At 42.8% G+C, this 61,453-nt stretch overlaps 1 protein-coding gene and 3 long non-coding RNA genes across 4 annotated transcripts; 3 read left to right on the plus strand and 1 right to left on the minus strand.

The window, feature by feature from the left end:
* Nucleotides 1-11,657: 11,657 nt before the first annotated feature.
* On the plus strand, nt 11,658-16,730 carry LOC308589502. Its single transcript, XR_014009328.1, has 3 exons — nt 11,658-12,112; nt 12,494-16,133; nt 16,626-16,730. It is a non-coding gene; the product is annotated as an uncharacterized lncRNA (long non-coding RNA).
* Nucleotides 16,731-25,218: 8,488 nt separating this feature from the next.
* RAP2A (RAP2A, member of RAS oncogene family) lies at nt 25,219-43,902 on the minus strand. Its single transcript, XM_081198680.1, has 2 exons — nt 43,495-43,902; nt 25,219-29,408 (listed from the first exon to the last, which is right to left on the minus strand). Exons 1-2 carry the CDS (start codon nt 43,806-43,808, stop codon nt 29,171-29,173), a joined length of 552 nt encoding a protein of 183 aa, XP_081054806.1. The 5' UTR covers nt 43,809-43,902; the 3' UTR covers nt 25,219-29,170.
* Nucleotides 43,903-44,521: 619 nt separating this feature from the next.
* On the plus strand, nt 44,522-58,471 carry LOC308589456. The gene is made up of 3 exons (XR_014009274.1): nt 44,522-44,909; nt 45,677-46,364; nt 53,666-58,471. It is a non-coding gene; the product is annotated as an uncharacterized lncRNA (long non-coding RNA).
* LOC308589509 lies at nt 47,867-49,271 on the plus strand. The gene is made up of 2 exons (XR_014009336.1): nt 47,867-48,671; nt 48,932-49,271. It is a non-coding gene; the product is annotated as an uncharacterized lncRNA (long non-coding RNA).
* Nucleotides 58,472-61,453: the final 2,982 nt, after the last annotated feature.

Genomic DNA, 61,453 nt, shown 5'->3' on the forward strand with positions numbered 1-61,453 from the left:
TGGTTAGCTCCTTGGGAGGGGCCACACCTTAGTGGCAGACACGCTGCGTAGCATGTCAGGTTTAATCCTGAGCATCTCCAGGCATTATGGCTCCTGAGGTAAACCACAAAATGGCGCCCTCCTCCACCAGGGAAGAAGGAGTGAGTGAAGATCTACACTGGGAATGGAGGTGGGTACAAGCCACCTTACTCAACAGGTGAAGTGGGAATCGAAGTCCCTCACAGGGTGCGGAGGGAATGACCCTCACACTGGGTGGGTGCAGAGCCTAGAAGACCCCAGAGGCCAGCCATTTCCTGGGGTGGGAGAAGACCAGCCGCACCTCCTATTTCCCGAAAGGCCAGTGTAGAGGTGATGGAGATGGAAATCTAGACTCCAACCACAGCTATCACTACCACTACATTCCTTGGTGGCTGGACTTGCTGGCCCTGTGGATCCTGCTGCCTGAGGCGGTTGACTCACCTTGCCTCATGAGTGGGCCAGCCCTGTTTCCAGGGAGGGCTGGGAAAGACCTTCATGAGGGGTTCGGAAACCCTGAAGTCGATGTGTAAGCATTATTGAGACTGACTGAATCCTATATTCCTACCCTTGGGTCCAACAAACTAGGCAAGGATATTTGTACTGGAATAACTGGTGAGGGATCAGGTGTGTTCCTGTCTGTGGCATTTTGCCTTTTTATTTCTATTTTTTCTTGAAGGACTGTTTGAGTAGGCAGAAAAGCGGAATGGCTGCACTGTTACGGACCTCCTCCTTACCGCAGGAACCAGCTTGCACGGGACAGTACTGTTGCAATGTAAAGCCATTGGCAGCAGGTGGCAGCCATCCTATAAGCTAAGTAACCAACCAGATGACTTTAATTTCCGTCTAACAAAGGGAGGGGTGTGTTAGCTGACTTAAAAGAAGAGAGAGGTGTGAATTTCTATTTTGGAGAACAAACCGTTTCGCATGTAAGTGACCCATACTGCTTTCTTGGAATGAAACCACAATGATCTCAAGTAGACTTACATCTATGGACACATACAGTATAGGATCACACTTAGGCTATGAATGGCGTATACTGAGGAAGGCAGAGCAAAAAGCGTATCTGTAAATAGAGTAGCAGACTTTTGACCAGGCAGCTTATGGATAGTAACAATACAACCAGTCACAATCAGTGTTCAAAACTCCCATTGTTTTAGGCACATTTTGCGACAGGGAATTTCATTAGCCCGATCAGTTTCTGAGCTCTGGGGGCAGTACTACGCCTAAGATTTCAGATTAAAATTGCAGAGTGGAAGGAAAGAAGGACCTTTTTCTGCCTCCCCACTTCCAGCTACTCTCTGAAGACTGGAGAAGAGACCCTCTTAAGAATATTAGTGGGGTGGGCAGGGGAAGGACTAGACCATGTGGAAAATGAACATAATATTTTAGCTGCAGTTCATTCATTTTCAGCTTTGTATTCTTCGTTATTTAAAAAAGTGTGCCTAGACATTCCCTTGTTGCGCCCATAACCTTGGTTTAAGGTGCCATTTAGCTCCTAGCTTTCATATCTCAGTTTCTAACACTGGTCACAATGGAGTTATTGCTGTTACTAATAAAGGGGACTGCTGCAACAGAACGTTGCATTGTGGGTATCCTCCTGTTCAGGGTTCTAGCTGCCTGCCTCCATTCCCCATATCTCCTGGGTGTCCCCCCTCCCCATTACCCTTGCTCAGTTTTCAATTTGCTGGGTTGGTATTGAGGTCCCCCCTTAGCGTCCTGCCCCCCAAAGTTTGTTGTTGTTGGCAGATGCTGCTGCTGCTGCAAACCTCAGGGTTTTCCCAAGCTGCCCTCTTGGGTGTGGAAGATGCCTTTTTGCTGACACCCAGAAAAAAATGTATTTGGGGTTGCTTCCTTTATTCGGCACAATCCCACAGATGGCAGAAGTAAATGTCACTGTTTTGGGGGCATCTTGCTAGCAGTGGTTATGGGACTGCAGCCTACGGCCACCTCAGCATATTTTAAGCCCTATGATACTACTTTAAACAGTCATGACTTCCCCCAAAGAATTTTGGGATCTGTAGTTTGTTAAGGGTGCTGAGAGTTGCTCAAAAACCCATATTTCCCTCCCAGAGCTCTAATTCCCAGAGGTCCCTGGGAAGAAAGATTGTTAAACCACCCTGGGAATCATAGCTCTGGGAGGGGAATAGGGGTCTGCTAGCAACTCTTAGCATGCTTAACAAACTACAGCTCCTAGGGTTCTTTCAGGGAAGCCATACAGTGAATGTTTAAAGTAGTACATTAGTGCTTGACATGCATGGTGTGAATGTAGCCTAAGTTTCATGAAAGCTCTGGAGGGTGGTTCTTAGGTTTAAATGCTCTGCTTACTCCGCAATACAGAGAAATCGGAGAATTGCATAATATTACGGTGAAGAATGTGAATAAGTTTGATTAAAATTGCAGTTCACCAAGATCTGGAGTGCCAAAGGTTTCCCACAGCAGCCATATACTAATTTATTTTTTTACATTTGTAGCATTAAAAAGAATGACATCTGCATTTTAAAATCATACAGAAATGTCAGCATATTATGCTAACACCTTTATTTTTAGGGTATTTAACTGACCTGGATGGTGCCAAAATATATTTTTATCAGGCCATCTTGTGTTATGTTACTTCCCAAGGCTGGTTGCCATGAAACGACAATGATTTCTCTTAAACAAAAATAAACCTACAGTAACAGTGTGTTATTAAGGAGAGAAATATCACCAGATCAGTCACAGGCACCTTCCTGTTGCATCCTGCTCTGCTGTGTCAAACATCTTCAGCCTAGTTGCAGTGCCCACATATTGCACAATCCCTTCCGTTTATTTCACAATAGTAGCCCTGGGAATCTCTCATCCGTGTTGGTGGGTTTCAGAGGAATGTCAGGGAGAAGGATGGAGCTGTGTAGATCTCCTACAGTAAAAGTTGCTGGCACCAATATTCCTGGCATATTTTCTACGTTTGTGTTAGTAAGGAGTTATGGAAACCAGCTATGCCCCTTCACACCTATGTTTCAAGAATTAATCATGGTTCTGTTACAAAACCAGCACTTAACAGACACGGGCAAAGGCTGAGTCATATGATCCTTCAACATTCTTCTGGTAAAACATTGTTGTGAAAGCAACATCCATGTGGTAAAGTTGCAAATGCTGTTGTTCATTTCCAGGATGTGTCTTGCCCAGGGGGAACTCACAGGAACTCAGTTCCAGCACCTTTTACGTAGGCTCCATTGCCATTCTAAGAGAACGAGGGAGGTGTTCATGGTGAGTTCTGGCACCTCTTTTTCTAGAAAAATAGCACTTCTTATAGGTAAAGTAGGGGTTCTAGCTTATTTATCCAGTTTATTTAATTGCTGTGAGCCTAGAATGTTATGTACTGAAGTTCTCACCCTGGGCCAGCAGGGGGATACTGTAGATACTTATGCAAATAAGGGATCGAAAGTGACGTTCAGTGATTGGATAGTTTTAGAAAGTTGTTACAGTTACGCTGTACTGGAGTTCTATATAAGCAGGCTGGCTGAACCCTTCAGTTCAGTTCTGTCCTGGCCGGTGAGTAAACAAGAGCTGTTTGAAGAATCGCTGTGTCGTCTGATATGTTCACCCACAGCTTAACATAGAACCCTTGGTTGGTAGTTATTCTAGACTCATTGTGCAAAGTACAACATGATGGTGCTTTATGCTGTGTGGCCACAGTAAGAACAGGGTGGTCTTCTAATCCATTTCTCAATATTTGTCAGGATGAGAGCACAGGCCTCAGATCAGCACTGCTAAGTTCCAGCAGTTTCACAGGACTTGAATTTAGCTTACACACAAGCTACTTTGTGCACCTTAATTTCAGGGACACAGAAAATAGGCTCAAATGTACAACCAGAAAAACCATCTAGGATGCTCGTTATTTATATTGCATTGCATCAATCTAAATTTCTGCGCCAGCTCCTTCCAGAAAATTTAGCAATTAATAAATAGTTCCTGGTTTACCGCAGGAGCGTCTCGGGTTCAGCTGCTTTTCCAACAGCAACACTCACCTAATTAACTCACACACCCATTTAAAAATGTTGAGAACATCAAAAGCAGTTCTTGTAGACATATTCAGTTGTGTTTATGCTTTAATAACAACTTCCTATCTTTGGAGCTCAAATCAGAGTGTCAGCAGTGGCAAATCTTTAAGGAAAGTGTTTGTGAACATTGTTTATGTTCAGCATGTTCCAGACCCTCCAAGTGTTCCTATTTTCCTAAATCAGTCTTCCTAAATCAGGGACAACCCTGATTTAGAGAAGCCGTCCCGGTTTCTGATTTGATCCCAGAATGTCCCAGTTTTCCTTAGGGTGGCCCTATTTTCATTGGAAAAATTCTGGAGGGCATGGAATTATCCAAGCCCCCCAAGTGGTCTGAAGGCAATCCTGTATAGGGAAGATTTTTTAAAATGTTTAATGTTTTATTATGTTTTTATATATGTTGGAAGCCACTCAGAGTGGCTGGGGCAACCCAGTAAGATGTGTGGGGTATAAATAGTAAAATTATCATCATGGAATGGGACGTCCCTATTTTCATAGGAGAAATGTTGGAGGGGATGATGTTCAAACTCCTTTGACTTTCAGAATATCTGAATTATGGTTGTAAAACAAATTTTGATGACCAAACTTAACATCCCTCACTGTAATTAATTCTCAGCCCCTCAAATTTGAATGGCCGGATTATGTGTTCATTAATGCTAATAAATTTCAGAGTTTCACTTTCCAAATTTGAGTCTTGTATTTGAAATTCATTTTAAAACCATTGCAGATCTGTCGAACAATTCATTTTTACTAACTGCAGTTGTTGAAATTGTAGTTCTAGATATCTGGATCTCATTCACATGGAAGTCTAATGTGGATTTGAAGCTGCATGTCCCTTGATTTGGGGGGGGCATCATCCACATGATATGCACCCCAACCAACTGGCAGCCCACAGTTTTTCCAATGGTAACCTTGAATGAATCTGAAAAGGGGAAATAAATCCAATATACTTGTTACCCGACTGTGAATGCACTGGAGTCCCTTGTTTGAGCAAGTTCTGGTGACGTTTTTGTGATGCAAGCTCTGCCAGCCATTAGGAAAGCATGCAGGCTCCTGGTATTTTTAGAAAACTATGCTCTTTTACACAGGTACATGAGGCAAGGAAGGGGAAGGGGAGGAAAAGAAAGAGCCTTTCATGCCAGGGACTCCAAATCATTGCCTGATTTGGAGTGACACACTTTTCTTTCTTGTTCTTACTGTAGTTTTTGTGCAAATCTGGAATATTAGAAACCTTTAATTTTTTTCTTTATTTTTGAAGTTATGTGTGCCAGAACAGGTAAAGAAATAGTTGTGCACATGTCCACAACAGACTTCAGGTTTCCTGGCTTGGAGCAATGCACTCGTAATATATTATACACATACTATGATGTACTGTTTTACTGCAGTTTTGTGCAAATCTGCAAACGTTGTATTTCAAAAATTAAAAGATGCTTGCCACAGAAACAACTCGCAAGCATGCCTATAATGGTACCCACGATTCCTTGCTTAAGTCTGACTCCATAGGTATTAAGACCAACACATGTCATTCTTTCAGAGTTGCTGTGCCAAAATGCCAAAAGGCAACTTCGTTTATATACACAGTATGTAATTTACATGCCATCCATATCATCTCTATTCAAAATGCTCCTCTGTCTGGATATGTTCTAAATTTTTAATCACAGAATTGTAATGTGTAAGAATATCCACTCAGAGAAATAATACCCATTGATGTACTCTGAGTTAACGTTCAATGGCATGCCACACAATCTAAGTTTTTGTTTGCTTTTATGAACAGAGTTCAGAAATATGATGCCTCCCCCGTCCCCCTCTGCCCAATTAATCTCATCTTGACGCTACTTGATCTAGTGACATGCCAGTGAATTAATTTATTTGATATTACAAAGTAAATACGGGAGAAAGCCTAGAGCATCAGGGAGAATAAGTGTCTGTGATTTTGTCTTTGTGCAAAATATGCACAGGGAAGAGAAAAACAAAATACGCAGGGAGATTCCAGATGGCCTGTTTATTGAGCATTCTTCTTGATTTGTTTCTGGGGAGATCAAATAATAATGGCTGTTTAATGAACATTTGTCCTGATTTGTTTGTGGGGAGGTTACATGACATTCCGCCAAAGCAAGTGTTATTCCACATTTTCAAATGCCTGTCCCCATCACCTTCCTTACTGCAAGTAGCCCGATCTTCTGGGAAAGTGAAGTAGTTATGGAAGATCTCCCGATCAACCTGAATTTGCTGATATGTGATTGAATCACACCTGAAAATAGCAACAGTATGGAAGCTGCCAGAGACTGTGCTCTTCTTGCATTTCAGAAAACAGGTTCACCTCGGAGCAGATGAGTTAAGCAGCTACTTTATTTTTTGAAAAAGACCCCCTTACAATATGGTTACCAAGCACCTTTCCACTGTGTGCAAGAGGTACTGGAGTAAGGAACTCAAACTCTAACTTATGGCAATGCTTGTCCATTTGGTGGGAGAGGACTATAGCATATTATGTATTGAAGTTCTCACCCTGGCCACCAGGAGTATTGTGTATGTAGTTTTCACTCAGGTCCACGTCAGTTATTTTAGGCGGGAAACCCTGGGTGGTTGTTGCTACAATGTTGACAGCCGGCTGCCTATAAAAGCAGGCCGGCTGAGCTGTTTGCTGTTCAGTTCTGGCCTCAGAATAAAGAAGAGCTGTTTGAAGAATCGCTGTGTCGTCTGCTATGTCTACCGACTATTCAACACATATGATGGTGTACACAGTCCTTACACATGGTTTGTCCTCCTCCCCTTATTTGTCCACTACCCAAAACCATCCTAATGGTGATTATGTGAATGAGGCACACAAGTGCAGGTATATACACATCCAATCAAGTGGCTAGGAGAGGAGCCACAGCATACCTTTAAAACACTCTTATGCCACTTCAACAGTCATGGTTGCTCCCCCCAAAAGAATTCTGGGAGCTGTGGTTTGCAAAGGATGCTGGGAATAAGCAGCTCTGTGTGAGGTCTCCTAACAACACTCTGCACCCTTAGACTTCTGTGTCCAGGGCAGCTGTCTACCAGCTCCATCTAGTATTCCGGCTGAGACCCTACCTGCCTGCAGACTGTCTCTCCAGAGTGGGGCATGCTCTGGTTATCTATCACTTGGACTACTGCAATGCGCTCTGTGTGGGGCTACCTTTGAAGGTGACTTGGAAGCTACAACTAATCCAGAATGCAGCAGCTAGACTAGTGATTGGGAGTGGCCGCTGGGACCATATAACACCAGTCCTAAAGGATCTTCATTGGTTCCCAGTGCACTTCCGAGCACAATTCAAAGTGTTGGTGAGGACCTTTAAAGCCCAGTATAGCTGAAGGAGCGTCTCCACTCCTATCATTCGGCCTGGACACTAAGGTCCTATGAAGGTCTTCTGCTGGTTCCCTCACTGTGAGAAGCAAGGTTAGAGGGAACCAGGCAGAGGGCCTTCTCGGTAGTGGGGCCTTCCCTGTGGAACACCCTCCTGTCAGATGTCAAGGAGAGAAAGAACTGCGCAACTTTTAGAAGATCTCTGAAGGCAGCCCTGTATCAGGAAGCTTTTGATGTTTGATGCTTCATTACGTTTTGATATATGCTGTAAGCCACCCAGAGTGGCTATAGAAACCCAGCCAGATGGGCAGGGTATAAATAATAAAATTAGTAGTAGTAGCAGCAGCAGCAGCAGCAGTAGTAGTACTAGAAGTAGACTACAGTTACTAGGCTCCTTTGGGGGCAGCCATAACTGGTATAAGAGGGCTTTAAACAAATGGTATGGCTGTGACCCTCTTCTACTTGTGGGGAGGATAGCATAATGGCTTTTTCAACAATGGCACTCCACCACATGAGATGTCAACAGTATGTGAACCATCCCTCAGATACAGTAATACTTTTTCATTTCTCATCTATTTGCTCTTTATGAATTTCTCTCTCTTCTCAACATGGGACTCTTGTGCTCCTATAACTAAAAGCAGATGGGGAGTACATACTTTCTCAATTGTCTGCCTCACAAGGAGATATCCTGCAAAATATGGCACAGCTGCCAAGCTTAGGGCTTTCCTGGTGGATAATATTTTTTTTTTACAGACTCAAGAACTGGAAAGATAGAAAAAGGCAACATCGGGGTCACTTTCTGTCAGAAGCACGGCTCCCTTGACAAATGATTATGTTCCAAAGAGATTCATAAATGGTGACTCCCCCTCCCCTCGGATGAAATGCCGAAGCCAAAATCTACTTTCATTGCCTAGGGATATGCAGGCAGAGTGACAGAGCACACATCGTTCCCCAAATAGAAGCGAACACTGAAGAACTCGTCTCTAGTGGAGAATCCCCCTTTTCCCAAGGAAAGGATTGTAAAGGTTTCAGCATTAATGGTTTATAGCCCTTAAGAAAATATCACCGTTTTCCGTCTCTTTGTGTTTAATGGGACTTACTCCCATGTAAGTGGGTACAGGATTGCAGCCTTGGCAGTAGAGGGTTCTTGTGCCTTTTAACAGCTGTCCGGCAGGACAAAACTTAACAGGTTAAGCCTTTTCTAGTATGCAGATACAATTATGGGAAAACCTTTAGCTTTTTCACATTCTGTCTGTATTACATCTGTGACCACTGATCTATCTTTGGGTCCCCTACACCGCCTGCAATAGTGGGCAGAAATCTGCACACGTCACAAACAGATGCAAATCTCTTTCCTCTTTTGTGAGCAGGTTGGAAGTCACAGTGTCCTGGACCCAGAAAGTCCTGTTGGCACCCCTGGGAGCAGCAGAGGGTGGAAAAGTTGGCAAGTCCTTCTCTTGTACAACCAGTTGAACAAGCTGTGGTGCCCTCAGAGAGAAGGGAAAGGGCCTCGCCTCAAGTTTTATCAATGATCTGCAGTAGTGAAGACGGGGGTTTGATTTAGGAACATCGTAGAGGTAGCATTTGAGGGCTGTCAGTTTCAAATGCCCTTTCTAGAGCTGGAGTTTTAACTCTGGCAGACACTATACCAAGTGCAGCCTCAGCCAATAGCTAATGTAATTGCTGTGTATTTAAAGATGCCATTTAATTCACTGTTCTCCAGTACAAACACACTTTGGCTCGGTTCTGTCATCTTCATCAGAACTGTCTGTGTATCACTCAGGCAAGGCAAATACTAATAATAATAATGCTATTTAGAAGCGGGGGAAAGCAGAGCAGAAACATCTGCCTTGGTTATGAAAAGAGTTGCCAAGCCCATGTATTCAGCTTTTAATAGCTGGGTGTTTCGGGCCCTTGAGAACAATATCAAGTATATCATTAGAGCTACAAAGGCTGGTTTTGTTATGAGGGCTTCATCTGAGTTGCCTAAACGGTTAATGAAAGAACAAGAAAATTCCACGCACGTTAAGAAATCTTGGCAGATTAGCAGAGAAGGAAACTGGGCCAAAGGAGCTGGCTTGCAGTGGACCCAAAATGCAGAGTTGTATCTAACGTGGTGCTACGTGAATGTTCTGTTAGCACTAATGTTTCTGCTTGCACATTGAAATGTTCTCCCCCTTGCCTTTCCAGGCACGTCCCCTAAATCTGTACAGGGGTTCCCCCAATCCTCTGGTGCAGATTTGGGTGTGTGTGCGGTGCACACAGGAAGAAGATGCGGTGAAAGTGCCATTGTGCAAGCAGAAATCCTCATGCGGATCAGAGTTGTAGAGTTGGGAGGGACCCCAGGGTCATCTAGTCCAACCTCTCTTCGCCCAATGTGGGGCTCGAACCCTTGACCCTAAGATTAAGAGTCTCATGCTCTACTGACTGAGCAATCAGTCAAGATGGGATGTGTATGCTGAACACTGCCCCATTTCCATGAATCATGAGGTTCTACAGGTACAGGCAATAGCAGCTGTGTTCAGTATATGTTTGAACCATCACAAAGCTCCTTGGAGTTGAAACCCATTTATGGATAAGGTTTGGAGCCCTCACGGCTGTCTCTAAAACCAGAGGCTCCTTGTACCTCTTTGCTGCATTCTTCTGGGCTGGCTGTTTAACCCCACTTGCACTCAGCGCTCATTTCTCCTGGAGCTCAGCACTGGGAAATGCTGACCTTGGATGCTGAGATGGCGCTTGGTGTTTGCCAGATACTGATGAGCTGGTATGTTTTAAATTGCGCAGTCTAACTATTTAAACTGTCACCTCCAGTAGTAAAGAACAGCCGGTCGAGCAGGCAGCAATACTAAAGTACACACATAACACACACATACAGCTCTGACTGGAACAAGACAGAGACTTGCTTCTTATCATATCAGGACCAATGTTACCCCTTTTCATTCCTTATTCTTTGGCAATGACTTGGACTCTGGCTTTGCAGGAGGGAGTGACTCTCGGGGGCAGAGGGAAGAGACATGGGTTTTGCTACAGCTTGTGATATTTTTTCACTTGCGGTATTGGCATCAGGGGTGGGGAACTTTTTTCCAGCCTGTGGGTCATATTCCCCTCTGGGGAGGGCAAGCAAAAACAAGCCAGGGCAATGTAGGTTTGCAATGTTTACCTTTGTGAAGTAAGCTACTAGGCTCTGTGGTTCCCTATCCCTGATCTACATGAACATCACTATTTAGAGCTTATCGTTGTCATATATATATTCTATTACATCAGAAAATTTCAGACAAAGTTTCAAGGGTAATTCATCTGAATGGCGTTTATGGCTGCCAAATGCAATGTTGTAACTTTATGTTCATAACTGAGCTAATAAAGATTGGTAGCCTGCCTGTGTTATTACAACTAACCTAATTTTCGGCAATATGTGCATAGATGTGATATTTGTTCTAAAGGTTGTTTGCTGCAACTTAAGGGTCTCGGATTGTATTACCCAATAAACTGATTATATTTTTGAAATCCTCCATCTTTTATGACCCTCATCCGAATACATTCAATTGCCAGTAGCTTTTCCACCTCTCCTTTTCTAGCTAAACAAGAAACGTTGGTCCTAGCTGGCAGCTGTGTCTTCTAATGCTATGCATCTTTTGCCACACACAAAAGCTGATCAACTAATCCTATTGCCTCCCCCCCCCCCGTGTTTTAATTTGACAATCGCAAACATCATTTGGCAGCTGCCTCCTGTTCAGGACAGGCAGGGTGTCTTTTCTTACGCAGACAGTTTTGACACCACGTTGTGTTTGACAGCGCTAAGTAGATCATCCGTTCGGAAGGTGTTTTGTTTTCTGCTGCCATCACAGAATCAGAAAAGAAAACAAGACAAGTATCTGATCCAATTTATTGGCTTGTCAGGAAGACCACTGATCTCTCACCCAAAAACCTTAAGATGAAAAAAATGAATCTGACTTGCTTGCATTCATGTCACACCAACATGTTCTGCCTAAAATTACTTGTTGGGCAGACTGTAGGGGAAACCACTACAAATATTTGGCAATGGCTACTAAACAATTTTTTTAAAAAAAAATCCTGTTTGAGCAGACCAAGATCCACCAAACCTGTCATCCTCTTACCAGCAGCGACCCGTAAGATGCCTTTGCAAAGTGAGCATGTTAGAAAGCATGGCAGTGGCTGATCTAGATGCCTTCCTCTCACTGATGTGATGTAACAGCTGCCACATGTAAAAGAGAAGAAAAGGAGATAAAACCATATTCTGGCTTTGTCTGTTTCTCTGACATAGGCGCCAACTCCTAGGGGCCAAGTTCTCTTTGACCCCCACATAAAATATTTGAGCCCCCCCCCCCCAGTTGCTGGGCATTGCCATTCAAATGGTGTGCATGTGCTACATCATGTAATTGATTATGCGGGGTTGGGGATTACCTGCCCCCCCCCAATATTTTATTCAAGTTGGCACCCCTGTTCTCTGATATGGCAGCTGTTGTGCCACACCCCCACTGCAGCCATTTTGTGTTATGCCACGCCCCATGACTGCCATTTTGTGTTACGCCACATCCTCATGGCAGCTCACGGATTGACTACTTGAATTCTTCAGTGGCTCTTGAAAACAGCAACACAAGTTTTTCTTTGAATGAAATCTGCACCATGGCAGTTGCATTTTTTGCTTCTTCCAAAGGTATGCAAGTTCCTTGTGTTGCATAAGAGCAGCCTTTCCTAGACTGGTACCCTACAGGCATTAGGTAAAGGTAAAGGTACCCCTGCCCGTACGGGCCAGTCGTGGCCGACTCTAGGGTTGCACGCTCATCTCGCTCAAGAGGCCGGGAGCCAGTGCTGTCCGGAGACACTTCGGGGTCACATGGCCAGCATGACTAAGCGGCATCTGGCGAGCCAGCACCAGCGCCGCACACGGAAACGCCGTTTACCTTCCCGCTATAAAGCGGTACCTATTTATCTACTTGCACTTAGGGGTGCTTTTGAACTGCTAGGTGGGCAGGAGCTGGGACTGAACGATGGGAGCTCACCCCGCCACGCGGATTCAAACCGCCAACCTTGCGATCAGCAAGTCCTAGGCACTGAGGTTTTACCCACAGCGCCACCCACGTCCCTCCTACAGGCATTACTGGATCCCAATTCCCATAAGCCTCAAGGTTTTGGGGGACTTACCTAGTTTCAGTTCAGCCAGCTTCAGCAGAGCCAAGATGGAGGTTGGACACTGGCATTATCTCAAGTTGAGCTGAGATGGTGGACTTTCAGTCGGCTGAGACCAAGGTCATCTGGAGATCCACCTTTTCCAAAGTCCACTTGTTTCAGGAGATCTTTGGTTTGGATTGCTCCGTCTCCAGATTCACCACCAATATGCAGAAGAGAAGAGCCAACATTTGCCTAATTTCAGTAGCCTAGGTCTGATGTCTGAGAGTATTGGGCAGCAACTAACAGGGGACCCAAGCAATCCCCAGCTCAGTTCTCACCTATCTCAGTCCAATTATTTCCCCTGAAGGCAGGTATCAGAATGAAATTTGGTATGTATGTTGTTTGTTTGTTTTTAAATTTTTTATTAAATTTTCCAACATACATTTATAGTATCCAATCTAAATTTATCACATATTTTCTCTTTTAGACTTCCTTCAACCTCTCTGACAATCATCCATTATTCAAATTTTTAAGTACGCATTTCCTAATTTTATATTGCATTTTATAAACCTTCACACACTTAGTTTTCATCAATACAATAGTCCTCTATCATTTACAGAACTTCTTGAAATCCCACTAGCGTTATTTGCTCATCACATACACATTTCAGATAGTCTCAAAATTTCCCCCAGTCTTCAATGAACTTTTGATCTCGTATATATCTGATCTTTCCTGTTAGTTTGTCCAGTTCAGCATACTCCATCAGTTTCATTCTCCATTCTTCGAGCGTCGGCAGTTGTTCCTGTTTCCATTTTTGGGACCATAATAATATTCTCGCTGCTGTTACTGCATATTGGAAAAGTTTACAGTCCATTCTATTTATTTCATTTCCTACTATTCCTAGAAGAAAAGCCTCTGGTTTCTTAACAAACGTATATTTCAACATCTTTTTCATCTCATTATATATCATTTCCCAGAAGCCCTTCACCTTCTTACAGTCCCACCACATATGATAAAATGTTCCTTCTTTTTCTTTACATTTCCAACACTTATTACATGTTTTATACATTTTTGCCAGTTTCACGGGTGTGATGTACCAACTATAAATCATTTTCATAACATTTTCCTTTAACGCAGTACATGCCATAAATTTTATATTTTCATTCCACAGTTTTATCCAATTGTTAAACTGTATATTATAACCCAAATCTCTGGCCCAGTGTATCATAACCGATTTAACTTCCTCATCTTTTGTATACCATTCTAGCAAGATTTTATACATCTTGGACAAAATTTTATTTTCATGAAATTTGGTATGTATGTTTTGGCATGATTTTCCAGCTGAAATTTGAACACCTGTTCTAGCCCTTTTCTGATTTCCAGGAGGATGCAAAATAACTTGCATTGTGGTATCCAGTAGGAGGGATTTCTGCCTCAGTGTGTTGCTGCTTATTTATTGCATTTGAATTTGGCTCTCTGTTCAAGTGTTCAAGGACGCGTCCAAGGAGCTGCTCCTTTTCCGCTTCTCCCTTCCTGGTCCTATCATTAGGCAGAGAGACAGGTGACTACCTCAAGCAGCTGCTTAATTTATTCTTCCATTTTTTACTGCCAGGGAAGGGAGAGGTGTTGGATTTTCTGACCCAGGTGCCAAAATAACTCAGTGCGCCTTGGGTACTACTGCGCACCTTGACTTGGGTGGGTGGAGGACATCATTTGAGGATATCCCTTAGGCAGCAAAGTCCTCCATGTTGGTTCTGCCCCCTCCCCATCTTGCAAGGTTTTAGTGGCCAGGGCTGGGCAATATCTGATTTTCAACATCATCATATATTACCAGCTAAACATCACGCAATACTGATATATCACGATGTCTGAAAGGGATGGAACAATGTAGAGGCATTGGCTAGCTTCATGGTTTTCCCCACATTGTGGTTTTTGCATAGCACACACACACATACACATGATTCACAATATATGGCCAGGTCAAAAATTATGAAAATTATCATGATATGGGCTTAAAACCAGTTTTGGACAATAGATCAGCCACACATCATGATTTGTGATACATTGCCAGGTCAAGAACTATAAAACTGATAATGGACTTCAAGCTCATTTTGGACAATATATTGATATATCGCCCAGCCCTATTAGTGACTAATTAAAGGTTCCCCAGCAAGTTTGATGACTGAGTGGGGATGTGAACCTAGGTCCTTCCAGTCCAATTCTTAATACATGAGGAAGCTCATATTGTTGCTGCCATCAGACTGGAGGCAGTGTAATAAATGAAACTGTTAGACCCAGAAACTGAGATATGAAAGCTAGGAGCTAACTGGCACCTTAAATCATCGTTATGGACGCAACAACAGAATGTCTGGATGCACATTATTATAACAAGGATATAAAGCTGGAAATGAATGAACTGCAGCTAAAACATTATGTTCATTTTCCACATGGTCTTGTCCTTCTCCTGCCCACTCCCCTAATATTCTTAAGAGGGTCTCTTCTCCAGTCTTCAGAGAGTAGCTGGAAGTGGGGAGGCAGAAAAAGGTCCTCCTTTTCTTGCACCTTGCAGTTTTAAACTGAAATCTTAGGTGCAGTACTGAGCTCAGAAACTACTCGAGCTAATGAAATTCCCTGTCGCAAAATGCGCCTGGAACAATGGGCATTTAGAATGCTGGTTAGAGCAGAAGGTAGGGAAACCAGCAGAAGGTGGAGCCAGAACCCATGACAGGCAGTGTCTCACTTCTAATTCTAGTTTTGTCCCCCTCCTCCTTCCTGCTGAGTTCTACCACTATGGTGTAGTGGTTAAGAGCGGTAGACTCGTAATCTGGTGAACTGGGTTCGATTCTCCGCTCCTCCACATGCAGCTGCTGGGTGACCTTGGGCCAGTCACACTTCTCTGAAGTATCTCAGCCTCACAGAGTGTTTGTTGTGGGGGAGAAGGGGAAAGGAGATTGTTCGCCACTTTGAGACTCCTTTGGGTAGTGATAAAAGTGGGATATCAAATCCAAAGTCTTCTATGAGAGCAATACTGAGACAGAGGATGCTGCTGTTGAAAAGCAGTGCCACCTCCCTAGACAAGTTAAGAGGTAGGCAGACAAGTTGGGGGCAGACTTAGTGGTGCAGTGCCCCATTAGTCTCCACTGAGTGCTCCCCATGAATAGTGGAACTGAATCTACTTGGCATAAGCTGGTCTTCACAGGCCATAGCCTGAAAAGATAACCACTACTATTTAATAGTAATAATAGGTTTCAGTGAATGAAATGATTATCGGGGTGTGACTATTGAAAATCATTTCCTCCCTCAGTTGATATATTTATCTTGCTCTGAATGACAAGGCACACAGGATGCGCAATGTAGAAATCCAATTATGATTATCTAACGTGATTGCTACAGTTCACACCACGGAGCTGGAGAGGGGGTAGCGCCACTGGTGGAAAAGATTTAACTACCTGAGGCTGCAGCCGTGCAAAGGCTAACGCCACAAGCTTTGCTCACCCCAGAATGATTTGCAGCGGCTTATGCACGTCATGTAGGTCGATAAAAAGAGGAGCATGCTGTTTCTTTTAGAAAGACCATGCAACTAAACTTTCTATTCCCTTTGTCACCAATTGCCAGAAAAGAAGGCTAAAAGCACCTTGGAAGAATGGCAGATGCAACTAATAGACTATATGGAGATGGCGGAAATGACTGGCAGAATCCGAGACCAGGGAGAAGAGTTGGTGGAAGAAGATTGGAGGAAATTTAAAACTTATTTGCAGAAATATTGTAAAATTTTTGAATGCTGATGACATTGAAATGAATTGCAGGGGTTCTAGCAACAAGGTAAAATGTAAGATTGGATTAATAATAGATAAACTAATAGGACATGAATTTGCTGAACCAATTTTTAAAAGGGATACAAAAATGGGAGACGTGAGGAAGTCAGGAAAATAAGTTAACTAAAGATGAGAAATTAAGAAAGAGGGAATTTTTGTTTTCTTTTATATGTGTTTTTTCTTTTTCTTTCTTTGTGTTCAATGTCTGTATTTTTGTATTTTGTAATTTTGTATCTTTTTCATTTTTGTATTTTTCTAAACTTTTCTATTGATAAAACCTAATAAAATATTATAAAAAAGGCTAAAAGCCATGTGAATGCAGACCGAGATGGAGAAAGAAGCATTTCAATGTTTGAATGAGTTTGTGTCTGTATTTCTAGCTATCAGTTGCTTCATAATATAGATTCAATAAGTCATTGTAGTTCCAGGGCACAGTCCAGCCAGGCAAAACCACTCAAGGCAGGAACAAGGGAGGGCCTCCATCCCTGGGCTTGAGAGTCTCTGTCTCCGCTACACAGAGTTATCAACTGGTACGGTATCTCCTCCTGTCATTGGCCCTTTCCAATTTTGTTGGCGTCTGTCTGTCTCAAAAGACACTGGAGTGTGCCTCCAGAGGTGAAGTCAAACTGCTGCGTTGGCAGCACCAAAGTGGAGGTCCTGGGCTGCCCCGATGAGAAGACACCCCCCCCCCTCGGCCTCACTGATGTGGTCCAAAGGAAAACAGAGCAATACGTTTGGTACCACCATGGCTACAGGAGTTGCTGGAAGGAGGCATACAACATGCCAGCCAACCATCTTAAGGACTCCACTATGGATTTGTGTAGGGTCTACGCCTTAGCCTTTTTGTCTCCCAAAAATATCCTGGAAGGTATCCGAGGTTTAGGATCAGTTTTCCTTCTCCTAGGTGGGCTACCTTCCCAAGGCTGATGAGCCCCTTCTGCCTCTCACTTCCTGCTACAACATATGTGGGAAATTGCCTTCTTGAACACTGGAACAACTATTGGTCTTAGCCGCTTAATCTGCTGGAGCCTGTCATGCAGAGAAAAAGGACTTCCGGTTTTCTGCAATATTTCCCCAGTCTTCAGAACCAAATAGATGAATTCGTTTCCCTTCTTTTTGGTATGCTTTCTGAGTTGGAAACTGTGTCGCAAAATTTGAACAAGTGTGGAAGACAAATGAAAACTGCGTTCCAACCCAGGAACTGCAAATCAGGTTCATTTCACGGAAAAAATTTTGGACCATCCGAAATCCACAAGCATTCTTCTAAGGTTGTATAGTTTGTTCCAATTACACACTGTGAAGTTTTTTTGGGGGGTGGCATTCAGGAGAAGAGTGGTTAACTAAATTATTCATTAACTGATAATTAATGAGAACTATTAAATATTGGTAAAAATTAGCCATTACAGTGGTACCTCGGGCTACAGACACTTCAGCTTACAGATGCTTTAGGTTACAGACTCCGCTAACCCAGAAATAGTACCTCGGGTTAAGAACTTTGCTTCAGGATGAGAACAGAAATCGTGTGTCGGCAGCAGGAGGCCCCATTAGCTAAAGTTGTGCTTCAGGTTAAGAACAGTTTCAGGTTAAGAACAGACCTCCAAAACGAATTAGGTTCTTAACCCGAGGTACCACTGTACTTAATTAATTGTTAGCGAACATGCTCAGAACATCCAGGATCCTAGTAGTTAGCAAAAAAGACAGATTGCTAATTATTCTTAATTATCAGAATTTAGGCAAAGCTGAAGAAACAAAAAAAGAAGTTTGGGACATTTTTACAAGAGGTCAAGGGGTACAGTGTCATGTAATTAATTAATCCATCTGAAAACATTCTTGCAATTAGATAATATAAGACAAAACAAGATGACGCTCAAAAAGATGCATCAAATATTACTTCTTCAAGGAAAACAATTTGTCTTTTAGTAGCTTTAAGAGTTAGGTTTTTACAGAAGTGCTCTCATTCAAAGGACTTGTCATACAAGTTCAACACTTCCAAGATGTACAAAGAATAGTCTTCAGTTTGTGCATTAATTTTTTTAACGAAAATTATTGACAACATACTAATTGCCCTCTGTTTGCAAGGTCCTAAAATATTTTTAAAATAATTCCCTTTGGTAGCCTCATCAACACTGTGTTTTTCTGCAGAAGCTACTAAGCGCAGGATCCAAAACGATCTCCTGCCAGCTGAGTCGCAGCTTCATAAAAGGACAGAGAGGAAGGGGAGGATGACGGGCCATGAGGTCAGCACAGTGCAAATGTGCTGCTGGAGCCAATCTGGCTCCACCAATCCTGCTGGCATGTTTGCGCTGCACCAACCTTGTGGCCTCTTCGTCCTTCTTCCTCTGTCCCAGTATTCATTAGGGGCTTAGCTGGTGGGAAGATGGGTGAGTGGTTGAACCCCACCATGTATGCTACCACTCAGTGGATTTGTAACTGGCTGACTGACCGAACCCAAAGGGTGCTCATCAATGGTTCCTCTTCATCCTGAAGAAGAGTGACTAGTGGGGTGCCACAGGGTTCTGTCTTGGGCCAGGTCTTATTCAACATCTTTATCAACGACTTGGATGATGGACTCAAGGGCATCCTGATCAAATTTGCAGATGACACCAAACTGGGAGGGGTGGCTAACACCCCAGAGGACAGGCTCACACTTCAAAACGACCTTGACAGATTAGAGAACTGGGCCAAAACAAACAAGATGAATTTTAACAGGGAGAAATGTAAAGTATTGCACTTGGGCAAAAAAAATGAGAGGCACAAATACAAGATGGGTGACACCTGGCTTGAGAGCAGTACATGTGAAAAGGATCTAGGAGTCTTGGTTGACCACAAACTTGACATGAGCCAACAGTGTGACGCGGCAGCTAAAAAAGCCAATGCAATTCTGGGCTGCATCAATAGGAGTATAGCATCTAGATCAAGGGAAGTAATAGTGCCACTGTATTCTGCTCTGGTCAGACCTCACCTGGAGTACTGTGTCTAGTTCTGGGCACCACAATTCAAGAAGGACACTGACAAACTGGAACGTGTCCAGAGGAGGAGAACCAAAATGGTCAAAGGCCTGGAAACGATGCCTTATGAGGAACGGCTAAGGGAGCTGGGCATGTTTAGCCTGGAGAAGAGGAGGTTAAGGGGTGATATGATAGCCATGTTCAAATATATAAAAGGATGTCATATAGAGGAGGGAGAAAGGTTGTTTTCTGCTGCTCCAGAGAAGCGGACATGGAGCAATGGATCCAAACTACAAGAAAGAAGATTCCACCTAAACATTAGGAAGAACTTCCTGACAGTAAGAGCTGTTCGACAGTGGAATTTGCTGCCAAGGAGTGTGGTGGAATCTCCTTCTTTGGAGGTCTTTAAGCAGAGGCTTGACAACCATATGTCAGGAGTGCTCTGATGGTGTTTCCTGCTTGGCAGGGGGTTGGACTCGATGGCCCTTGTGGTCTCTTCCAACTCTATGATTCTATGTCACCTGCTGTTGGATGGACCACTCTCTTAAAGGAGATACTAAGAAGTGGATGAGAAACCTGGGCTCTCTAGCTCTTGCTGGAGCCCCCTACCATCTCTGACCATGTGAGCTGGAACTGATGGGAACTGGGGTTCAACAGCATCTAAGGTACCACATGTTCCCCAATCATTAATCAGACCAAGAACTGAGAGTAGCTGATAAATGAACCAGAGGACCTCAGTTAATCAGTGTTGTTGTAAGGCTCTTTAAGGTGAGTTGAAAGAAGAATGTCTGGCTAATTTGCCTGGGTTAAAGTGAAGCTTTTATTGTTACAACGCACCCTGTTTTGGGTGCAGCGGTTAAAAACTCATCAAGCAATAGGACTGGGTTGTCAAACAGTTTTCTTTGCCTCTTCATGATTTGTGTATGATTTGTTATGGTCAATCTGAACAGAGAACGAGTTTCTTTGATCCAGGTTACATGCCGCCATGGTATCAGATACTGTATTTAAGAAATCTTAATCACATGAATTGGAATTAATCAGTGGATAAATTTGCATAAAATTAAAAGGCATATTATAATTTTTTAAAATGTCTTAAAAATCATTAAATGTTTTAATTTAAAAAAAATGTTTTAATGCGATATTTGTTTCCCAGATCCTGTCTTAGAAGAAACATCTTCCCTGTGTGAGAGAAGGGAGGGTACTCTTCTAAATCATGTTGCCTGATTATTTGGGGTCACAATTTCAGTTTTACCAAACTAATTTAAGCACAGATATCCTTTCCATGTAAACGGACTGTGTTTTGGCTTTGGAACAGAGTTTGCAAGTTAAGACTTTGATTTCCCAGCTGACACCTTACAAGTGCTCCACCTTGAAGAAACAGGTTTCAGGAACATCATTGCTACACAATGTCTTTCTACTTGCGTAACTGGCTAAACAGCACCGGCATAGTCCCATGTGCCTGTAAAATAACATTAAATATTACTTTTGAGGACGCATATGTTAAAGCTTCCACGAACAAATCTAGACTTGTGGCTGTTGGTAGCTTCTACGGTTGACCTCAATAACCCAAAGCGTGAAAATCAAAGCAGAGCCCAACCCAATGCACCTCAATTACATTTCCAGGAGCCTTGTTTATTCTTCTCCACCTTCCACTCTCCCCCATCTGATTACTATTGGGCAAGGGGAAAGAGTGGGGATGAATCTGCCAGCACATCCCTGTTACTGTTGCTTCTGCACCCGCCCATGTGTTGGGTGCTGAATGCCTGCAGCAGGGAACCTGCTGGATGCCAGTAGACAGTCTACACCATTTAGAGGCCTGATTTTCCAGAGTTGTAGATCATGCATGGAAAACGTATGCAAGAGAAAAGGCTTCGTGCTGCAGAAGTTCAACCGCCAACAGGCAGAAGTCTTACAAAATGGTGGGGGATAAGGGGCCAACTCTCCCACTCGCCCAATGGACATTTCGGGGACGGGAGAATGAGTTAATAGCACTTAGGTGGTTCCAGGTACTGTGATCCACAAGGTTGTGGCATGTCAACTAAGTCCTCACCCTCTCCCTGCAGCCTCAGTCATCAAAATACATAATGTCAAGGGATAACCTTGGCAAGGTCAGCCCAGCATTAGGCAACTGGTTCAGGCAGCTGATTTTGGTCATCATGAAAGAGCAGCAAAATCATTCAATTGATTATTATTCTTATTTCCAGAGGGGAGGAGTGCTTGAGGGGATTTTCTGGCCCAGGTGCCGAAATAACTTGAGCGTCTTTGGGTACTTGGATTCAGAAAAGGCCAACTAAAATTATCTACTTGCATAAGAGGTTACTATCCTGTCACTAGTTTTCGTGTGACTTCTATATGCAAAATGGAGAGAGGGCACCATTTTGCCCTTGGGCCAGCCCTGTGCTTGAAAGACCAACGCAGCTCAGAAACTCCAACACCGATACATCAAACCTATGCAGCCAGATTTCTTGAAGATTTGATTTCCATGCACAACAATGAAACAGTAAAAACCAGTTTCCTACTGAGTGGCTGGGAAACTAAAATGCTACCCGTGGATCCCTTTGCAAGACATTAGACTTTTTAATGTTACAATTTTATTGTTAGACGATGCTGTCTCTGCATTAAAGCTGATTTATGCTCTCTTCGAATATTCTAATTTTATGAAGTATTGATAATATATCCATTTATCATGTTCTGTTTTATTTCTTGTACAGTGGTGCCTTGCAAGACGAAATTAATTCGTTCCGCGAGTTTTTTCGTCTAGCGAATTTTTCGTCTTGCGAAGCACGGTGTCGGAAAAGTTTTGGAAAAGCTTCAAAAATCACCAAAAACCTCAAAAAAGGCTACCACACTGTGTTCTATGAGTTGCTCCTCGAAGTCAAGTCGCAACTGTATTAACGGTGTTAAGAAAAAGGAAACAAACTTGCAAGACGTTTTCCTCTTGCGAAGCAAGCCCATAGGGAAATTCGTCTTGCGAAGCAGCTCAAAAACCGCAAACCCCTTTCGTCTAGCGAGTTTTTCGTCTTGCGAGGCATTCGTCTTGCGGGGCACCACTGTATTAGATTTCCTTGAGGCTCTCAAGGAAAGTACAACACAGATACGCAGGGATCCTGTTCTAGTATCTTAGAGATTGACCATTCATCAGTTATATCAGCCTAGTATTGCTGAAAAGCTTGGGTTCAATATTTTCTTTTTACTTGCAATCTAATTATTTACTTTTGTTTTAGGACTACTTAGGTAGATGGCTTAAAGGAATGGAAAATCTAATAAAAATGCTAGCATAGAAGCAGAATCCTGCACACAATTGTTTGGATCCAAATCAACACATTATTACTGGGTGACCTCCACAAGGCAGATGATGTAGGCTAGCAAGCACAGTATTCAAGGGATCTGTTCAGAACCAAGATAGGGATGAAACGCCATACTGAATAAACAAACTAAATGTTAAAGATGTTATTGTTGTGAAAGCATCAATGCAAAAAAACCAAACCAACCACCAGCCCTTCCAAGACACATCCTCCCTAAAACACAGAACTGTCACATCTTGTTTTAGTTTACCTTCTCCTAACTGGAAACAGTCGCCATCCAGGGTTTTGCATTTCCATCTCCAAGATAAAGTCCTTCTCTGACAGTCTCAATGGTAATTTACCTTCAGAGTGAGGCTGTCACCCAATTAAAGAGAGAATGAATTAGCTGGTTGTGACTTTTAATCGAATTAAACATTTGCATATGAATAAAACAAGACCTTGAATTGAAGAAAGCATATTTTAGATAACAAACATTTGGCAGCAGGCTTAGAAGAAGTATCCACTCCTGAGTGCAAGAAGGTAGAAGCAGTGACGACTGTGTCTGACATTTGAGGTTTTTATTAGAACTGTCCCCAAAATTTCTTTTTTCACTATTTGTTAAGGTGGATGGATGAACTCCCCCTGCAAAATCATGAGGGGAGGGAAATAAATGTCTTTAAATTTTTCAGGAGGGGTTTTGGCATTCCTGGCTCATTGCTTTTTTCACAGGGTCACCATGCCACATTGCAGAATGCCGCTCCCAAGCCATTCCACGTTTGGCAGCAGGAAGTGGCACGCAACTTTCTCTATAGCTTCCTGTTACCCACACTTCACGGTGACAACCAGTAAGGTCAGTGGCAACACCCTAAAAAATACAGAAATTTATCCTGTTCCTCAAACAGCAGAAACTTGGCTGCTTTCATAAGAATATATTCAACACCTGGGAAGGGGAGATTTCAACCCAGCCTTCGGTTTCATAAGCGTTTAGAAATTTTGATAAATAGCAGAATATAAATTTAGGGGTATCTGTAAACACACCCCAGCCAACTAAATGCATAAACCATTGTTTAATTTTTATAACTGTAAAGTTTGCAACACTATAAAAACAGATACAAAATAATTAGAAAACAGATCAAAATTCAGTCCTGACAAGAGAAATGGGTTTTCAGTAACAATGATCACTAAAGAATCTTAAAATCATGGAGTTATAAAGGACCTTAGAAGTCACCCAGCCAACTCCCTGCTCAGTGGAGAATGCAACATAATTATTTGAATAGGACCACTGTGATGCCCCAAAGCAGCAATCACCATGTGAGTATCATGATGTAAAATACCAAACCAGTAATTCAGCTTAACACATTGCAACTTACTGATTGTGATTGGCACAACTCTATCAGATCAGAAAGGAAGTCCTATAAGCAAGCAATCCATTGAGTTCTCTGTAGATGCCTGTGCAATATTTACAGGTGCATCAATTAGAAGGCAACAAATAGGTCATTCGCTGGATTGGTTGATGCACTATGAAGCTTGAAAGGGGGGTTTAAAATTTTATTTTCTGGAATACATGGGAAAATATTAAAATCAAATGTCAATAATCCCTTGATTTACAAATCAGTAGAAGATCAAACAGCTATAGAGATTTTATTTTGACATTTTTCATTGAAGAAAACACTTTAACAGTAATATGCGGTTTCATTATGCATTTTTTTAATTGCTGTAAACTAACGTGTACCATTTAATTTTTTTGTTGAAAAAGCATTCTTGGAGACTTTATAAAAATGTTAAACCTCATGGGCAGGGGGAGGATGAGAGGAGACAAGAACTCGTAGTCTAAAGGACCCTATATAGTGACTCTCATTTGCAAAACACACACATATATTGCTAAATGGGTGGAATGCTACCAGAGGCCTCCGAAAGGACTTGGGCCAAAACTGCAGTGGAAATGGGCCTATACTGTAGAATGAATGGGCCAGTTATCAGTAGCAAGACCAGCTGACGGCTGTGTACAATTAGCAGCATTTGTCAATCTCCACAGCCCTAGCCATGGAATACATCGTTCTCACAATGTGTGCCAGCCTCTAGTGTTTGGCACCTGAGTGCCCGCATGGCTTCGAAACAAAAACCACCCAATACTCATTGCTATCTTACACAATGAGGTATTTCATCCATACTGGCATGACTACAATGCAACTGCTAATCAATGTCAGTTGGCTGGAACAATCGTGTTAACATTAGCACTACCACTGTTGAAACTGTACTGTCAGGTCCAAGGTAACTGTACCATTGCGCACTGCAACAGAAGCTCCCCAAAAGGTAACCATCTAGAAATAGTGGATTTGATGCGCATCATTTCTTTTTAAATCAAGGCTTGGCTGATATCAGTATGTGGACTGTTTTATTACCCTTTGTGCACTGCTGATATTTTAGTTCAACCTTTTGTGCTTGGAAATATGATGCCTTACAAAAGCATTACCAAAATGATCTACTTTGAATTCCACTCACCAAAAATATAGGGCAAATGTGCTCCTTTCTAGGACAGACGAGAGCTAGCTGCATTCTGAACAAGCAGAGTATAGTAAAGAATGTCACTCTTTGATTTGTATTTTTTTTATTTCCGCTAGAAAAGAAGGAAGTGAATGGTGCAAAGAACCCCAACAGACGTTTCATTAAATAAATTTATTTGTTAAAATAATTTAACTCCAAATACAACTGCTGAGTTTGCATTGAGTTCTATGTACAATTTGATTTATTTTGAAACATCATGATTTAAACAACTGACACCTTATAAAACTTGCTGCATTTTTTTTTTCAGTTATCAGTTGTAACAGAGCTCAACAATCAACTGTTAAATATCTTTATTCAACTCTAGGAAATCCCAAATTGTCAATGGTTAAGCCTAGTTTTCAAAAACACACTGCAATCATTTCTGGAAACCTCGATCAAGAACTGACAGAGGAATAATGCACATTAGAATTCCTGCAGCTGCCAAATTTGCTTTGTCATGGAGTTTTGTAATTACAGTCCAAGTGGTGCTTCAACTGCACACTGGTGAAAAATCATGCATCCCTCCACCCTAAGATGACAGTAGGCAGCATGTGTTACATAGAAAAGTAAATACCAGTACATTTTCCCACAGACATTAATGGCAATTTTAGAATTAGGGGTGTAGGTAAAAGGACTGTTCTATTGTTGGTCCTATCAGAAGAAAAAGGCCTGAAAAGCTGCTATGAATATTTGCTGGGGGTGGTGGGCAGGGGGGGTACCTTACCTAAAGAAAGAAACAAACCACAAAACCTTTAGAACTTATGCTGGTTTGATTAACGTTTGCAAAGGGCAAAGGAGGAATTATTTTCCCTTTCTATTTTCAAAAGAAGTTACAACCATTTATATGACAATATAAACTTAAAAATGCCAGCTGCAGAAAAATACAAAGCTCTATAAGAAAAGCTAAAGAATAGTAGGTCTTTGGATTAAATTATAATATTTTAAGGCATGTTATACCCCCCAAAAAAATTACTACCATTGGAATCTGATCGGGATACAAAAATAAGCAGTCATCCTTAACGAGCTACTCCCCATAAGTATAATGGCACTGATGCATGCCAGTGTGCCCCTAGTGCGCATTTATACATGAGGGAGTGCTACCACTGAGATATGTTTCAGGAAGTTACAGGGTCTATACTTGAAGAGTGTGACTAACCCAGTGGCATGGGTCTAGGAATGCCAAGTGGTCTGGGTCAGAGGGGGGTGGCAAATCACCTGACTTAATTCTAAGCACAACTTCAGTGTCAGCCAGCGGTGGGGCAGGGATAAAATCTTGATGCAACGGAGACATGTCCAGGAGAAGCCCCTCACTGGAATAGGCTAGAAAGAGGGAAGGGAGAAATCAACACAGGAGCAATGGCACCTCTTGAATTGGCACTAGATAACTGGTGACACAAGACACCCATTTGACCTGTGACTCACTCTGCTGGCCTAAACACATGACATGGGGGCGAAACCCCATGTCAATGTAAGTAACTGCAGCTCTCCTGCCAATTTAAAATATTTTAGCCAAGTCCATCCTTTAATGTCCCACTATAGTAGATTTCCCCAGCATGGTGTCCTCCAGAAGGTCTGAACAACAACTCCCATTTTCTCTTACCGCTGGCCATATTGGCTGGGAATCATGGGATTTGTAGTCCAAAACATCTGGCGGGCACCAGGGTTGGGCACTATAACCATGTAAGCAGAACCCAAGCAGCACACAGTATGCCTCTTTAGAATTACACATCACATAAAACTGTTACAATTTGTGGGAATACACAATGCTTTGTCTCTAAAATACAGCAACAAGCATTATCAAGGAAGTACTTTTCTGCTCAAATCCACCACATTATGCAATGACTTCCACATTAAAAGCATGCCCATTATTATTTTTTTTACCAAAAATGCTATTTATGTCTTTCAGTCATCTTACCTGTGTCACTGTTATGACTGCATAAACTACTTGGCATGCAAGACAGGAACCATGTTTGGAATAAGCAAAAAATGTAATCAATGTTTAGGTTATATCTGTCCATCTCATTTATTTCAATGGTAAAGCTGGTTATTTTCCTAAGAGACAAAGCAATTCCTTCTGAAACCTTTTAGGGACCATGAACTCATGACGGTTCCCCTCTCCGCATGCAAGCTATCAATGCGCTTATGCATTATGTGCCACAACCCCGTAGGCTGTGCAAGCTGCTTGGGAAGGAGCTACATTTTTCGAGTGGGACCTCATGTTTAGCATTACACTCTTTGCGTTTTTGATTTAAAGAAAAAACCATGCAAGGACTAAGGCAATAGTGGCCTATAATCATCCATCATTTTTCTTAAACTGTTAGAAAGTGAACTAAACTAAACGTGTTCCGCAGTGTCAGAAATAAAGTGGCCCAGTGTTGCCAATATTTCTTTTTAAAAAATGCTTCTGAATTCAGTTTCTTTAGACACACTTTAGATTGCAGGTTGTTTTTCTGCTGATGGAGGCAAACATCTCAGAACTCAAGTTCATTACAGCATTTGTAAAAAGTCACACACTCACCCACCGACACGCACACAAGACACATACAGGCCTCTCCACTCGTCTACACAAGAAACTACACAGCTACTCCACAAGACTGCAAAACCAAACTGTGGGGTGGTATTTGGACCACAGGCTCAGTGATATTGCATTTTAAAGGCCAAAATCATCCATAAAGGTCCAGCTCAACATGATCACTCCAGCATTTCAAACTTAGACATTCTGATTGGAAACTTCCTTGATTGTAAAACATCAGAATAGATATAACTGGTGCTGTTAAGTCATGCAAATTATAAGTATTCCACTGCTATGAAAATTAAGACCAGAGGCTGAGCACCATTTCAAAACAATGTTTCACTCACTATTTGTCACGGCAATAACCAGGGCAACAGGATCACTGTATGGCAGCACCTGACTAGCATGTTAGGCAACTGAAGACAAGAACCTTCTCCTTGCTCATCTATGGAATTACAACATTGTGTATTCAACTTCTGAGTCTAAGTAACTTGCACAGTTAATTCAATCAACCAGTTGCCAATAGTAAAGCTATAATATAGCAAATTTGAATTCCATAGGTATCACATCAAAGACGTAGCCCTTAAAGGCAAGAAATAAACTGGTATCCTTAAACTTAAAAATGCAGGATGCTCAGACAGTCCCATGAGGTTTCTGCAAAAGGAACATCTGGATACAACATGGCTTCATTTTCCTTACAAGGTGGTACTTGTTAATGTGCTAAAATTTCCTTGTTAGTAAGGCTAAGCAAATTTTTACCCCCATCACAGTTGCTTCTTCCTGTTTCAGTAAAGAGATGAAGACATTTCCCACTTTGTAAACAGAGGGTTGTTTGGTTTCTTGAATGAACAGCATCCAAAGCAATCCACCATTTCTGAATACCAATGCAGAATATTTAACACATTCCAGTGTCCCACTATTCTCTTCACAAGCCGTTGATTTTTCAGAGCTCCTCTCTTTACTTTCAAGTACAGGTGGAATATTTTCCTTTTCGCATGATGGGATAATAGAAAAGAATCAAATTTAAAGGGGGTTGGGGGACCAACTACATCAACTTGCCAATAATCCTACTAACGCTTGTGTCAAAGATGGAATTAGCATATTTGACTGAGTAAACTTGGCCACAAGTGACAAGTCCTGAAATTCAATATGCAGACACATACACTTTGTTAACCTGTATTTATCAGTGGAGAATATGTAGAGTGCAAAGTGTCTTTGCTGGTGCTCTCCCATTCACCATCAACAACAACTTAAAGCAGCAGCTGTTGTCTGACAAAGCCAACATACACTGTTGCCAACATACACTGTTTGTGCTCACCCTGTAAATCTGTTGGCTGTGTCACAGATCTGGTGTGCTGCAGGCAAGTGAACTGTAGAAGCTTATCCCAAATTATTTCACTAAACTGATCAACTTCAATGTTCCGCTTGCAGTTAATGCTGCTACTCCACTTTGGATTTATCCCCAGAGACCCAATTTTAAACCACGAAGCGAAGTAGTCAGTTGTATCATCTTACCAAAAATACAGCAAATCAGGTCCAATTCCATCATTTGGAATGCTATTGTATATTACATGCAGAACAGCATGGATCATCTTTATCTGGCTGAGAGGCATAGTTCATCTGTCTGACAATCTCTGCAAAGAGTTCATCCACCATTGTTTTACTTTTGGCAGAAGTCTCCATAAAAGGACAGCCCCATTCTTCAGCCAGGGCTCTGCCTTCATTTGACGAAACTTCCCTCTCACTCTCCAGGTCCACTTTATTTCCAACCAGGATTACAGGCACCTTCTCATACCTGCAATTGGATACAAAAACAAGGTTGAAGCCCTTTGCAATCTTAAGGAAAACAATGATGCCTAATATACTGATGCAGAATCTTGGATTGGTAAAATGGTACAATGAAGATTTTTAGGGACGTGGGTGGCGCTGTGGGTAAAACCTCAGCACCTAGGACTTGCCGATCGCATGGTCGGCGGTTCGAATCCCCGCGGCAGGGTGAGCTCCCGTCGTTCGGTCCCTGCTCCTGCCCACGTAGCAGTTCGAAAGCACCCTTAAGTGCAAGTAGATAAATAGGTACAGTGGGAAGGCAAACGGCGTTTCCGTGTGCTGCTCTGGTGCCGGTTCGCCGGAGCAGCATCGTCACGCTGGCCACGTGACCCGGAAGTGTCTGCAGACAGCGCTGGCTCCTGGCCTCTAGAGTGAGATGAGCGCACAACCCTAGAGTCTGTCAAGACTGGCCCGTACGGGCAGGGGTACCTTTACCTTTACAATGAAGATTTGGCAATGTGGCTCATTCTGGGAATCTTTAGCCCAGTTTTCTAGTTACTTTCAGTGTTGCTTCACATGATGTTTCAAAATGAAGAACAGAATGTTCATCAGTATATAACCATCTACTGAAATGTTAGTACTTTCCCACAACATGTTTGTCTCTAAAAAGCTTCAATAAGGCAGGGGAAGGGAGAGAGAGAGAGAGAGAGAGAGAGAGAGAGAGAGAGAGAGGATAGTTTGGTTCACATGAGCCAAGTGGTTTGGCCATTTATGCCCCCACTTTTCTCTATTCCTCCTTGCACCCACTCTCTTGTCTGTTTTCACACACTACCAACACATCCTGTGGAATTCTATCTGTTATATTTTAGCTGCCCAATCAGAATGAATTTCAGGAACCCCAAAGTTGTATTGAAAAAATATGACTTTCAAGCAGTCTGGCCTCCAAATGGCAACTAGGCATTCCATGGTTTAAGGAGCCATTTGGCGCCTAGCTTATGTAATGTTGTCACTGCACCAATGTTGTCACTGCACCAACAAATCACCTGTCAGAAACCAGCAAGATCCAGGGCTGGTTCCCACCCCCAATATGTGCACATATTATTTTAAACTGGAAATCTTTGAAGTGGGTAGAGAAAAGAGGCCATTCATGTGTCTTCCAGAATAAAGATACAGTGTGCTGAAATGTACCAAAGTGCATGGTGTTCTTGCAGCATTTCAGAAAGCAGAAGTGTTGGGAGACATTTTACATCTGTAGTCATCTATGATTCATGCTTCACCAAATATCCTTATTTTAAAGTAATGCTGCAATGCAGAAATCAATAGAGCCATGGCAAAAGAAGCTGTAACACGAACTTCCTTCTAGCAACACAGTTGTATACAAAGGTTACATGTTTCCACCACAAATGTTGGCATTTTTTTTCTTAATGCACACAAAACACATGCAATTTGGGGAAATAATAAAACCAGACTTTTTTATGGGTGCCTAAGCCTTGCATGCTCACACTTGTTTGGGATTTGCAGATGTTCAACATGCAGTGGCAAGTGAGTTGCTCATGGAGGGGAGAGGTTGTGCTGTATTTTAAAGAAAGGCCAGTTAACCCTGAAGTACAACCACTTAAGTGGAACAATGGGTCAGTGTGCCTTGCTGTTAACCAGAAGGTTGGTAGTTAATGCCCACCCAGGGACAGCCGCGGGTGGGATTCTTGCATTGTAGGCAGTTGGACTAGGGTCCCTTTTGTGCAGTTAAAATATCACAGATAGCATTCTAAAGGAAGTGTTGTTAGTGCGTGAAAACAGGCAAGATCCAAGGATTCCCAGGCATGCACCTCCAGATGGTGGAGACATCAGGCGCCATCCTGACACCTGGCAATCTTCACTTGGTTGCAAGTGGCCAATATCCAGGTGCAAAATGGCAAATTTTGAACACTGGTTTGTAACACCACCTAAAAACCACCATGCACTGCAATGTGCATAAGGAGGAACAAGCTGCCGTGAACCTTGAGCTTGAGTGCTTCCCATGCAGTCAAATTCAGAAGCTTCCACTTATCACAACTTGCTGTGTCATCTAGACTCAGAAATGCAATTCACATTGACAATGGTTACTTTAAATAAGCCAGTTTCAGTAGCCATGGTTTAAAAGTTGGCTTGTTTGAAACTATTCATAATTAACATTAACCACAATGGCTTGGTCTGCACACAACACTAAACCATGTTGTGTTAAACTATGGCTTATTAAACTACAGTTTAGTGTTATGTGTGAACCCAGCACAACAGTTTAATGATAATTTACCTATGGTTAAAGGTTGCTCATTCATCAAGGTTTATAGTTGGTATATACCTTAGTTAACATTAACCATAGCTTAAGAATTATATGTGAATCTGGGCCGCCTTCTTAACTATGGTTAAAGAGCAGTGCTTTTAACAATTCTGTAATGCAATAAACAAAGGTTTAAGTGAGAACTTGCCAGACACCTCATTGTTAACCATGATTTGCTACTAAATCTGGTTTAGCACTGTGTGAACCAAGCCGATGCCACTCTGGATGGTAAGATATAAAATATGCTTGACTGTACACTACACAACTCTTTTTAGAACATCCCCCAAATACGAAGCATTTCTTTAGGATCACCAGCTTTCTTTGAATCTCTATGTTACATTGGATAGTTACAAATAGTAAAGAATGTTCTAACCCTTTTATGCACAGAAGCTTTCAGCAGAGAGGAGAGCTAACAGATACTGAATTAAAGTCTACCGATTCTAACGCAATCTCTCATCTTCAGTGAAAAGCAGAGTATTATGATCGCCATCCCTCGCCCCAATGAGGCCTGAGGACTGAGCAGAGCATGTTTAAACCACAATATTTGCTGCCTATGCATGCAAACCCAACTTAGTAATGACAATTACAACATTTGAAGACTGCCAATCAGCTATGTACTCTAAGAGAATTACTAAACGGAAAATTCTGACAACAGCACAGATGTTGATTGATAAGACTTTCCTTTAAAAACAACACATTTCATTGAAGAATAATTTGCTGTTAAGTCTTATGTCAAAATCTCAGGGATAGAGAGACATAGCATTTCCTTTAAACCTTGAATTTCCCATGAATATCTGAGCTTCAATAATCCACTATAAAATCTCTTGATGTGTGCACATGGAGGGTGGGACTACTGGATATTCAACTTCCCTCTTGAATATCTGATCTTAAATCATCTTTGAAGTTCTGGAGTGGGACACCTGCCAGAACTCTTAAGGCAGCTTGAGAATGTTCCTGAATGAGGCTCAGTGCATGTACATGACCCATGTGTTTGACTGCACAGGTACCAAGAAGAAGAAGCACATTTCCCAAGACGTTTTGGGAGGGGTTTGAAGGCCTGGAGAAGGAATGGAGGTCCTCAGCAATCATAGACCATGTGCAGGATTTCACATGCAGCACTCTGGATTCTACCCTATAGTGGGGACTCAATAAAGAGTTTATCTAGATGGGCAACCCTCCGGCACTCCAACTCAAGAAGTGTGAGAAGCACGGAGCTAGAACCTAAATATCCAGAGCAATGGTTCTTTCTAGAAAAGACATTTTCCCCCAAAATAATTACATCAACCTCTGGACCGCCCCCCCCCCAAATACAAAACACCAGCAAACTATCACAAATCAACTGAACAGCGGCTCAAAATCCAGCACACTGCACTAACATCCGTCTCTGAAAATGTCTCTTGCAGAAGACAGGCAGAGGGTTCATTTGATAAAAATCAAATGGCTGAAGGAGAAAAAAACAATTCTGAATTGATGCAAGTTCATTTTTTATTTTTAAATTTCTATGATAGCAGGACCTCAGTACAAACACCACTGCTGCTGTCTTAAATATTTCTTGGGAAAACAGCATCAAGGGGAAGGAAATCCTTTGGATTCCATCCATGGAATACCATAGCCCACAAGATACATGGGCTGGATGAACAGAAACTCTGGATCACCCTCCTAGGCGGCATAAAAGCTCTGCTCATTTGTAGGTCAGCTTGCTATGATGATGCCAATTAGTGTGCACTTTTGTTTACAAAATATCCTGAATACAAATGGGAAATGTGGTTTAAATTTACCCCCTCCTGCACACCCACCCACCCACCCATTCATACAACAAACCATTTCCCCACCTTTGATCAGGCCAAAAAATTTACTCCTTTTCATAATTCTCCTTATCCTTCTCTGATGTAGCTCACATCTTAGGCTATGAAACAGGAATGTTTTTCTAGTGTACATCACACATCTTTCTCAATATATGCCTTGGTTCCCTGAGCAGTTTCTGGTACATAAATGACAGAGAGGCCACAACTGGAAAATATTGCTTGGGCATAATAAAGTTTCTAGAATCTTCTGTACAATCAACACATGGAAGTCTACTTTTAAACAAACACCGAGATTTCCCAAAGAAACATATATTTTATTTCACCTAAGGAAGCCAAGAGGCCCAGATTTTGTATGGCACATAAATACATGTGCCAGAAGTAAAAAGCGAAATAGACAGATAATATTGTTATCCAAAGATGACATGCATTTTTACAGGTTTAATGTCAGGAAAATGTATTACGGTGAATTACTTTTTCAGACTTTAACCAACTGGTGGCATATTATCCCCATTAAATAAGGATGCAGAATTTTAGAATTTCAATGCTTTAACATAATGGAAGCAGAGCTTCTTGGCTGCCAAAGCAAATTTGGCTACCAGACATGTAATTTGTAGATATTTATTACTTAAGAGTTCAACTATCACTTCCTGGAGGGATTGGCCTTAGAGTGAACTTTTATTTAAAATATAACACTGCTGGGAAAACATTTCAAATTCCTAGGACCTAGAAGCCAGTATTTAGGAAGCCAGGATTTTCTCATATATCAGGCAGCTCATATCTGAACCATATTACAGTGGTGCCTCGCAAGATGAAATTAATCCGTTCCGCGAGTCTCTTCGTCTAGCGGTTTTTTCGTCTTGCGAAGCAGCCCTATTAGCGGCTTAGCGGATTAGCGCTATTAGCGGTTTAGTGGCTATTAGCGGCTTAGCGGCTATTAGCGGCTTAGCGGCTAAAAGGCTATTAGCGGCTTAGAAAAAGGGGGGGAGCGGAAAAAAATCGGAACACTCGCAAGACGTTTTTGTCTTGTGAAGCAAGCCCATAGGGAAAATCGTCTTGCGAAGCAGCTCAAAAACGGAAAACCCTTTCGTCTAGCGGGTTTTCCGTCTTGCGAGGCACCACTGTATCTGGTCTCCTCTTCCTCCCTCACCATGCAATTACTCAGAACATCAGAGAAGTGGAATGATCTCAGCAACTTGCCCATCTCAAGTTATTTGGTACCTAAAATTCAAGGCTACCAACTATTTTGATTGTGTGTACAATGAACATTTTCCACATAGCACCTATGCATGCCGAGTGAAAGTGTCTTTCCATTAGGATGAACTGGAACTAAGTTATATTTCAGATATAATTCAAAGTCTACTGCTGAAACTATTTCTCCCTAAAACCAATGCCTGGATTTCTACTGCAGTAATTATTTTTCCAGAAGTGCAGATGTGTTTGGGTTCCATTAATATAGAAAGAAAATTCCAGTTTTAAATGTTCCTATTTGCAATTATTGTACTAATTCTGACTGTGAATAAAATCCATTGATTCACTCCCTGTTCAAAGTCTAGATATGGAGATTTCAGAGTGTGTAGAAGCAAAACTTGGCAGTTGTTGCCCCATATATTTCATTTCCAAGAAAACATTATGGCCATACAAAAAGCAACCTTTCAAATGCGATAATCGTAACTGAAGAATAGATCAGACCAAAATCTACATTTTAACTACAATAATTTACAATGTGTATCAGTTAATGCTCCCAACCCTAACTCTTGCAAGATGCATGGCTGCTACTTCTGCACAAACAACTTTTAAAGTGATCTTGGGAATACAGTGGTACCTTGGGTTACATACGCTTCAGGTTACAGACTCCGCTAACCCAGAAATAGTACCTCGGGTTAAGAACTTTGGTTCAGGATGAGAACAGAAATTGTGCTCCGGTGGCAGCAGGAGGTCCCATTAGCTAAAGTGGTGCTTCAGGTTAAGAACAGTTTCAGGTTAAGAACGGACCTCCGTAATGAATTAAGTACTTAACCCGAGGTACCACTGTAGATACAAGCAGAAGAGTCAGCTGGCTGATCTAGGTATACAAATCTTTTCCAAGGATAAAACAACACGTAGGAATCAATGGAAATCTAGGATGCTCTACAACAGGCATAGCAAACTCAGTCCTCCAGATGTTTTGAACTACAATTCCCATCATCCCTGCCCACTGGTCCTGTTAGCTAGGGATGATGGGAGTTGTAGTCCCAAAACATCTGGAGGGTCGAGTTTTCCTATGCCTGCTCTACAACCACCATATTATGTGATTAAGTAATGCCACTACAAACTTCTAATGCAGTGGTTCCTACTGTGGATGCACTGTTTTTCCAAAGGCAAGCCATGGACCCTCTACCTTTGAAAATTTAGATATCTCTATGGTAGTTTTGGTTATGTGAATGGTGCCATGGACCGCCTGGGGTCCAGGGACCACCAACTGGGAACCATTGTTCTAATGCATAAGCTAGCCTTCCCAAACTTGGCTCTATCTAGATACTTTGGATCGTGCCAGCCCACATAGCACTAAATCAGACATAAGGAAAGCTGTCATTTACAATAATAACTTGTCTAGTGTCCATTCTGGCAAATGTCCGTGGCAAACCCGGAATTACCGGAACAGATTACTTCCGGGTTTGCTGCTCGCACATGCGCAGAAACGCAAACTGCTCTGTGGGTGTGCGCAGACACGGCGCTTTGCCCTGCATTCTTTTTGGCTAGCGGCTAGGGCTGCGGAACGGATCCTGGTCACAAAACAAAGTACGACTGTAGTTGCAACTTCTTACTATTCATCCAACTATTCACCATTTTTGTTGCTTCGCATTATACAAATGTAGATGATGTAAAATTATTCCTGATGTGGAGAAAGTGGTTAGAGAGAGGTGCTTTTCTACCTCTCAGAAATACTGGAACCTTGGTTTCTCCAACGAAGACGAATAGTGGGAAGTTCCGGACAGGCAAAAAAGGTGCTAGTTCACACAACACATAATTAAAATTTAAGAATCCATTGCCAAATTATGGGGTGGAGTCCGTCAACTCAGATATCTCTAAAACGGAATTAGGCAGCCCTGTTCAGGGAATTTTTTTTAAAAATAGCTGATGTTTTATTTTTTTAAAATATTTTGTTGGGAGCAGCCCAGAGTGGCTGGGGCAACACAAATGGACAGCACATAAATAATAAAATTATTGTTGTTGTTGTACCATTACTATTATTATTACTGCTATATGTTACCTCCAAGACCAGAAGCAGCACGACTCTAAACACCAGTGCCCATGGAACAACTGCAGGAGCAACTTATTGCCCTCATATTATATTTGTGGACTTCCTAGTGACATTTGACTGATCCTTGTGAGAAATGGGTCCATTAGTTAGGTCTTGGGTCTGATCCAGAATACATATACTTACACTGAAGTCCCTTTTGTCCCACCCTACCCCATATATAAAATGGAATTACAGAGCGCCTGAGAATTCTGATGACGTCTTTGAAGCTACAACAACATATTTTCTTATTCCCTAGAAAAATACGCAATCTTTCCCAAACACCTCATTGCAAAGAGGATTTTAATCTGCTGTGCCAAAAAGCCATATAGTGTTTGGAAAACCTCTCAACGAACCACAAAAATCCTTTCTGGGAAAGTGCAAGCCTTAAGGGGGGGAAATCTTATCCTGATAACTGTACAAACATTTTAAAACCCAGTTTCACTGCAATCGCTGTTCTAGCATGCAAGTGATGTGTCAAACTCTACCTAGTAATTATAAATGATATCTGCTCCTTCTCCTACAAAACATTTCTTAATCTGTGCTTCTGTAAGCAAACTATTTTAACTTTTGAAAGCTTACACTGGTATATCCTTTTTAGCCTTTGTTGAATTAGTCACCTGCTCTTTAGGTGAATTGGTCACCTGTACTGGCAAAAAACTGTTGACTCGCCTTTTCATTATGAGTTCCATTTATTTCTCAAGACCGTTTCTATGGCTTGAACCTGTTAGAATCAACAATATCCATGTTGTTAAAACTGAGAATTATTATTTCTGTAATGACAGACATTGAAAAATGATTCGAATATAAAAAATAGAATTTTCAGGTACTTAGAATGTACGTTTCTTTTTAAAATATGTAGTTGTTGGGGAAGAATAAATTATCCATAATGAGAAAATATTTTGCAAAGAATTCAAGAAAAATTTTAATTAACCAAAATTTGGTTAAACCAAGTTTCCTATTTCATTGGAAAAGTTAGTAATGACTTAGGACGGGATCAAAGTTTTAGTGTGCACAATAGGACTGGCAGAAGCTGCTTTCTGTGTCCCTCTCCTTCTCACAGCAGTTGACCCTGCAAAATGGTCGTCTGAAAATGAGGGAACCTGCCAAATAGGGTGATCTGTTGTGCAGGAGACTGGCAGGTTCCCTGAAAACTAGATGGCTACTGTAGGGAGAAGGGGACAAGAAGTCAGTTTCAAAAAGTCCCCGGATGCACTTTGGATCCAGCCTTGTGTTCCTAGTGAAACCCATCAGAACAAAGTTCAACTTGGTCTGGTCCCAACCCAATATCATTATCTCTAACTTCTGAACCTTTCGGCATTTAAAATAAAGATATGATGGAGGTTTCAGACAATAACTGGGCCAAGCATAGGCTGAACATTGAATGTATTCTGGAAGCTACTGGGGCTCTTTCTTAAAAATAAAATAAAATGTTGAAATGACAGTAGGACCACAAATGAATCAGCTTAGGTGCTTTTGCCCCAGCAAGTCTCCAGCTGCAGGGGGAAAATGCATAGTGAAATCTTCAAAACATCACAATTAGCAGCACTTTCTCCAGTCTGTAGAAGGGGAGTACATCACTGTCCTAAACACTTACTGGATCATGCTGCAACATGAAAATACATCACATGTATATTCTTATCTAATATCATAGATTCATAGAATCGTGGAGTTGGAAGGGACCACAAGGGTCACGTAGTGAAATTCCAAGCAATGCAGAAATCTTTTTGCCCAACACGGGGCTCAAACACACAAGCCTGAGATAAAGAGTCTCATACTCTGAGCTATCCCTAGTCAGCTCAAAAACAATCTTAACAATGCCTGAAACCTTGGCATTCTTATGATCTGAGCTATCCAGGCTAAATTTTCTGCCCTAAATTTGTTGTTGTGCTTTTTCCTTTAAAAGATTCCTGCCCGTGTTACTGTGGCTTGCTATCTTCGGCTTCAGAACTAAGCATGCTCAATTATAGACTACAGGGGTGGATATCTTGCCAAGAAAGGCGGAGGTACTACAATACTACATCCGTAGTTTTAGCAGGACAAGATACAGATTCAGCAGATGTCTACTTTTTACTACAATTGGTATCGAAGGTGATATTTCAAAGACTGACAATCTTTTTGCAAGTTTCGTGAAAGACAAGGCACAAGGTTTTGGAGATTTAGTTGCACAAGAACCAACATTTATGACTCTCTTCAGGTTGCAAGATATGGACTGAGTGTACATAACTTGAACTTTCTCCTCTAGATATACGGTTACGTAATTTTTCACTGTGTGAAAATTACGTAGTGTTTCCAAAACACTAATATCATGGTCACTGGGTGGAAACACATGGTAAAATAGTCTCATGATCATTTCATAACATGCCTGGAAACAAAAAACCCGAACACTTCTCAATCCACATCTTAACATTGAATAATGATTACTTGAATTAGCCTGAAATCAGCACTGAGATTTACAGTAAGGTCCATTCTGTGGTTCATTATATTACAGTAGTTTGAGCATGATTACTGCTAAAAGATGTGTAGACTGACACGGATGCTGCAGAAGACATTCCACATACGATCTCTGTATCTGCCAAATTGCACGGAAAGTCTCCAAGCCAGGAGGAGGAACACTTCCCCCAAGGAAGCATGCAAACTGGCAGATCCAGATAGGAACCCCATTCTTCTTGTTATGACATCTGTGAGGAAGTAATGGAGGGCAGCTAGAGTTGGTGGCAAACAAGGCACTGTGTAACTAGTAGAGCTCACTTTATTGACACACGTTGTTCTGTTGTGATGCAACCTGTGTTTCAAAATTTCAAGTAGTGTAATAAGACAACCCAAAAAATAGCAAGTTCTATACACTTTACCAAGGACCTGGAAACTGTCACAACCTGTTTGTAATTGCCTTGCCTGGTGCACAGGCAGTGGGCTTTTTCAGTTCTACTAACAAGAACCTTTGACTAGTCTCACTGGAGTTCTTAAGTTGATATTGCTTGAAAATATCCACCCTATTTGGGGAATGGGGCATATGAGCGTACATGGGAGCTGCAATAGCAATCAGTCATCTGGATTCTGACACTGTCTCATATACTATGATTGGTTAGTTTTGAGGATGACAGATCCTATCAAGTTTTGAGACTTGATGCTAATTTATATTTTAAAAATAGCATATAGTCTAAGCTAAAAAATAGCCACAGAATTTCCTCAAAAGATTTCAGACAAATTCCACAAATTGATGGCTTTCTGTTCTCTACTGGAACTGTGGAAATGTCAAAAGAAACACAGACCATGTATCTTTACAATGTTTATCAGATATACGTGGACAAAAATACAGACTGAAAAGTAACCAGGTATCACACATGCAGGTGAGAATAGCATTTTAACCAGAAGCATAAATGGCTTAAGCTTCCTTAGTCTGAAACCACTGCTCATCCCAAGGTCAGTAGCATTTTGTAGAAAACAGAAGAATAATGAAAAATCATAATGAAAAATCAGTAACTATATTGGTATTTCACGTGTAAATACAGAAAGCCTATGGTTAAATTTATTTGTAAGAACAGTGGTACAGATTAGCTCTGTAATTCCCAGGTGGTGGGCCCATTAGTAGACCACACACAGTTGGGGGTGGATTCTGGTGCCCAGGAAAATGGTGGTGGTGCTTATTCCAGCAGAACCAGGAAGTGAGTTCAGAATACGGCAAAAGATGTTCTGCATGGTGCACAGCCTGGTAAAGTACAGGCTACATTGGTAGGTATTTGGTCATCATTTCTCTGCATACTTCCCTAACAACAGAGGGATAGAGGGATTATTTTCCCCCACCATGAACTGCTTGTTCCTACTTGTACTTGCTTTTATCTAGGTATCTTAAAATGTTTCTAACCAAGGGAAAAACAACTAACCCAGTTGTATGTCTTCTACTAGTGAATGTTGAAAACAAAGCTTTAAGGAAAGATATATTGCATTTCTGGATCTGGGACAGGGGACAGAAGAGTCATTAATAAAATGTCACCAACTGGTCACATTAACAACATAATGCAATAGCATCTTAATAAACTAAGAGAGCCCATCTATTCTGATTGGAACAGTTTGGCAGTTTGAAAAAAACTATGTCCACTGGTACTGCCACCAATGGAATTTCAATAATAGTTGTTAATTGTGATTTTTCTACTATTGCTTAAAATTCTATTTCCCTCAAGGAATAGATTCCACAACATATCCTGGGAGAGATTAATGAATTCCAGAGATAGCATCACTAGCAGAGTCATAGGACCAAAAAAACCCCACAATTACGTAAAAATAAATACATTTACAGATGTGCCTTAATAATGGTGTGTTAAGATTAGGAAGGAATTTTATACTGTGATATCTGTGTTTTCCTCTCCTGCACTCCCAATCCTAAAGCTGCTATGGGAGACATTATGCTGGACGTGACAATCATATGCTTAAAGGCTATGGGTTAAAGTAGATTAGATATTGTGCCTAAAACTACTGTTGTTAATATAATAAATGCTATAACTTCTAGGGGAAAGGACCATGGTTTCCCAGCCCCCTGTACTTGTCTGTTCCTGCCCACTTTCAAATGAGGCAAATGACACTCTTTCTTGTGAGGAGGCTTGGATGGCAGGAAAACTCACCATGCTTAGGGTTTGGGAATATGCTCCTTTAAACCAGATGCAATTCTTTATATGGGGCAGAGAATACAGGTGCCACTGCCTCCCCACTCTTGAACAAGACAAGCTGTTTCATTCCATTTATTTCTTGCCCCAGAGGCATTTTGTCTGCTCTTCTCCAGAGTTCAGAGTCTATGTGAAATCAGAATTGAGGATGCCCAAATCAAGACCTTCTCTACAGTTGCACTACAGAATTTGCTCCCCAAGGAGGCCCACCAGGTACAACTCTTATATACATTCATAAGCTTGTCAACACCATTTTTAACGGCTGGGCTTTTGGCAAACTGCAAGGCCTGTACCTTTTTATTTTACTGCCAAGGTATGTTTTGCATTTGGTTACTAAGTTTCAAACTTTGAAGTTATTCCAGTATTTTATTGCTTTTTAACAGTTATCTTTCTTGTTCATTTTGAACCGCACTGGGCATAGTACAGTACTGTGAAATAGCAGCAAAGAGGCTTAAGAGGGTAATCTTTCAGTATTTAGACATGAGCAGATTCTATCATAATGTAAGAGGTTGGACCTTCAAAACCTTTTCAGCACTTAACGTTTTAGGGCTGATTTTAAAGCAGATTAAGGCATCCATCTAGACGTGTAGACATTGAAATAAGCGGATGCTGACAGGAACATCAATTATCATTTAAAAATTCTGCAGCCTTAATACTAATAATTATCAGGAATTTTTGAAGAGATGCAGCTTCTGGAAATATGTTTTTCATGCTGATTAGGATGTCAAAGATCTTGCCTGAATGACTTCAGTATGAAGAGTCAAAGCGTAAAGCTTTTCTCTAATGCCATCTTATTAAACCTTGCAAAAAAAAAAAAAAAAGTAAATTAACAACCAGAGAATCAAGGAAACACCCCAATTTGATCCAGCCGGATGGAACACCCCCATCAGGACACTGGCTCCAATATTACAAGGAAAGATAGTGTTTACTATGGGTAAAATTATTTTTAGTGCTTTTAGGCAGAGTTAAGTTGCTTTCAGAAGTAGAAAGTAAGAAATCCCAAACCACTTGTCTGATGGATAGTTGGAGGGATGGGCATCTGTTATGCACATGTGAATAGGCAACAATCCAGGCAGAGAGAATGCTTTTATAAAGCAGAAATCTAGGCAACAAGAACAGGATATAAGAGGTGTACTTTATATTCAAGTTGATGTGTAGACACATGTACAAAAACATAGGAAAGAGGAAGGTGTATTAAGGAACATGCAAGGTAACCAGCATGGTTTATGAATGCTGAAAGCCTAGATAAAGAAAGCTGGAGGTAAATATGCCAATGTTGCAGTCAGGTCTTGCAGAAGTTGTGCAGGCTGTTGGGAGATGCAACACAGAGCTCCAGAAGTGGGTGGAATGAAGAACTGAAAGCTCTGTGCATGGGAACAGAATTAAAGATAGGCAAGGCAAGGGCACAGAGGACAGATAGATCTGAAGTAAGACGCCATGTGGATAAAAAAAAATATATAATGTGGGTGAACAGGAATGACAAGATTTCTCACCAGGTTCCCAAGGAAGGATGCAGTGTAGGATACTAACTGGGCATGCAATTACATTCTGGCAGCACACAAAGGGCAGGAAATCGGTTGACATACTGAGCAGGGGATGCAGGTTTGGGTGTTAAGAGGTAGGCAAGTCTCCCTGCAGTATTTAGAGAGCGCTACCTGCAGGCAGGGAGGGGGTGAAGCTGAACCAGTCAGGATGTGTGGGATTGGTCTGAGGGATGGTAGGGTTTTTTTCTGCCAGGGCAGGTAGGTTTTGACACCTTAAGCGAGGGCAGAAGGGCCCATCTGGAGGAATAAGGCAGAAGGAAATGGTGCTGGATGAGGGTCCCCGGTCCTGGAAGGGGATCCCCAAGGATGGTAGAGAGCTCCCTGCAGAGCAGTGAGGAGGAGGAGGAGGAGAACTGCTGGGCAACAGGCAAAGAGGACTAGGTGGGAGCAACGCAGAGGAAACAGGGAAACGCAGAGGAGGCAGGAAAACTGGGATTTGGGTGAGGGAAAGCGAGGGGTCTCTCCTAGCCAAGGTGGGGTCTTCCCCCCCCCCACCGCCCCCATCCTCACCTCTTGACGCGGATGATCTGGTCTCGCATGGGGCGGATGTCCTGGAAGCTCTGCTGGTTGACGAGGCTGTAGACCAGGATGAAGCCCTGCCCGTTCTTGATGTACAGGTCCCGCATGGAGGCGAACTGCTCGGTGCCGGCCGTGTCCAGGATCTCCAGCACGGAGGGCGAGGCGTCCACCTCGATCTCCTTGCGGTAGAAGTCCTCGATGGTGGGGTCGTACTTCTCGATGAAGGTGCCGGTGACGAACTGCACGGTCAGCGCCGACTTCCCCACCCCGCCCGAGCCCAGAACCACCACCTTGTACTCGCGCATCCTCCTCCCGGGCCGGGCTCCGCCGAACCGCCTCGCCCACCGGCCGCCTCAGACGCCGCCGCCGCCTCTTCCTCGGGCGCTCACCCGCCCGCGGCCGCCACCGCCGCCGCGACCTCCGGCGCCGCCATGGCTGTGAGGGAGCGCGAAGGGAGGAGGCGGGTGGGCCGCTCCCGCAGCCGCAGCTGCCCCTGGGCGGCGCTACCGGTCGCCGCGGCCGCCGCCTTCACGGGCCGCTGCTAATGCGGCGGCGGCGCTCCCGTTGCTGCTGTCGGCTGCCAGCCGCGGCGGACGCCCCGCCCCCTCATTCCTCGTAACCAGGGGAACCACCAACCGGGCAGCGCCGGGGCGCCGCGTCACGTGCACGGCAGCCGCCCGTCTCCGCCAATCGCCGCTTTCAGGGGAAGTTGAATGACACACACGCAGAGAGAGACACAGACACTCTCTCACACACCCTCCCCACCTCGTCCTCCGCCCTCTCCCCACGTGACCAGCTCTCTTCGCCTTCCCGCTGTAGCCTAGGAAACAGGAGGCCCGCCTTGCCCTCGTCGGATTTGGGAGGGCACGTGGCTCCGGACCAACCGGAGCGCGCGCCCCCCCCGAAAGTCGTGCGCGCGCCGCGGCGGCGGCCCAATCGGCGGCCGGGGTTCTGTCACTGCTGGGAGACGCGGTGGGAAAGAGGACTCTGACTGGCTGGTTGGCTGGCGGGCTCCTTCCCCTCCCCCGCCCAACGGTCACTTTTCCCTTAGGCGGCCTCTGGGCCTGGCAGGATCTCGTCGGCCGGCGGAAGGAGAGGGGTTTTCCCTCACGGGGGCTCTCAACCCCTCCCAGCGGTGCTCTTTTCAAAGGCCCAGTGCTCTGTGCTGCGCCGACGAAAAAGAGAGGCCTTTTTGTTCGTTTATTTCTTACGAAGTTCCTTATAACTTTAGTTGCTTAGCCCTGGTAACACCCGAGGTTCAATCCCCGTGCATACTCCTGCTTTCACGGGGTTAGGCTGGATGACCCCTGTGGGTCCCTTCAAACATGATGATTCTGTGCCAAAGTATTTTAGCATAGGTCTCCAGGAGGGCAGCTCACGATATGAGAATAATAAAGCGCAGTGGGGTAAAATAAACAGAATTAGCGAAGGCAGCAGCTGTCCCTTCAGCTGCGCCCATAACCTGGACAGGGATAACCCAGCTACTGTCTATGCTCTGGTAACTTCAAGGTTAGATTACTGCACATTGTGCTGCCTCTGAAGACGGTTCGGAATTCAGCGGCCAGGTTGCTCCCTGGAGCAAGGCAGGTTGAGCATATTACACTGATCCCGTTCCGACTGCACTGCCTGCAAATTAGTTCCGGGCCCAATTCAAAGTGCTGATTTTGAACTATTAAGCCTTAAATGGCACAGGACCGCAATACCTCAAGGACCGCCACTTTCCATATGAACGTACCCAGACCCTGAGATCATCTTCTGAGGCCCTTATTTGTGTTCCTCCTCCTCAAGAGGTTTGGTGACAACACAAGAACTGGCCTTCTCTGCAGTGGCTCCCCGTTTGTGGAATGCTCTCCCCAGGGAAGTTCGCCTGGCACCTTCATTGGTTGACACTCAATGGCCTTTTAAAATGTGTTGGGGAGGGAGGGGCTTTATTGTTTTTGTGTGTGTGTATTTTGTGTTTTTATATTTTGGTTTAACTTGAAACAGTCCTAAGACCTATGAGCATAGGGCAGTATACAAATTTAATAAATAGTAATAATTATTATACAGGGTGATGTACAGACTGTTACCTGTGTGTGTTTGTATGCAACAGGCTAAGCAACCTGTTTTACTATTGGAGCCAGAACATAAGAACATCAGTGTTCGCTGCATTATTTTTTATCCTTTTCTGCAGGTTTGGTACCTGCTAGAAGACTGAGAATGGAGCACAGAGACAGGATCTAGAGATATCTCCAAGTTTTGGAATTGACCTCTGTTCAACTTCTTAAGCACTGACATAATACAGTATTGCTCTCATTATTGAGAACCATTTCAGGCCTGGTTTGGGCAGTGAAATGATGTCTTTTATTGGGAAAGGGACAGTGGAAGTATGACCTTGTTAATTTTCCTGGGATCTCTCAGCAACATTTGACCATGATATTCTCCTGAATTGGCTCTGTGGTGTGGGAGCGAAGGGTACAGTGTTTAGGTGGTTCTGCTTCTGCTTATAGGACTACTTTCAGAGAGTAGTAGTAGAGGACTTCCTGGCCTCATGGTAAGTATGCTGTGGAGGTCCTCAGGGTTTATTCTGCCCCTATACTCTTTATCATGCATATGAAGCTGCTGGAAGCAGTTTGCAGGGAGTTTAGAAGAGTGAGGTGGCATCAGTATGTTGATGACATTCAGCTGCATTTCTCCATATAATTTGAGTCAGGTGAAGCTCTGCAGGTTCTTGTTCAGTTCCTGGGGGTAATACTGGTAGGATGAAAGCCAAAAAGCCGAAGCTGAATCCCAACAAGAAAGAGATTCTGTGGATTGGTGGAGCCTAGGTCCGGAAAATAGGAATATGGCCTTTTCTGGAGATACTCCCCCTGAAGTTTAAGGTATGTAGTCGGAATACTTCTCAATTCCACTTTGTTTCTGGAGGCCCAAGTGACCTTGGCATTCTGTACCCATTTCTAATTATGGTTATCTTGCCAGTTCCGGCTTTCTTGCAGGACAGCCTGGCCAATGTGAGCCAGTAACATAGTAACCTTCCATTTAAACTATTGCAATGAATTCTGTGTGGGGCTGCCCTTGAAAATAGTTCATAGATTGCAGCTAGTGTGAATGCAGCTGCTACAGAGTCCTGATGGGTCTGATGTATTTGAAAGAACCATGTGTTATACTTGTAAGTTCTGTACTGACTACTTGTTTTTCTGCTGGGCCCAATTCAAGACAATAGTTTTGACATATAAAGCCTTGAGCAATTTAGGACTCTGAAGGAGTTCCTCTTCCTATTCTCTCCTGCCCATTCTTTGAGATTGCCTGGATAGGCCCTCTTAGTAATACTATCAGGTGTGGAGGTCTATGGGTCAGGGACCCAATGGAGAGCTTTCTCAGCAGTAGCACTCCAGTTATGAAATCCCCCCCCCCCAAGCTTTGGCTCGCTAGCTACCCTATCTATGTTTCAGTACCAGGTAAAAATATTCCTTTTCAGAACAGTACTGTAGTAGTGGCATATGTAGTGCAGCTTTTCCTGAAGTGGATTCTGTTTTACCTTTGATTGCTTTGTGTTTTGTATGTATTATAGTGTTGTAATCTGCTCTGGACTCTTTGATGAAAGGTGATATTATTTATTATAAGTTTGTTTATTTATATAATTATTATACTTCTTGTGACTGACTCAAATCGTAGGGCACCTTTAAAACTACAGTGGTGCCTCGCAAGACGAAATTAATTCGTTCCGCAAGTTTTTTCTTCTTGCGAGTTTTTCGTCTTGCGAAGCACGGTTTCCCATAGGAATGCATTGAAAATCAATTAATGCGTTCCTATGGAAACCGCTTGCCAGGCTGGCGGTGCGGAGAAGGGCTTTTCTCCCCACCGCAAGCCTTCAGGACAGGTACGGGAACAGAGCGGAAGGGGCGCAGCGCTTCTCCTCTGTTCCCGGGACTTGCGGTGGGAGGAGGGTTTTTCCTCCCCACCGCCAACATTCAGAACAGCATTCTGAATGTTGGCGGTGGGAAAGGAAAACCCTCCTCCCACCGCAAGTCTTCAGGACAGCCATCCGAAGGCTGGCATGGGGAGAAGGGCTTTCTGCCCCACCGCCAGCCTTCGGAGCAGCCTTCCGAAGGCTGGCGCGGGGAGAAGGGCTTTTCTCCCCACCGCCAGCCTTCGGAGGAGCCTTCCGAAGGCTGGCGCGGGGAGAAGGGCTTTTCTCCCCACCGCCAGCCTTTGGAGCAGCCTTCCGAAGGCTGGCGCGGGGAGAAGGGCTTTTCTCCCCACCGCCAGCCTTCGGAGGAGCCTTCCGAAGGCTGGCGCGGGGAGAAGGGCTTTCCGCCCCACCGCCAGCCTTCGGAGCAGCCTTCCGAAGGCTGGCGCGGGGAGAAGGGCTTTTCGCCCCCCCGCCAGCCTTCGGAGGAGGTCCGAGGACAGTGGGGAAGAAGCGCTGCGCTTCCCCGCTGTCCCGGAGATTTCCCTATGGGCTTTCGTCTTGCGAAGGAAGCCCATAGGGAAATTCGTTTTGCGAAGCGCCTCCAAAACGGAAAACCCTTTCGTCTAGCGGGTTTTCCGTCTTGCGAGGCGTTCGTCTTGCGAGGTACCACTGTAATTTATCGTGTTATGAGCTTTTAAGTTAGGGACTGGCAGGGTTCCAAAGAGTGTGTGGTGGAGGCAAGGGACCAGAGATTTATGGGGTGTGATGCCACCCACAAGGCAGGAGCCAGGGGAGGAAGGGAAGTCAGGGTAGTCCGAGGCAGAGGAAACTACAAAGGATGGGGTGAAAGAAGAAGGGGCGGTTTAGGCGAGGGACCCCACCTTCCCCCACCCTACTGTCTCATTGAACCAGGAACGACTTGAAAAGGGAAGCCCAGTGAAGTCTCAGGTTGAAGGCACGTAACCCGTCAGAGGAGGGTCATGACATTTTATAGGCAAGAGTCTATTTGATGCATGAAGTGGACACAATTGGTATATACATGTTACATAGATTTTACGCTGTAATATTATGTTGCACATTATCTACTTATCAAAGATGGAGGCAAGCAAGTAGTCAAGCCAGTGGCTCGGTAGAAGTTAGGCAGTGTTACTAGTGGTTTCTGAGCAGCTTTGACTACTCTAGCTTGATCTTTCTCAAAATGAGGAGCCGGGCCAGAGTTTGCACTTATGTAGTAATAAAAGGCCAGATGGGAGTCTACTGGTTCTTTGTGTTACCAGTTCCCGGTTGGGCTACTGTATATTTTTCGCTCTATAAGACGCACCAGACCACAAGATGCACCTAGTTTTTGGAGGAGGAAAACAAGAAGAAGAAAAATTCTGTATCTCAGAAGCCAGAACAGCAAGAGGGGTCGCTGCACAGTGAAAGCAGCACTCTTGCTGTTCTGGCTTCTGGGATAGCTGCGCAGCCTGCATTCCCTCCAAAAGATGCACACACATTTCCCCTTACTTTTTAGGACGGAAAAAGTGAGTCTTATAGAGCAAAAAATATGGTATTTTGTGCCACAGAGCTAAAGCTGGCAAACTAGCCAAGCCCTCTGTAGGCTTCCTAGTGGCATGGAGCTCTGTGGCCGGTCCTCAGTTTGACATTCCCACACAACTTCTCAAAGTATGATAAAATTCCAGGGTACCAGTTATCAGGGACAGTTTCTGTCATAGCAAGAGCACAGTGGGGAGAATTCCTTCTGTAATGAAGTGTGTATAAACAAATATACAGGTTGAGAAGATTGCAGGCATGTAGTACTAGCCCTGTAGTATCTGTCCCTAAAATCATGCCACACCATTGCAGTTCCCTATGTATTGAAAAATGTGAATAAAATTGAGCTGTTCCTGGTTGCCTACAAAGTGCTGTTACCCCTCGAACAGATACTGTCAGGTAGTTGCTTACCTAAACTGTATATATGCTGTCCTTTATTTATTTAACCTAATTTATATACTGTTTAATCACTAAAATATTAGAGGCTTACATCCATATTCATAGAATAATAGAGTTGCAAGGGACCCAAGAGTCATCTAGTTCAACCCCCTGCAATGCAGGGATATAACAATATGTCATTTTTGATACAGTCATACCTCGTGTTGCGTTTGCTTCATGATACAGTTTTTCAGGGTACATCCCACGGCAACCCGGAAGTTCCGGAAAGGGTTACCTCTGGGTTTCGTCGCATGCACAAACACACAAAATGACATCACACACACGCACAGACGTTCTGCTCATGTTGCGAACGGGACTCCGGAACAGATCCCATTCGCAACCAGAGGTACCACTGTATATGGTTTCTAGGCCTTTTAAGCAAGACACATTTTACTTTGGTCAACCAGCCTCACTTTTTCTACAACTTTGAACAGTTAACCCCCCAATTAACTGTATGTATCATTCTCTCTTGTCACATCTCTTTTATACAGTAACACAGGCCCTCTGAGCAATGATCATGTCATGCTTGTGTTTTGTGCAGTGCTAATTGCTGGTTGTAAATCAGTGGTAGATGGTAGTAAAGGGAGGAATCCAAACCCAATAACTGAAATAGGCAAATATCTGCCTGCTGAAGTCTCAGCTCATCCAGAGATACAGTGCCATAAGTTCTCCATTCTGGCTCAGCTGCGGCTCAGCCGAAGCCAGAGAGTTTCCTGAAGAAGGGATGAGGCAAGGGGAGACTTACCTCTATTCAAACGCGATTTAGCTGGTTTGCATGACCCAGTGGAAGCTACGCTGGCAGAAAGGATGGTGGAAGGTGAACTTTACAGTGGTGCCCCGCAAGACGAATGCCTCGCTAGACGAAAGGGTTTTGCGGTTTTTGAGCTGCTTCGCAAGACAAATTTCCCTATGGGCTTGCTTCACAAGACGAAAACGTCTTGCGTTTTTTGCAAGTTTGTTTCCTTTTTCTTAACACCCTTAATACAGTTGCGACTTGACTTCGAGGAGCAACTCATAGAACGCGGTGTGGTAGCCTTTTTTGAGGTTTTTGGTGATTTTTGAAGCTTTTCCAAAACTTTTCCAACACCGTGTTTCGCAAGACGAAAAATTCGCTAGACGAAAAAACTCGCGGAACGAATTAATTTCGTCTTGCGAGGCACCACTGTATTTTAGAGGCTTGTTTTCCCGCTGCCAAGCCCGAGCTGGTCCAGCCAGCAGTAGCCCTGCTTCTGAATGGAGTTTGGAATAGGGGTAAATTACAAAGCATAGATTATCCTGGCCGCTTAAAATGGGCATCTTTGGGACTTCCCTCTAGTTTGAATGCGTACATAATACAAGTAAAGCAATAGGAAAGTTTGCAGTGCCAGTGGGTAATTTTAGTTGTTTCAGACAACCTGTCAGAACAAGTTCTTTTTTTAAATAGGGTTGGAAGCATCTGCTATCTTCAGATAATTTGCTAATAGCTTTCTGCTCCCTTAAGCAAAATGACACATGTATAGGGAAACTTTGAGTCAGTTTGACTCTACTCACGGTAGTCAGTGAGTCGTCTCATTTATACCGTAATTAAGGAACTGGTTCGTGTCTTTCTGAGCATACTTTATATTGCACAACTATTCTGAAATTACTTTGGTGGAGATTTTGTATTTATTAGAATTCCATCTGAAAATATATGTGGTTTTAATTAACTGAGGCTGAAGCCACACCCAAAGCATCTGTTTCTTGGCATCTCCTCCAACACCACCCTTATCTGGTCCCTTTGGTATGTGAAGAATTAGATGGCTTGCCCAAATTATGTAACAAATGACAATACCAGAGCTAGAAAAATACTCAGAAGGAAAAAGGTCTCCTGTGCAAAATGTTAAAGTCAATAAGAAGATATATAGCAGATGGGATGAAATAAGATGGCATGTTACCATACTCAGTTGAAACAACTACATACATGCACATCTGATTTCTCTAAAATAACTTATTTCAAAATAGTTTATGGGAAAGTATGGATCCAGTATATTCCCTTTATCAGATTATTCTCACCTAAGTATCATGAGATACTTACTTTAGCGGAGAGTGGAAAGAGGAAAAGCTAAATTCCACTGAAAACAAATTTGTTTATAACCGAAAGTGTCTAATTTTAAAAGCTTATTACAATATTAGGGGCTGCACCCTTGCTTGCTTTTATTACCCAGTGCCTCTGGGCCAACCTCCCTGCCACACTAACCTCTTAGACCAGGTAACCTTTTTGGCCACCCTGTAGGCCAACTTTGACAGTTGGGTGGGACAACCCACCTGTCAGTCATATGATTTACTTATAATTACATTGATATCCCACCTTTCCTCCAAAGAGCTCAACGTGGCCCGCGTGGTTCTCCCTCTCCCCATTTTATCTTCACAACAACCCTGTGAGGTAGATTAGACCAAGACACAGTAATTGCCCAAGGTCCCCTAGTCAGCATCATGGGGGAGGGGGAATTTGAACCCTGGTCTCCCAGCTCAAAGGCCAACATCCTAACTCAGTGGTCACTAACCATTTGGACCTGTGGGCACCACAACCCTTTATCTTGACTTTGATAGAATGCCTGTCTCAAGCCTAATTTCAGCAGGGAACCCTGTGAGCACCAGAGAAGGTCTGTGTGGGCACATGTGCACCTGAAGCTGCCATATTGGTGACCCATGTTTTAACTACTGCAGTGAAAGTGCCAGGCCTCTGCATCAAAAGCAGGGGGAGTAAGGTGGCGGGAGCACCTTTTCTCTAGGCCTCAAGGATGCTTTATGCTTTTAATTTGTTCTCTGGCCCCTTCAATGGCAACTTAATAGATGAGTCGAGAGGCCTTCGCCATGAGACAAGGGGGGGGGGTAACAGAAGTAAAGAGAAATGATTATTCCTTAACAGTATGCCATTGCTCACCCCGGAGGTCTTCTTGAACCAGAGACATGCCACCTCCTTACCCAAACAGCTAAATTCTCTCTGGCCTCACAACCATTCCCGATCATTTCCTCACCTCATCAGAGCCAATCTTATCCATATCCAGGGCACTGGGCCAGTAAAAAAAAGGGATGCTATTCTTCCAGTCCAGGGCATCCTCTTTGCCCTTTCAACGGCACCGCCAAAAATTGAAATGGGTTGCAGGGTCTTCATCACTGCACTAAACTTGGGGCACCTGGGTCCTCCAGGTTTGACAAAAATCTGCCATGAGCAACTTGCACAGAGTGCAGGAAGGAATTAGACCCACTGAGAACGTGGCTGTGAAAGGTATGCTTGACTCAGAAAGAACAGGAGGCAAATAAAAGATTTTGAGGAGTATCACTGAATTGTATGGCTTATGGGAGAAGCAGTGTTAGAAAGTCAGATATATCAGCTAGGTGCCAAATGGCTCCTTAAACCAGGGTTACAGTCGCCAAAGCGGCATGCCTAGTTGCCATTTTGGGGCCAGAAGGCTCAGAAGTCATATTTTTCAATACAAATATTTGGTTCCTGAAATTCATTCTGATTGTGCAGATAAAATTTAACAGAAATATTGTACAGGATGTGCTGCTAGTTTGTGAAAACAGTCGAGATCCAAGGATCTCAATGCATGCACCACCAGAAGGTGGAGATGCCAGGCATCATCTTGGTGCCAGGGCATTCTCACTTGGTTGATTTGATTGACATCCTATGCCCCTTTAAAATGTTTTGGGAGGGTATTGGGTGGTTGTTTTTATTTTGGTTTTGTACTTTGTAGTTTTATATTCTGATTTTATCCTGAGACCTGCGGGTTTAGGGTGGTATATAAATTCAGTTAATAATAAGAATAAGAAAAAATCACTTGGTCGCAAGTCATCCAACGGGATTGTGTCACAATGGGGCACATGCCACTGTTACTTAGCAACCTTGCAGAACAATGTGCATTGTTCCTCTTAATATTAGGGTTTTGTTTTTTACAAAATAGCTTTCAGTGAATTAAGCTTTTCTTTATTCATATTTATTTGTTAGAATTCTTAGACCACCCTTTACCCAGTGGATCCCATTGTAGTGTTCAATCATTTTCTTTTAAAAAAAATGCAATGTAATAATATCCTTCAAACAAAAATAAGACTGAGAGGCAACAAAAATACAAAACTACTGAAGCAGAAGAGACTACACAAAATCCCTGGGCAAAAAAGCATTTTGTAATCTTATACACAGATTGTATATCCACCAGAACTGTTAGGTATTCCATATTTGTTTTACTAAATACATGTGTTTCTCCTCCCTGAAGAATTCTGGGAGTTATATTTGTCAGAGTGCTGAGGACACTGCTACATGTTTCCGTTTTCCCTTCACAGAATTGTATTTCCTAGGATGCTCTGATATGAGGAAATCACTCTTAAATCAGTTAAAAATCTGCAGTGATGAGCCAAGGGATCAAAGTCTCTGCTCAAATATCCTAATAAAAAAGGTGAGAGTACCCTGAATAATTGCTTCTTCCCATTCAACATACAAATTGTTATTTGGGGCTCCAACTTTCCTTGTTTATTGTATTTTTTCAAAAGTAGGTTGGCTTTTTATTTTACCAAAAGTAATGTGTGGTGGCGAATATTAGTTATACTCTGAGTGGACTCATTGAAATCAGTGTGGGTCTACTCTGAATATGACTACCACTACGCATCATCTTGTTTTCATTTGCTTAGGGCAAAGCTCCCAGTTTGGTGCTTCTCCTGAAGTATTGCACACTCTGTGGTAAAAAGGAAGTCTATCACCTTGCCTCATTTACTGATTAATGCAAAATATAAAGCAAGCAAGCAACTATTTTTCCTGTATAAGCTAACTCTCCATTTCCACTGCCCTTTCCTAAAATTCTTTTTAATGTGAGAAATGACCGCTAGATTCGTGTGGTTTTAGTACAGACAATTTTCTTTACAGACATTAAAAACTAGCAATGCAACCATGTGGATGACGCATATTTTGATCCTACCCTCACCTCACTCCTGCTGCTGAATGGAATTCTGTGTTTTGTCAGTGACAGAATCGATATAGATTCTATAGGCATTCAAATCAGCACAAGGCAGACTTTTAAGTGGATTTTTCAGGGTCAGAATCAAAGTCTCAACGCTGCTATCACAGCAGCAGAATATGCTCAAATTGAGCACATGATGTTCTTTCTTCTTAAGTACTGTAGATTTAAGCACTGCTGCTTACTGTATACTTTCAGTATGTTGAGTATTTAGTAGTAGCTCCTTAGGATGTCGTGAGTCACCTCCCCTGCTCTTCTTTAGAAATGCACATAGAGATTTTGCTGCTTGACAACAGCATAATTTAAAACATTTGGACTGAGAGAAAATCTACTTTTTTTTAGAAAAAAAGCTCTTTAGAAGCATTGCATAACCATTTTTTGAAAACATTTTAGCTCATAAGAGCTTATAGCTCAGTTGTTGCTTTTTAAAATAGTTTAATGCAAAGACATCGCTTTGTAACAGACCCTCAACCATAACTACATCTGGTGGGGAATCCATTTTCAATCTTCCACACAAAGACAATGCTGTGCAATTTTTAAAAACATGCACTGTCACTCATTTCCCATTATCCATCAGTAGATTGACTGTAACTGAAAAGCTCTGCTTTTTCAGTGTCTCTATGAAAATGGGTTTAGTTCATTTGGGAGTTGGGGAATCAATTGATTATGGCCTCAGTTGTTTTTTTGTCTTGTATTGGAATGTCTGGCAGTGGTACACCGAAATGGATCAAATTATATAGAAATCTTTGGAATCTTTTTACTGCTGCTATTATGAATGTATTGTACTAAGGACTAAGGCCACCACTGTTTCCAACTCTGCTTACCCTCCCCTTGCAAACCACTGCAATCTCTTTACACCTCACCAGCCCCTTCCCTTTACACCCCATCATCACCCCTTGCTCCTTGCATTCAAGGAGAATGGTTGCAGTTTCAGACCCTCCAAGCGTCCCTATTTTCCAGGGACTTCCCTGATTTAGAGAAGCCGTCCCAGTTTCTGATTTGATCCTGGAATGTCCCACTTTTCCTTAGGATGTCCCTATTTTCAATGTTGGAGGTTATGGAGTTATCCGACCCACAAGCCATCTGAAGGCAGTCATGTATAGGGAAGGTTGTTTTAATGTTAAATGTTTTATTATCTTTTTATATACATTGGAAGCTGCCTGGAGTGGCTGGAGCAATCCAGTAAGATGTGTGGGGTATAAATAGTAAAATTATTATTATGGAATGGGATGTCCCTATTTTCATCAGAGAAAAGTTGGAAGGTCTGCAGTTTGAGGGAGCTGTAAGGGGGGCATGAGCTTCTAAGAGGGTTTGGCAAGGTTAACGGGAGTCTGGGTTTAGCAGCAGGCTCACCTGGGCCATCCACTATCCGCGCTACTCAGCTGTGCTGCCTGCTCACCAGTCCATCTTGACTGCTTGCCTGGACTGCCTGCACGCCTGCCTGTTTACCTGGGCCCCCTGCTTGCCCCTTTCTACATCCCACCACTCCTCACCATCCAATGTTGCTTTTCTGTTATTCTGTAGTTTGTAGCACCATCTGTTGGCAGCCCTGGAAACTGCAGCCTGACAACATCCCTACAGTTTTATTAAATATTGCTTTCTATTTTATATGGATTAGAATGGTTTTAAATGCTGTAAGACACTGTGGGAAGATAATTGTGCTGTGAATAGGTGATCATACATTTATTAAATAAATAAAACCATCCATTGTAGCTTTCATTTGATCCATTAAAAGTGGGTGGGGTTTTATTAAAATTTACAGCCTGCCTTCTCACAAGCTCTCAGTAATAAGTTTGTTTTACTTGGAAGGGTTGAGGGAGCAAAATATGTTAAATGAGAATTCTTGGAAACATAGATCATTGGTCCATCTAGATTAGTATTTTTGACAGTGACTGCCATCAGTTCTCCAGGGTTTCAGGCATGGGTCCTTTTCACAGTTTGAACCAGGGACTGTTTGCGTGTAAAACATGTACTGAACTCAAGCATAGCGCTGCTAAAAACCTAGCAGCAGGGAAGTGCTGTTGAGATATTAAGCTTGACTAGGAAATATCCAGCCGTGTAAGAGGCACGGTTCTTCCTGCACTGATGCTGTCCCCAACACCCCTTTTTGTTTCAGCCCTACGTTCTCTGTTCTTAGAATCATAGAATTGTAGAGTTGGAAGGGACCCCAAGAGTCATCTAGTCCAAACCCCTGCAATGCAGGAAATTCAGCTAAAGCATCCATGATAGATGGTCATCCAACCTCTGCTGAAAAATCTCCAAGGAAGGAGAGTCCACAACCTCCCAAGGGAGGCTGTTCCACTGTTGAACAGCTCTTACTGTCAGAAAGTTCTTCCTCATGTTTAGTCGGAATATCCTTTCTTGGAGCTTGAAGCCATTGGTTCAAGTCCTGACTTGCAGAGCAGGAGAAAACAAGCTTGCTCCATCTTTCATGTGACAGCCCTTGAGATATTTGAAGATGGCTATCCTATCTCTTCTCAGTCTCTTCGAGGCTAAACATATCCAGCTCCTTCAACCGTTCCTCATAAGGCCTTCTTGACCTTCCCATGTTGAGTGCAATTGGAACCCTGATAAAGTAGCATCTCTAGTTGTGCAGAGGTGTTCAAATGAAAATGGACAGAACCCTCCTTCAGACCTTCTTTGATCAGCAAGGCTAAAGACAGGTGAGGTGTGGGCATGGGCTTGGTGTATGCAGCCATAGGCCTCCTAGTTATTAGTAGATCTCTGTCCCCACACTATGTCTGAAGAAGACTAGAGCTACCCTGGCATTCTAATACTGGTCTTGCCCCATATTGATTGCAAACAATGCCTTCTGCAATATCTAAGTGAAATTTCAATGGCTTGGCTAAAGGATGAGGGAGTACAGATTGGCTTCTCTTCTTAGAAGCTTTGCAATGTATGTCTCCATCTGTTTTGATAAAAAAGGTAGTAAAATAAGTTCCATCCTGATGCTTTCAGATCTCTCAATTGTGCATAAAGTAATTGATTTTAGAACTTTGGCTCCCTTATGTTTGGTACAAAAAATGAGGCCAATTTTCTAAGACGTCTAGGAGGTGTATGGTATTTAGAAGTAACAGATGAATAGCTCTGCCAGGCTCCTTTATTTAAAGAGCTATAATTATATAGGAGCAGAAATTTTGATTTGAAAGCTCAAAATGATGATTAACCTCAAAAAGCATAGCACAGTTGCTACCTTGGCCAAACCCTGGAGGCTGGTCAAAATGTTATTACTGTTTTCTTCTGTTATTTGGTCTTCTTCCCAGAACTACGTAGGACAGTTTTTATGTTGGCATGTTCTGTTTCCGTGTTGTTCCATCATACTTCCCCCCTATACTTTCTGTGAATTAGTAACTAAATACTATTGATGGTGGGTTGTTTGGAGGTTGTTGTTTTTTTGCTCCTGGTGAGTTTGCAAATTATTTTGTGTTCCTTAATCAGTATTAATCTCCAGTTAATCAGAAATGGAGAGTATTGATCATGCTAGCATACCCCAGGAAATCTAACCCATTTTGAAACATAAAGTTAACCACGTCAGCTTTACCGTTGGCATCAGAGTGCCGCAGGAAAGAGCTGGGAACCTGGGCTGCATTGCCAACTGCCAGGGATCAGAAGAGACTGGCACAAATTCCAACATAGCCCTTGTTTTATGTTGTACATTTGTGTGCAGATTAATTGTAAGCTGCATATTGGGAGCCAACGTCAGCTGAAGTGTGGAGGTGGCATAAATGTAAGCCACATCATTTTGAGGGGAACAGGATACAGGGAGGCAGGAAAAACAGGCAAGCTGAAGGCCACCTTGTCCAGGCTGATTAACCCTTCTGATGGGAAAAGGAGTGCAATCAGGGTGGCTCTGTAGAGCTCCTCTGCTCATGCTGGGTGCCTTCTGGATCAAGCTGAGGAGGTGTGGCGATATCTGCTCCATGGAGTCCGGTTTGGCGTTTGGCAACGCCACTGCAAGCTCCTCTTCCAAAGCTGCATGCTTCCCAGCTAAGCGATTGGGTAGCGGAGGCATTGATTGTTTCCTCGTAGCCACCTGTAAAGAATCTCTAAGGGCCCCTCCAGACTCTGTTCTGCAACGTGACATTGATCCAATAATAGTTCCTTAGTGGTGGATTTACATTGCTTTATTCTATTTTTTTATGACTGCATTTGTATTTGAGAGCCAGTGTGGTGTAGTGGTTAAGAGTGGTAGTCACGTAATCTGGGAAACCGGGTTCGTGTCTCCGCTCCTCCACATGCAGCTGCTGGGTGACCTTGGGCCAGTCACACTTCTGTGAAGTCTCTCAGCCCCACTCACCTCACAGAGTGTTTGTTGTGGGGGAGGAAGGGAAAGGAGAATGTTAGCCGCTTTGAGACTCCTGAAGGGGAGTGAAAGGCGGGATATCAAATCCAAACTCTTCTTCTTCTTCTTCTATCATACCCTTTTATCCAAGGAGCTCATTTAATTCCCTCTTCCTCATTTAATTTCCACAAAAGCCCTGTGGGGTCATTTCGGATGAAAGGCACTGGGTGGCCCAAGGTCACCCAGTTGCTTTGCAATGCTTACTCAATGTCACCACGTTATTAGTATAAGATATATCTAATCTCATATACAAAAAATACTTGACTCTAATGCATGAAGGGGTTAAGACCATAGAGTAAGCTGTCCTGCCTGGCTTAGCTAGATCATACCTCCTAACCTTGGGAGGAAGAGCTAGCAAACCCTTTGTTCTCCCACTTTCCACTATTCTTTTTCACCATGTGACACCTACCAGTAAGGCTATTGAAGCTGGATGTTCCAAGCCACCTTTCTGTTTCTATACATATAATTTAGAAGCATTTACCATTTACCAACATTTTGAAACTAAATTGTACTGCTTGTCTTTTCTTTCTGCTGTATGGAAAAGTACATGAATCAACTCTTTGCAGAGTTTGTAAGTAAAACATTTTTAACTTGTCAAACATGTGGTCTCTTTCTATGCTAAGGGAAGTGGGGAGCTTTGGAAGCAACATAGAAGGGAATATTTTAAAGGTCTAACAGCCTATGATTCTACGCTTTATTTTGCTATTTAAAATATCTGCTGGGGATCTCTCACCAAAAAATACCTGCCCCAAATTTGGATCTAGGCACCCAGGACATTCTCATTTTATTGTATCAAATATTTCCCTTTAACCAAAATATTAAAAACCAACAATTGCCATCTGGAGGGGGGCACTCTTGTGCTATAGTGCAACAAGCGTGAGACAAAAAACAAATGTTTAACACTTGCAAAATACGGGATTTCAGCAGGAAGCTACAGGACACAAAACTCATTGGAAACGAAGCAGTATATCCACCATGAAACTTGCAGGAGCGAAGAGTGTTGAAAGTGGGATCACGTATAACTGCATATAACTGCCCCAATACCATCATGAGCACAAATCATCATAAATACACAATAAACAGAATGTCTGGAGGGGCCCAGAGTGATGATAGAAGCAAAGAGAAAGGGTAAAAAAGGGGGGTCCTCTTTAGTTTGACTTCTGTCTGTGCCACCACAATTCTCCGCAGATAGGACCTCAGTACTATTCAAAATGTAAGCACATTTCTTCAGGAAAGAACCGCGGCTGTGATCAGGATACTGCAAACTTCTGCACTGTTCTGAGACCTTGTGAAAACATTTTAGAAGTGTTTCTCTCCTGCCAGCGGCAAAACACGTTTACTGCCTTACATAACCCTTTGACAAAATAGGGGTTTTTTTACTTGTGTGAACCAGACCATCAAATTTGTGATGATGAAGTTCAGAAAGCTAATGAGAAACGAGGCTTAATTGCGATGTGGTGGGTTTGTCATCATCTTATGGCTAAGGGAGTGGGGGCGGAATCTCTTAATTCCTCCTATCATGTTCTGCATATAGGCTGACTATTTTAGAGGGGAATACAGAAATTCCAGAGACCTGCAGCAAAAGAGTTGGCTGATTAGTTTAAATTAATGTATGAAAGCCAACCCACCTTCACTGCTGCTTCTCACTTCTTGACCTCTTAAGCGTTGCCAGGTAACAGAGCTGCAGTGACTGGAAGCCAGAGTTAGCAGGCAAGTACGGCAGCCATGCCAGGGTCTGGACAAATTCTGTATCGAGCCATCCTAGTTTCATGGTTCATACTGTGCCCCTCCTGATGCTTCATTTAGAGCACTATAGTTCTGTATGTTCCAGGGTGGTCACACTTTTTCTGTCCACACCAGTGACGGGATGCATTCAGTTTGCACTGTTTCCTCCCACCAACCAGTAAATGATCATGTTATGAGCATGCACACAGGTCACCAATCACCCTTTTGTGTGTATGTGTTTGGTATATAACTCCTGGTATTCCAAAATTAGGTGGCAGGAACTACTTGAGTTCACGGCGTCAGTGAGCTGTCCACACAGACTGCACTGACAGGCTTCTGTCAAGAGACGCATAGAAATGCCATGAAACCGAAGTCACTTAACATTCCCCACCCCCACCACACACAAAAGTGGGAAAGTGTGCAAAACTTTGCACACCATGAAAATATTGCAGAACCATATTTCAGAAATGTTGGGATTTGTGTGATAGAAGAAAAAGTGATTTGAAGGCAATATTGCAGAATAGCAATGGAATTATAATAGCTTGTATTGCTAGAAGATGCAGATGATCAACATTGGATTCTCCTACAATAGTACGAGTATATTTTATGTGAGGCAACTAGATATTAAAGGTAATACAGGGCCAGACAGGTCACTTGCCTCATACAGAATAGTGCAATGTTCTTAAAACTAAATAGAAGACAAAGAGAGTTAGCAACTCAACCCATTTCACAGTGTTTTTCTGACACCGCAGTAATTTTTAAATAAGTAGCCCTCACCGTAATTAAAATGCCTCTTGCTACAGCTTTCATGGTTGGCACAAGTTTAGATTTAGTCAAATGGATGATTAGAGCTGTGACATTTGATTCATTTTAATGAATTTTTCTACATGAGCTGTTAGTTCTGGAGGGCGAAATATTTATTCATTGAGCACCATCCACAGGCAGGCACACACACACACACACACACACACACACACACACACACACGACAGGGAAGTGTGCAGTACTTTCCATTGCTTATACTTAAACTTACACCATCGTATCAAAAGTTAT

Source organism: Podarcis bocagei, assembly GCF_964188305.1.
Source record: "Podarcis bocagei genome assembly, chromosome: 6".
Taxonomy (NCBI): Eukaryota; Metazoa; Chordata; class Lepidosauria; order Squamata; family Lacertidae; genus Podarcis; species Podarcis bocagei.

Bases quoted from the DNA above. Each gene is read 5' to 3' on its own strand.
- RAP2A (XM_081198680.1), bottom strand. From the start codon at position 43,808: ATGCGCGAGTACAAGGTGGTGGTTCTGGGCTCGGGCGGGGTGGGGAAG. The intron at 29,409-43,494 runs GTGAGGATGGGG...ATCCAATTGCAG, and splicing joins CAGATCATCCGCGTCAAGAG to GTATGAGAAGGTGCCTGTAA.